Source organism: Physcomitrium patens, chromosome 8, assembly GCF_059467195.1.
Source record: "Physcomitrium patens ecotype Gransden chromosome 8, ASM5946719v1, whole genome shotgun sequence".
NCBI classification, from domain to species: domain Eukaryota; kingdom Viridiplantae; phylum Streptophyta; class Bryopsida; order Funariales; family Funariaceae; genus Physcomitrium; species Physcomitrium patens.
Window position 1 is genome coordinate 4,912,875 of NC_143417.1, and position 64,343 is coordinate 4,977,217.

The window sequence follows — 64,343 nt, forward strand, 5'->3', positions numbered from 1 at the left end:
ATGTCGTGTTGTAACACGAGTATACAGTGAAAATGTAAAGAAAGGGGACTTTTATTAATATTCAGTTACCTCGAATATTGGGAACAACGACCAATTCCAGTGCAAATACTGAGAGGCCAGGTTCAGTCACCCCGTTACAGTCAGCGAGGGCATACTAAAATGCTCTGTTCGATTCCAATAACGGGAGTCAGCAGGAAGAGAAAGGACCAATTCAACGACGGGTGCCTGGTTCGAAGAGCCTATTGAATCCAATTTCAAGACATCCAATCTAGGTCTTACTACGGGCCTCTTAGCCAATATGAGACCTGAATTGGTCGGGCGACTCAATGTGGTCCCGATTACGGGGGCTTCGATTCCGTTTCAGGCTGTTCCATCCTTTGTACCATTCCGGGAACTTCCCTTCAGTAAAAGGATCTCTTAAAGGTAAAAACGGAGGAGAAAACTCTGACAGCGGGAGCCAATTCCGGATCGAAGACAGAAGATTGAAGAAATTTAGAGGCTAGGGTTTGAAGGAGGGAGAATTAGGGTTAAAGGAGAAGATAGGTTAAGAAATGAGGAAGGGGAGAACAAGGGGTTTCCGGGGGTCAAAGAAAGAGCTTCATGCTTTGGGGAAAAAAGGACAGAGAATTGGATTTTTTTTCATAGGATTTTGGGAAGACGGAGGCAATCGTTGCTGAAGTCAATGTTGTATTGGTCAATCAGGATTTTAATGAAGTGGATGTGATTACTCTTGACTGTTTTGTGAAATCGGAGTTACGTATGTGCTTGAAGAATTAAAAGAGTGTCTATAGGATTGAGTATGCGGAGTGAATGAAAATTTTTGGGTTAATCTAACAAGACAGTCAGTGGATACAAGGTCGTGAGTATAAAGCGGTATCGGAGATAAGCATATTGTGTTGTTTGGGGTTCTCTGTAACGTCTAGAGACCTACCGGCTCGGACAAAAAAGATTTTGGTGAAGCAGTCGGAGGACATCCGTATAGATTTATGATATATTCTTATAATTGTCTATATTCCAACAGTCAAAAACTGATAGACTACTTGAATATTAATGAATCTCCATACTACCTTCTATAGCCAGACGTCCGGTGCATTCTCGAGCAAGAAAGCACGTAATACGACATTGCCATGATAATGCCAGTACAGTGGTTATTTTTCTATACGAGAATATTATAACTCGATTTGGATGTCCGAAGGAATTGGTTAGCGATTGCGGCACCTATTTCCTAAATGCTACCATAGTTGCCTTGACGAACACATATGAGATTAATCATTGAAAAACCACTCTATATCATCCTCGTGTTAATAGACAAACAAAAAAGACTAACAAAATTTTATGCAAGGTCTTGACTAAGACAATTTTAGAGGCGTGTACTAATTGGGAGAGCAAACTCTTTGCAGCTTTGTGGGCATATCGCACCGCATATAAAGTAACTACCAACTCTACTCCATTTCAACTAGTTTACGATCAAGAGACAATTTTATCCATCGAGTTGGAGGTTCAAAGTTTATGGATTGCCTTGCATGAACAACTCAGTGACAAAGAGTCATTACATTCTCAATTCACAAAATTGGAAGAATTGGACGAAATACGGGCTACAGCTCTTTTCCATATGGAAGCAACTCAAAAACAGAGGAAGAGTTACTATAATAGTAAACTGCAACCAAAGATTTTTATACCCAATGATTTGGTATTAGTGTATGATAGCCGGTTTAATCATTTTTCAAGAAAATTTTGAAGTTCATTGGCATGGACTGTATTGGATGATTGAAGGTTTTTCCAATGGATCTGTTCAATTGGAGGATTTCATGGGCCATCGCTTCAGTACCCGCATTAATGGAAACCGATTATGGTTATATAATATATAAAATCCAGGACGGATTTTCTTTTTTTTTGGAGGGATGACTTCGAATGGACACAAGGTAGACCTAAGTATGGTGTAAGTGCATTAGGGTGTAGAGGCGGCTAAAAAGATAGGTAATAATTATTAATATATCAGATGGGACGGAGGTGAGAAATGGACAATATAGATAACATGTTGTGATGATCATCGATAGTAAGAAAATAGGAGTGGAGCACCTATTAGAGGTTATTTTTTATTATCGTTCTTGGTTGTTTTCTGAGATTGCTATTTCTTGTGTTTCTTATGTTTTTGAGCATAATAATTCTAATTAAGAGTTTGAGAGAGGGAGCATCATGGCAATTGAAAGTGCAAAGTGAACTACAGACAAAGAGGATTGTGGCCGAAATGTGAAAGGTAGACGTGCATCAAAACCACCTTCTGTGATAATCATTACCAATATGGAGCCAATGAAGTTGGATATCTCCTGGATGCCAAAAAGAATAAAAGACTTTCAGAATGCATAGTTGTTCTAGTTTTTGCACTTGTCAAATTGCTTACCATCAATTGATGTATTATTAGTAGAGGAATATATCGCAAAGTACGATCCGGAGGATGGATTGAGTGTGGTACAAGGGCGAATTATCAAGATTGATTGAACAATCCTGAAAAAGATGCAATGTCTTTTCATTGGAGAAGTTGCAGTAGGAGTTGGACACTCAAGCAATTTTAGTCCAAGAAGATATTTCAAGGGAGGTATGTCGACCTTTGAGAGGAGCCATGGTTGGCGGATTGATGAGGCAATTTCACGAGAACTCGTAGAATGGTTCCGTTTTGTGGTGAGGTGGTTAAGTTTGTACCGACACCCTACATATATGTCCAAACAGTTATTGTATATAGCGGTAGGGGTGCTAAAAGGAATGGTGTTCAACTAGATAGCATATATAGCTACTCGTATTCATGCGGAGATAGGAGCCAAGTGGAAATTGGAGAAATTCACTTATTTGCTTTGTTCCAATTATGTGTATGCTGTGATCGCGTACACATTACGTCAAACAATCCTAGTAGAGAAAAATCCTGTACCAGTACCATTGCCAATGCCTCCGCAAAGAGAACGAAATTTGTTGGCACAGAATGTCAATACCGTGGATGTAATACACAAAATTGAAAAGTCAAGTCATACAGTGGCTCAAGGGGTCGTTCCAGTTATTGAATCAGAACAAGTTCCAATTTGTTTAGCGATGGAGGAGAAAAATGAAATCCCAATTTTGATGGATATTAATCAGTTGGCATTTCCACAAGGTTGATTGCTCGAAGGAATATCTCTTAAGAATACTTTATTGAAGCACATTTCACAAATACATTGTATGGTGCGAGCACAAGATATAGAAGGTAGTAGCAAACGGAATTTAGAGGACAATAAGAAGATAATATCAGAGCAAAACCGAAGAATTGAAGAGCAAGAACGGATGATAAATGAAATTGGAGAATCCAAGCTGGTATTGGAGCGAAAATAGATTCACCAATATGAGTCTTGGATGAAAGAAAAAGAACACATCTTACAGATTGTAGAAGGACAATGGGATGAATTGATCTAGAATCGCAAGGCATAGGATTTGAAATGGGAGAAACTCAAATGCTAGTTGCAAGCGAGAAGAGACAAGGCAAAGTTATTAATGAAAGAGAAAGAAGCATTGAGTGACCAATCTAGATGTGAAACAGAGAAGTTGAGGTCCGAAATCAAAATTTTACAAGTTGAGGTGAAAAAATTGATGGAAGAGTTAATAATGAGAAGTCAGTCTCAAGTGTCAATTGAAGATGTTTTAGAATGGATGAGTCAGGAGTAGCATCAGTTGAAACTCCGTGATACCCAAATCTTGAAATTGGAGGCTCAAGTCCATGAATTGGGTGAGTATAATGAAGATCTATCAAACTAGTTGAAGAAGGAGCCTATGGACGGATTGGAGGAGGAAGAAAATTTGAATTTAGAACCAAAATTGGTGGAACCTACATTCGATAATGCAACAAATGATTAATTGGGTGGGCCAGAGGAATTAGTAATTTTGTAGAATTTTTTTAAGTAGTTTTTAGATAGAAATCAATTGTGTGTTTGCGAGGATACTACACAGATAGGAGTGAGATTATGTAGATTAGATATTAGTTCATTTTTGTACGCTATTAGTAAAATAGATTAATAGTCCATAGAATAGTCAGTTTAGGAGGACGGATGATTGATTCAGTTATTAAAAGTAGTTATTATACGATTACGCTTAGAATCTAGAAATCAGTAGGAATTATATAGGAGTTGTAGAAGTTTGTTGGAGGGCCAAACTGTGATAGTCATGAGCTAAGGTTAAGCTTGGTGCTTCCTCTTTGTTTCTTTTATTTTCTTTGTTGTTGAAGAATAATGGATAGTTTCTAAATACTGAGAAGTGAGTCTATGGAATAAATCAGAGATTGATTTATGAGTTATTGATTATGTAATTGGAGTACTGAGTGATTGAATTATATGAAAAGTTATTGAAAGATTGATTATGGAAGGAAGATTATGATTGTTGTTTAACAAGAGTTGTATGTGTGTATTTTGACAGAGGAAGTCTGTGATTATAGGAATTTTGTGAATTCAGATTGGTTAGAGTAAAGTCTGTTATTTCTGGTGTTGGATGGAATTCATTGAGTTTTGAGCGGTCTTTTGAGAGTGCACAGTTGCACATTGTGGTTATCAGTTGATGGAAGAGTATTGTTACTGGGAGGAAGCATTGTAGTGTTTCTTAGTATTTTAGTGGTTCGGAATACAGTTAATTGTGTGACCCTAACAAGTGAAACTCATGCGTTTAGTCTTTCCTTGGGTTCGAATTCTCCTATACAAGTTTATTCTGGAAGGAATTGTAGAATAAGTAAAACAACAATCACATAAACATAATTCATCTTTTTTTGCACACAAAGTCAAATAAAAATTGGTGCCAATAATTTTTTATCATCAACTATATCATCTTCATCATCATATCGTGCTTGTAAAAATGTATCTATAATCACATTTTCCTCTCCAAAAATATGTTTGAATTTTAGATTTATAGACTTTATATACACAACCCATTTTAACATTGCTATATCTAGTATAGAATAATTAGTAGTCATGCCTAATAAGAATAAATAATTTGTTTTTATAACTACCAATGTACCAATCAAATATTCTTTTTTATTTTTTTATAGTTATTATTATATTCCATAATTTTCTTTTAATTTGTATACATGCCCTGTACCTAGCATTCAAAACCTTTGTCCCAAATCTTAGTACATATCTATTCCCTTATTTATCATCTTAGACTTGTATCAACTATTAATATTACTAAACTTCTACATTCATTATTTACTTTTTTCAAAGTTAGAGGTGAAAAAAGAAGTTCTATCAATTTTTCCATAGCTTTTTTTTGTTCTTTTTTTCAATGAAATTTTTTATTCTTTTGTAACAACACATACAATAGATCCACTACATATGCAAAATGAAGTTTCTATATATGATAAAAAATACATGCTTCTAAAAAAACCTTTGAACTTTTGTTGTATTTACACATTCTTTCATCTTTTTAATAATATCAAAATTTTCCATACTTGGCTTGTGTCCATATAATCTACACATATATCCTACCACCGAAACTTCTTTTATCCCAAACATTGATTTTGTCCTTGATAAGATTAAATGAATTTCTTCTAATCTTGTCAAAATCTTCTCACAATTGTCAATATGATTTGCCACAAACTTCCTATATCCCTTTGAATCCAATGTCCCATATTTTCTTTCTTCTTCACATTCTTTAATTGATACATCATTTAAAAAAATATATTTTTATATTTGAAATAAATTTTCTTAACACCTTATGTATTCCATTCATTATGTGTGCCATAGAATTTGTAGTCCCTTATGGTAATGTACACATTTTGACCAATCCTAATGGTATCTTCATAATTATCAAATTGCTACTTTGCATTGCTAATTGAAATTAATCATAACTTAAATAAAGATCATCTATTGAATATATAGCCCTTTCAACAAATGCTTCTTCAAATTCATCTACAATTAGACTAAAATCCATATTTTTAATAGCTACTTTATTCACAAGTTGCATGTCTTATATAAATCTCATTGTTCTATTTTTCTTTGGCTTTATAAACCATCAATTAAAATAAGGTGCCATAGATGGTTCCAAAATTTCTATTTTTATTTTTTTATTGAGTAAATCTATTAGCTTAGATAAATATGCTCTCAGTATTAGAATTGGTCACAAATTCCATGATTCATGAAGAATAGTAAAAATAACCATAGGTGCTATAATACTTGAATCAACTCATTCAATTTCATGTGCCTCAAATGCAAAAGTCTTTCCGTTGTCATGATGTAACACGGATAATAAGTAAAAGGGTGAAGAAAATATCATGTTTTGAAGATCTCACTTCAAAAATATTGTAGCAAATTATCTTAGAAAAATAGATATTAGTCAAAGGGTAGAAAAATTAAAGATGCTAATGCTACCTAATTACAAATTATGCTTCTATTTACTTTGTAATGCCATAAATAAGGCAAAACAAGATATATTAGAAAAATAAAGCATATAGGCATATGTAGAGAGGAGTTAGGAATGCAAATTAGTAAAAATTACCTCAAGAAGACAAAAGTTGATATCCAAAGAGGACTAGTTATGAACCTGGGTCAAAATCAGATCCCGAGGCACAAAACCATGCTCTCACGGCGACTCAAGGATTCTTTGAGAGATTGGAGAGCCGAATTAGAGAGCAAACTTGTGGAGGGAGTTTTGAGAGGTGATTTTGTATCAGTAGATTCAGTATTGGATTTTTGAGGGATTTTCAAAGCGAGTGATGTTCTCTGTGAATTTAGATCTTTGAGAAATAAAACCGGTTTATAAATTTTTGGATTTCGTGACTTTTGTAGCATTTTTATGGGTGGAAGTTTAGAGACTTATTGGTATGCTTGTTGTAAATGTATACAAGAGATTTGAGGTCAATCAAATGACTAGATCGATACATATGAAGGTTTTTGAGGACTAAGGTCTCGTGATTTAGGGTTTTGAGGACCAGTAAGGTTTTCTTAGATATCTAGCAATCTACTAATTGGATTGGAGAGATTTTTGGTTTTATCAGTAGAAGATTTGATTTCCTATAAGCAAGTAAAATTTGGAAGCAATCAAATGGTAGAAAAAGGAGATATTGGCATTAGGTGTTAAGCATTAGATTGGAGAAGGAGAGGCCGACTGACATCCGAGTAGAATTTTGAGGTCATCAACTAATTGGACCTTTGTTGTAATTTTCTTTTACCTTCCACAGTCAAGTGCCTGATGCATTCTCAAACAAGACTTCATGTATTATGACACTGTTGTTTTGTTGTAGTTTGGCTATCATATAAAAATAATAGATTTATATATTTAATACTCAATATATTAGAGAATATGGTGAAAGTCATATTAGTGGATTTTTCTTGGTTATAGGATGTGAATAGATTACTACCTCAAAAAGAGATAGTTTAAAAGGGCTTCTATTAGAATTTATATAACTTTATTTTCTTTTAATAGTAACTTTGAAGTTGATCTTATTAGTAGTAATTTTTAAATATTTAGAGTTACCTTTGTTAGATATTAGTGACCCTTAAAGTCTTATTTTGTTTCTTTTATATGGTGTTTAGGGCATATATTGGAAAATCCTTGTAAAAAAAAGAATTGGAGAGGGATTTCGGTAGCAAAAAGGATAGTTAGGGCATCCATATGAATGAATGGAGATGGATGATATAAATCTCAATTCCTATTGGTCAAAAATCATAACCAATGGGCTTTAAGGAGGCTGACGAAGGCCATATTAGGAATTAGGGTTACACTTTCGAGCATTTGAGCTTTTTGAGGCTAAAAACAATAGATTCAAGGATTTGGCTATGGTTTTGGTGTAAATTTTGAGTCAATTGGAGTTTTTATGAAGGAGATATAGGTGCTCAAAGTTGAGGTGTTGATTTTGTACCTATTGTTTTTCTTTTGGATATAATGCACCCATATGAAAAGCAATAGAGGATCAATAATTGAAGTTGGACAGAACACTTTCTTGGCTATAGCTTTGGCATATTTTTTGATGGATTTTAAGTTGGGATAAAGGAGATATTGGAGGTTGAAATCAGTACTTATAAATCTAAAGATAGTAAGTAACGTGTTTCACTAGTAGTTGTATTTTGAGCTATATCTTGAGAAATTTGATGATATTTTAGCTAAAAATTTTTAAGAATGTATATAATTATCCTAAAAAACTTTATGTGCAAATTTTGTAGCATTTGGATTTTTGGTTTGTGAGATATGAAGAAAATAGTACTCAAGTGCTTATGAATTAGGATTTGAAGCACCTGCTAGGGTTTTTAAGATACTAGACGATTGGTAGTAAATTCATAGTTGAAATTTTGTGTAGTAATGCTTAAAAAAATTCTATATTATCTATAAATTTGGCAAAAATTGAATAGTTGAATCAAGAGATATGAATTTCTAAAGTTTGAGAAGAAAAAAATCTTTATAGAAAAAATAAATTTTGAAGGGATTTTATTATAAATTGAGCATTTTATACAAAGTAAAGGAATTTTTTTGAAGTCAAGACTTTAAATATATGTTGAAGATAGATATATGGAGCTATAGTTAAATTTTGATATAAAGATGAGTTTTGAGAGGAGATTATAGATTTTCTTTGGAATTATTAAAAATCTAACTTATAAACAAATGGTTAATTATGATTTGGTATAATCAAGAATATTAGGAAATTCCTAGATATTTTAAAAAACCTTATGTATCAAACTTCTTAAATATAAGAGGTTTTATTAGTACAATATCTTTTTGATATTGTAGTATTTATTTGTCTTCTACTTTAAAGGTTAAATAACTTATTGGAGCTTTGCTAATAAGTTAAAACTAAACTCTCTATAACTAAGTACCTAATATATTTCCAAATAAAAAATCATATAATATCACACTGTATTGTCCAAGCATATCTTTAAAATATTTTTCTTCACATTTTGTGAAAAATCCATCACATCCAATATTTAATCTATCTAATGTAACATCTGTAAATTCATGCCCTATCTTCCTAGGATCCTTTAAATTTGGTTGTGAAGATATTCCATTCATCCTTTCTTCACAATCTAATGGTAGTAGCAAAGCTACTAGTTTAATCTTTTTTTTCATTGATTTATACTTAGTTTCAACATGTACCTCTTGATAATTTTAATTTTCTATGAATCTGTGAATTTCATCATAAAATTCTTTAGAACATACATTAATAACTCTTTTCTCTCCTTGCAATCTACCTTGCAACAAATAATTTAATTTTTCTATAATATCTCGAAATTCTACTTCTTTAAATACTCCTAAAATAGATTCATTTTCAATCAATTCTCCATTTTCTTTTAATTTTTGTTCAATATTTTTAACATATTTTTTTTCCATCTTCTTCATCTTGTCAATAGTCTTAAAAGATAATACACAATCTTGTGTCAATTCAATAAGCCCAGTAGATAATATCTTCTCTTTTTTACTTAACAAGAGCATCTATTTTTTTAATCCATTGCAATCCTGCTTTACAATGGTGTGTGGTGAAAATCCCTCACATGCCTATCTCTAAATTCTTTAATAACCTTTGGTAAAGATTTCTCTCTCAAACTCCCATGATTTCTCTCATGATTAACACATACTATCAAAAATTGTACCATTCTCATTCTATCTCGTCTTTTAATTCAAACGTATGTTGATCTATTCTTTATAACTTTTATTTCCATGTGAGTAGCTATAATAGAAAATGTCCTAGAATGATAGAATAAGTAGACATATCTTGCATAAAGAAGTTTTTTTCATTACTAGTATCTCCTATTGTAACCTTCATATTTAGATATGTCCCATATAATTCTCCTCACAAATTGTTTGCCACTCAAATTATCCACCCATGCTTGGTGTCAATAGGCCATTATTTCTTTCATAAAATTCTTTTGATGCCAAATTGATCTCTGAACTATGAACAATTAATACCACAATAAATTCTTCTAAATTTCCTAACTTGATCAATGTGTCTATTATAGCTCTTGCCTAATGACTACAAGAATAATGACTTGAAATTTGGATTTGTTCTACTTCTTTCATAATCCTTATATGTAAAATATCTCCATATGCATAATAATTGTCCTCTTCATCTACCATCATTCTTATCCTATGTGCATTTGAAGCCATATTCTCATCCAAAGTTTGTTTTTTTTTCTTAATAATATCCATAATTACCTCATAAAATTCTCTCTTTTCTATTTCAAGAACTTTTCTTAATATAAATTCTATCTTTCTATTTAAAATATATTCTTCTAAAATCTTCTTCAAATCTGTTGTTGCTTCAATATCTAATTGTAATTTATAAGTAGAAGCCTTTGGTTTTTCTTTCACAATTTCTCTTTTCTTTGTGAAAATATTCTTTGTTATCTCTTCATGCATAGGATTCTTTTGTTGTTGTGTATTTTTTCTTCTTATAGTTTTTTTTATAGTCCTTAATTATTTTCACTTCTCTTTTATTTTTTTTATTAATGCTTCATATTGACTCCTTACAATATATGCATCTATAGATAGACTATCAACCAAAATCATTCCAATCTATAGTTTTTTAAATAGACTTACTTACATTAACTAATATATCTCTAACAACCTTTTCATTTACTGCACACTTCATTGCACTTAATTACAATAAACTTATATGATCTGGTGCTTCAATACTTATGCTTACACAATCTCAAGTAAGTCCAATTCTATATGTCTTTACTTTCTTTACATGAACCATCAATTCTTTTATATCTCCATTGCCAAAATTTGTCTTCAATTTTTCTTGACTTTTTTTTAGAAGTATCATACCAACGTTGAAAAAAATAATTTTTTTATGTAGTACCTCTCTAAAATCCTCACATTTCCTTCTCAAATGATCTATGCTATTACACCATATGTACCTATGAACTACACCTTCCATCAATCTAAACCTTTGTTTTATTGATACTCTTGATGATTGACCGTTTTCTTCAAATTTTATAAATTTTATTTGCAAATTTTTCATCCCTCATATAATTTCATCGATGTACATTTCTACTTTCTTTTATGTAGCCATTGAAGACTAAATCATAGATATAACATTGGTAGTAGGTATTTTTATATGAAATTCTTATAATAGTCTTTAAATATCCATTGTATCCTTTCTTCTTTCTCTTTTTGCAAACAATCCTATTGCCTCTTCTACTTTCTTCCAATTTTTTGTCAATCCTTTATCTTCTTTTTTATCTTCAAGTAAGATTTCCAACATTTCTTAAAACTCTTTATTAGCTACTTGAAGAAAAAATTCTACTTTACTTGAATCCAATAATTTTTTTTTTTAATAAACAAGAATATTACTTTTTAAACTTTCTTAATAATTTTGTTGCTAGAAGACTCTTCTTTGGCCTTTTAAGTCATTCAAAAAATGACTTCTTTGTGACCCTGTCACTATCTTCGAAGAAAAACTCAATCTTCAATGCTTGAAAATAAATTTTCCATAAACCTCCAAAATATTTTATAAGAGACTTTACTTAATTTCTTATCTCTCATACAGAGGCTAATTCAAACAATTGAACCATCGTTCTCTCTAAAACATGCTTCAACTCCATTTTCTTTACATAATATGTTAAATATTTTGTAATATCTTTTCTTTCAAATTGATCAATCTTCTACTTTCTTCCAATTGCTTATAATGCTTTGTTTGCCATATTCTCTTTGTGATCTTTAACCTATTCTTATTGCATGAATAAGATAAAAGCTTCAAACATGCCTCTAGAATTCGCATCAAAATACATACCTTGTCTTCTACTAGTTTTGTCACTTGAACCTTTAATTGAAGTACTATCCATAGCTTTTTTTTTAATTTTCTTATATTCATTTTTCATAATTTAAATAATCCAAGAAAACCGAATACCTTCCACTATAAGCCTTTCATGTCAGATTCATCAAATATGTATATTATATGAAGTCACAAATAATTACAAATAAATCTCAATAAATTTCTAATTTAATCTTCATTGATATCCTAATGGACTTTAATCAAACCTAAGACCAATCCTAAATCCTAAATCAAATCCCACAAAAATTCTTAATTCTAAACCAAATCTTGGATAAATTCTAAATCTTTAACTAAAGCTTAGACCAAATCCTAGATAAATCATAAATCCTAAACCAAATCCTAGGAAAACCTAAATCCTTAACCAAAAACTAGACAAATTCTAAATCCTAAATCAAACCTTATATCCTAAAAAATCTCTAAAAAAATCCTAAATCCTAAATCTTAAATCAAATCCTAAAAAAATCCTACATCCTAAACCAAATCCTAAACCAAATCCTAACCAAATCTTAACCAACTCAATCTAACTATAGTATTTTTTAGAACCTCAATATCTATCAATAAAATCTTTAATCTTACTAAAATATTTATTCACTTATCAAAAACTAAGTGAGTAACAAGCACATAAAATTTGAAGATAATCTCATTTACCAAATGGAAGAAAAATCCTAAAAGCTACTCGAGTATTGGTCCGCCTCCTACTCCAATCTAAATGATAAAATTTTAGTACTAATATCTCTTTTTTAAACCATTCAAGTGTTTTCAAATTTCACATATGTGTAGCAAATCAAGTCTATTATTTTTATACAAAAAAATTATTCCAATCCAATTAGTAAATTACTAAAGATCTTACAAATCCTAACTGCATCTCAAAGTCTAATTACTAAGACCTCAACCTTCTTGAAATTCAATAACCTTTAATTCAACTATTTGATCAAGCTCAAACTTATAGCATACACTTCAAACAACTATTTTTATGAGTACTTAAGATTTGACCTATAGATCTACTACCAAATTCATAAAATTCTTCAAAATATAATATCTTTTTTATTTCACAAATTTCAAAGTCATCTAAAATAACTATGACTTTGCAAAGTTCTTGCAAAGTCATTACAAACTCAAATCACTCAAAATTAGTCCTTAAAAAAATCTTTCAAGTTTTCTCTCTAATTCCACTCTTTAATCTCTAAAAGAACCTCCAAATTGCCATAAGTGTCCAATTTAGTAGCTTGGAATTTGATTTGGACCCAGGTTGATAATCAGCCCTCTTTGGATATCAAACTTTACTCTTTTGAATTAATTTTTACTAAAATAAACTTCTAACTTCATTTTACATATATTCATATCATTTATTTTTCTAATCTACCTTATTTTGTCTTATTTATGGCCTTTGAAAGTAAGTAGAAGCTTACTATGTAAAAAAATAGCATTTATACCTTTAGTTTTATTTTCTTTTGGACTATTTTCTATTTTCTAAGATAATTTTTTATAATATTTGAAGTAAGATCTTCTATAATATAATAATTTCTTCATCTTTTTTACCTATTAGTCGTATTACATCACAACATTGGATATTTTGGATACAACAAGACTTTGAAATTAATATTGAGAGATTTTTAGTGGCTTCAAATGTGAAAGGTAGTCAAAGACTTTTTACAAATATGTGATATTTGTTCAAGATCCAAAACTCCTTCCTATTGAATTTATAAACTTCTTCAGCTATTACTTATTCTACAACAACCATGGTCTTTCATTTCTATAAATTTTGTCATGGATCTTCTAGTCTCTGATTCATGTGATTCTATATTCATCGTAATAGATCATTTTATTAAGATGGCTCATATTTTTGCATGTACAAAATCTATCATAGATAAAAAAAAAAAAAAAAAAAAAAAAAAAAAAAAATGACTAAGTTTTTTCTTAATAACATCTATCTGTATCATAGATTATCTAAAGATATTCTATTAAATAGAAAGACTTAATTTATATCAAGATTTTAGAGAACCCTTTTTAAGATTTTAAAGATAGATATAGAGCTCTCTTTAGTTTTTCATCTTCAAATTGATAAGCAAACAGAAGAGGTGAATCAAGTTTTAGAGCACTACTTGAGATATACCATCAACTTATTGAAGAAATAGAACTTTGAAGTTACAACACATGACATCAACAAGATTATACACAAAGAGAAGATGGAGTAAGATGTGTGTCACTTCTAATCTCCAATACTTATAGGTTGTTATTATTGTCCTAGAAGACAACTTCCACTCTTTGACTTTTAAACTCATGATCTTAGGTCTTAGGATCCTTTGGCATCTAATGTACCTCAAGAATATCCTATGGTCTTTGGATCCTTTGGCATCTTATTAACCACAAGGGTATCCTATGCCAAACATTAATTACTCTTATGTAATCTTTGGATATTCTTTTGTTTATATTTTATCTTCTTGACTTTAATTATTGGTCCTTGATCTTATCCTATATCGATAGGATGTCCTTTCTATATATCAAGAATCAATCCTTTCACCATTAGCAACTTATTTAAGATAATACCTTTTATTACATAATTTATTCTATTTTTACTTACTTACTTCAATACTCCCATTTTGCTATTAGTCAAGGGACTTTCAATCCTAAAGCCTTTGTCAACATGTGATGTTTATCCTTTACCAATGCCTTTGTCAACAAATCAGCAAGCATGTCTTCTATTGTACAATACTTCATATCAATAACTTTCATTTCAATCTTCTCTTGTATAAAGTGATGTTGAATGTCAATGTGTTTGGTCCTTGAATGATGCTTGGAATTCTTTGCAAAAGTAAGACATCTTTGATTGTCACACTTCATTGGAGTTGTTTCTATACTTGTACCACTCTAATATCCTCAAAAAGTTGTCTTAGCCATATTGCTTCTATTGCACCAAGGCTTGTTGCTATGTACTCCACTTCTATTATTGATCTTATAATTATTGATTATCTTTTGCAATTCCATGAAATTTCTTCTATTCCAACAAAGAATATATATCCTATTATTGACCTTCTATCATTTGCATCTCTAGTCTAATTTGCATTATAATAACCATGCATAGTAATGTTATCACCTCCAAGATATAATTTGAAGGTCAAAATATCTTTTAAATACCTCATGATTCTTTTGATGGTTGCTCAATGGATTAGTCAAGTCTTTTACATGTGTTGGCTCACAACACTCATCGCATATACAAAATCCACATCTGTGCCAACTATTGTATATATTAGTGAATCATCTGCTACCTTGTATAGAACACCTTGTATTTGTCTTTCAACTTCAGCAAACTCTTCTTCAAATTAGCCTCCAAAGGTATTCTAATAGGCTTACATTTGTCCATATTGAATCATTTCAATACTTCTTCAATGTACTTACTTTGGCTCATTGTAATGGTCTTCTTAGTACAATCTCTCACAAATTCTACTCCTAAATAATAATGAAGCTCTTTCAAATAAGTCATCTAATATTCGTTTTCAAAATTTACCTTTAATCAATCCATCATCTTCATAGCATTGATTGAAATGATCAAATCATCAACATAAAGGATGAAAATCAATATAAACTCATTTGATAGCATCACATATAAGGAATGATCAGCTTCACTCCTTACAAATCTTTCATTTATAAAGAATGTATCAATATGTTGGTACCATGCCTTAAGAAATTGCTTGAGCCCATACAAGGATTTTTTCAACTTATAAATAAGATTTTATTTGCCATCTTCAACAAATCCTTGAGGTTGATCTATGTAGATGTCAATCTCTAACTTTTCATTGAAAAAAGCCATCTTCACATCTATTTGATGGATCTTCAAGTCTATTGGTGCCTCAATTGCTGCAATTATTTTAATGGTGGTAAATTTAGCCACGAGAGCAAAAGTCTCATTGAAATCAATTCTAGTAACTTATGAATATTTTTTAACAACCAATCTAGCTTTATATCTCATAACATTATCCATTACATCTCTTTTGGTTTTAAACACCTACTTATAACCAATTGAAGATCGATTTGATGGAAGTTGAGTCAATTTCTATGTTCCATTTTTCATGAATGATTTTTATTCTTCTTCCATGGCATTTTCCCACTTCATAGCATCTGAGGACTTTATTACAATATAAAAATTCAATGGATCAGCAAAGAGTGTAACATTGACATCTTCTTCACTTACAATACCTTGATTTCTCAAAAATTCTTCAAAATGCTTTGACATGTACTCACCTCTATTATCTTTGTGCATCATTTTTATCTTGCACTCACATTGCTTCTCCACAAGTGCCTTGAATTTTTTAAACCTTAATAAACACTCACTCACTCTTGGCTTTAATGATGTAAATCCACACCTTTCTTGAAAAATCATCAATAAATGTAATAAAGTACCTTGCTCCTCCAATTGATGGTGTCTTCATTGATCCACAAATATCAGAATGAACCATCTCCAATAATTTGCTTGCACGAATTGTAATTCCACTCAAAAATGAAGCCCTTTGTTGTTTACTTTGGATACAACCTTTACAAACAAAAGTCATAGCATTATGGCTAAATTGACCAAGATCCAAGCCACTTATCATAGATTGGAGCTATTTCATGCTTTTGGCATTCAAATGACCAAGTCATTGATGTCAAATACCGAACTTGTCTTGATTTTGTGGAAAATCAGTATATGCTGCCACTTCAACTTTATTCACCTTTTTACAATTGATGAAATAGAGGTTGCCATCTCTAAGGCCTTTGACAATATGTTGTCCACTCAATGTCTTTATAAAATATCCATCTATGTCAAATTGAACTTTACAACCATGTGATACAAGTTTGCTCACCAAAAGAAGATTTTTCTTCATCTTTAGCATATTTAAGACTTCTTTCAATTTGATCTTCTTGATTTGATCCTTCACCATAATCTCCACCATAATGGATCCAATTCTAATAGCTTGTACTATGCCATTATTTCCCAATTATACTTTTGTTGCTAGAATTGCTTCATAAGTGTCAAATGAATATTTGTATTATGTTATATATTTAGTAGCATTTGAATCTATAATCCACTTAGATATGGTAGCCATGGAGGCTCTTTTACTTGCTATGAAAGCATAATCATCTCCACCAAAACTATCACTAGCATTGTTTGTATTTTTCCTATCTCTTCTTTTGGCCTTGTAATAGTTTTTAGTAAAATGACATATTTTTTTATAAATATAGTAATTCTTTATGTTACTTTTTGAATTATCACGTTGATGTAAAGAGCTACCTTTGTCTTGTCTTGAGAGTAGAGCCAAATCATCACTTTGAAGCTTCTTTTCTTTCTTCTTGATTACTTCATGTGCAAGTCTTGATGTGATATAATCTATAGTAAGCTCCTTCATGTTGATAGATTCTAATGCCATAATGAAGTAATTGTAGGACTCTAGAAGGCTCATGAGCAATGTCAACATAATTTCTTTATCATCAACTAGCATGTCAACAATTGCTAATTGGTTTGTAAGTGCTTTTATTTTCTTGACATAAATCAAGAGATCATCTCCTTCTTCCATCTTTACCATTAAGAACTCCTTCCTTATCCATAGAATATTAGTAAGGTTTCTACTTTCATAGATTTTATAAAGAATCTTTCATGCTTTCATCGGTCCATTGTAAGCAATTACATGTGAAAAGTTGGCATCATCAAGATTTATTGCAATCATGCCAAAAACCTTCCTTTCACATCATTTCTACTCCTTCTTCACCTTGACATTAGTATCATCATTTGGAGGTTCTTCACTTTTATCAGCAATGTTCCAAAGGTCCAATGAAGCCAACAAAAGTTCTATTTTTTTCTTCCAATGGTAGAAGTTATTACTTCTAAACTTTTCAATCACTCTCAAATCCTCACCCTCACTTGAAGCCATGTCTAAAGAAGGGGTGTATTAAAGAAAATCAAGAAAAGGAAAGATAGAACTTTTAAAATCAACAAGAAGGTGTTGCTACCTTAGAATCCTAGAATGCCTTCTTTATAAATAAACTAGTGATTTCACCATTAAATCACTCTCAACTTCACTTATAAGACTTTTCACAAGTCTTATATACTATCTTAACCTTTCTTGCAAGCTTTTCCACTCTTTTATCACCTCTAATCTCTCATAACATCTCTATTCACTGTAAGAAGATCTATTAAGAACTTAAGCATATGAAAGTTCAATGTAGTATACCAATGATGTAGATCAGCAAAGAAATACACCACTAATACTCTGAAATAATATTCTAAAATATATAACAATCTCTAAGTCCATGAATACACTTAACAACAAGTAAGAAAAAAAACTACATCAACAACTAGATGTAAAAAGCGATTTAAAAGATACCAAACCTTAACATTAGCAACAACCATAAAATCTACTCTTCATAATAATAAAGGCTTCAAAGAACTTGAAAACTCACAACTAAAAGTAAGTGGGCCCATAACCTATTGAAGAAATAGAACTTTGAAGTTACAACACATATCATCAGCAAGGTTGCACACAAAGACAATATGGAGTAAGATGTCTCTCACTTCCAATTCTCAATACTTATAGGTTGTCGTTGCTACCTTAGAAGACAACTTCCACTCTTTGACTTTTACACACGTGATCCTAGGTCCTATGATCTTTTAGCATCTAACATACCTCCAGGATATTCTATGGTCCTTGGATCCTTTAGCATCTTATTAATCAAAGGATATCCTATGCCAAACATTAATTACTCTTACATAGTCTTTGGATATTCTTTAGTTTATATTTTATACTCTTAATTTTGACTCTTGATCATTGACCTTATCTTTTATCCATAAGATGTCTTTTTCATATATCAAAAGTTAATCTTTTGACCATTAGTAACTTATTTAAAATAATACCTTTTATTACGTAACTCATTCTATTTTTACTTACTTACTTCAATACAACTATCATGAAGATAATTGAATGATTCTTTTATCATTAGCAAAGTTTGTGTAGAATAATTTGGTACATTCTTCCAAACAATAAATACCTTTTTTTACCAACTATGATTTTTATCCACAACTTGATATTTTTGACTTTTTAAAAGTTAATAATCTTGTGGTAGAAGATTTGATAAATTATTTATTAGAACTATATACCATAATGAAGGCGCAATTAAAAAGAACTCAAGAATGACAAAAAATTAATGTAGATGTCTATCATAAAGAACAACCATAATTTAACATAGATAATAAGGTATGGTTACTTCATTGTAATATCAAGACCACTTGTCTTTGTAACAAGTTGGACTACTATAGGCTTGGACCTTTTCCTATCCATGAACGAATCAATCATGTTGATTATTGATTATATCTACTGAAATCTATAAAGATCCACCTTTTATTTCACATGTCCTTTCTTGAGTTATATACAATAGTAAATATCTTCATGCCACCTCCTCCTATAAAAGTAGATAATAATCAAAAATTCAAGGTACAAGAATACTTAGATTTAAGGCAGCACCTAAATAAGTTAAAATATCTTGTTCATTGCCATACATATGATATTAATGAATGCACATTGAAGTTAATAAAGAATCTTATAAATACAACAAAGAGAGTTAAAAACTTTTGATTGATTACATCCATTAAAATCTAAATAAAGAATAGTAAATCTTTACTATAAAAAAAATAAAATAAATAGAAGATAACTCTCTACCTTTCTATCCTTCTTTGTAGCTTTTGTATATTTGTGATGCTAAAGAGATAGAGAACCAACAACCAGTAAATTCAATTCAAGAACTTTTATTTTCATTGCAATTAACTTAACCTTCAATAAAATAAAATTAAAATAAAGACCCTCAAGAATAATATGTCTTTCCTTGAATAGATGGCAAGATACAACATATTTGATATCACGACCTTAGAAGAGACTCTCAATGTTTGGTGATTTTATTAGAGATACGAACAACTCCTAGCAGTGTTCTAAGTATTTTATTTGAAGGAAGTTACGAAGGCCTCAACAATAGCTATATAATAGGGTGGTCTTCTTGCTCTGATATGGAACACTATTGATGGATAAGAGGACCTATCAACCATCTTCAAACAAAACAAAGATCAAAGTATGTGACAAATACAATTCACCACATCTTGAATTCCTTCAATATATGAAGACCTCTCCTCGTAGAACTTGTCCTTAGAAAGGAAGATAATGTTATGGATATACAAAGGTACTGTAATACCTATATTGTGAATACAATTAATAGCTCTAATGGTTGATTATAATCACTTTTGTGATTTTTAACATATTTTTATTAATTTCAATGCTAATATGATTAATTTATAGATCTAATCTATTTTTTTAGTTAATTATGATTTAATTTATAGTTTTAGGTTGTTAATTAGATAGATACTTTTAATTATTAGATTGAGTGATTATTAAAAACTCTAAAATATTAAGTTTATAAGGTCTATGATTTCCTTTTCTTGATTTGGTTTAAATCCTCTTTTAGTACTAAAATTAGAATTTTAATAGAATTTTTTTTCTAAGTATTAGAAATTATATCTGAAATTGATCTAAAAACTTAGTTTTCAACTCCAAGGCTAATGCCTAATTTGTCTATGGTTAAAAAATCTCTTATGTCTAATTGTTTTGTCTTCCTATTTAATTTTTAAGATTTTTCAAGGTTAAATTTCATACTACAATTTAAATGGATTAAAAATATTAGGTCTAATTGTTAAAATAATGATGATTTCTAGAAAGTAGAGGTGAACTAATTTTTATGGTGGAATTACCTTTCATAGTGATTTTTACCACTGTTTGGAATTGAAGAATGGAGAAAAATAAATAAATCAATCAAAAATCAAAAGTGTATTAATTCAAGGCCAAATTAAAATTAAGGATTGTGATTTGCTAAGAGTTTATACTTAAGGAAGTTCAAATTGAAGAATGGTGCTCATGAAGGCTTTGATGGCAAGAATCCTTGCTGATCTCTTAATTAGAATAATTAGAATAATTAGAATTAGAATTTTAGTTAAAATTTACAACAAGATTAGCAAATTAATTAGTTTTAATGATTTAAAACTTAGATTTGGACTTGTAAATAGTCGTTCTTAGGATTAAAATGTATTTTGGATACATTTTGTGGTTTTAGTTTTGCCAAAAAAGCATTATTTTTTGAGATATAGGCATTTCCAGCCTTGAAATTAGGTTTAGGCTTAAGATTACTATAGATCCTTGATCTTGGTTAGAAATTTTTTATCTGGATGGTGGAGATGTGTCTGCCACTTTTGGGCCTCCTCTCACCTAGTTAAGAGGGCTTGGGTGGCAGAGTTTCCTCTCTTTTTCTCCCTTTTGTAAGGTGAAGCCCTCCCATATTGCTTCTGGGCTTTTAATTGAAGGAATTTTCTCCTACTTTGTCACTGCCTCAGTATTTTTCCTCTCAATCACTCAATTTTTTATGATTTTGAGCAATATTCTATATTCATCTTTTTCTAGTCACTAACTTTCCAACAACATAAGCCACGAGTAATTTGAAGCTTGGACAGATTTTTGGCAAATTTCCAAGTAGAAGGGGTCCACTTCCCTTGGCAGCATTGGAGTGTCAACTTCATAAAACCATTACTCAGTGACTTCTATCCCAACTTCAATGTGATTCATTGGAATGAATGCAATCTAAAGTCTAGTCTTTTAAAAAAATCAATCTATGAACTTTAAAACAATCACAAATTTTTGATGAATTTCTAGGTGAGAAGGGGTCTGCTGCCTCGGCAGTTTAGAACAACTAACTTGGAAAAAACATGTCTTAATATTTACTTAGGTTTTTCTAATTAATTTATCTGGAAAAGAAGGTTTCCTAAGTTTAGTTTTAGAAAAAACCAGATTTCTTAACTTTGAATCATTAGCCAATTTTTTGTGGATTTTTAAGCAGACATGTATCTGCTGCCTAGGTAGTTCAAGTCACCTTACTTTAAAAATTCATATCTTCAACGTCAAATCTTGGATCACCACGAGCTTTGGGCAATAAGAGCACGCTTAAGTCAAATCCAACTACAAAAAAATTCAAATCCATTAGAGTTGTGGAGAATTTTTGAAAATGTTTTGAACAATAAGGATTTGATGTCTACAACTCGACATACTCAAGGTAAGTTTTTCTGCCCTAATCACCTCCTAATCACACTTTTTAGTACATGAATTGCTAGACTAAATCTTCACTCATCTTATTACCTCTAATTAATACTACTTAATTTAATATTTTGCCTTATCTTGGTAATTATTTTCTAATTTTAACTTCTAATTACCTTCTAACCTTCAATTTTTAATCTTATGTTATTTCAATCTTTACTTAACTTTCAACTTTAAATTTAACATTTTATCTTCAACTATTGATCTTTATATTATTCTATTTTTATTTAACTTTTAACTTTGATTTTATTTTTTACCTTCAACTTTTAACCTTATGGTTATTTCATTTTTATTTAATTTTTAATCTTAATTTATAACTTTTACTTTTTATCTCCTACTTTTAACTTTATTATTTATTTTATTTTTATCTTTTAATTTTTTCTTTTTTTCTTAAAAAATCTAATCAAATATTAATATTAAATTTTAATATTTGAAGCTAATTATTAAAGAATTTCCAACTTTGGATGAAGTTTTGCCATCAAAACTTCAAAACTTCATCCATGGATAACTTCTTGGATATAAGTCTAATTGGTATGATTGATACCATTTCGGAAAGCTCTAGACTAGTACTCTATTATAGTACCATTTTTTTTTTTTTTTATCAACTTATAAATTTCAGAATTTAAGCTTAATCAGATAAGTCTCGGAAGGCATTTAATTAAATGAATTTAAATTGCTAAAAAAAAATCATAAAAATATGTAATTGACTTAGTTGTGTTTTGTTGGATAAATTGTGATAATCATATCATTTTTTATTTTTTTATTTTTCTTATCTATGGTTTGCATCTCCACACTAGTTAATATTAAACTCTAATCTAAGTTACAATTTAAATAAATCGGACTTAAGTGATGGTAGAAAAAAAACCACTTACATATATGATTAGGTAAAAGTAGATAAAAGTAGATAAATATAGATTAATTTCATAATATCTTTTAAAAGAGCTTCTTAGAAGCTTCATAGATAATACTTTGATTTTATATATATTTGTAGTTGATTAGTAGGTTAGAAACTTAGTCAACAAGTTAACCATGTATTGGTAGCTTACAAAAAAATTTAATTATGTGGCGCTCATATAAAATACTTACTTTGTAAGTTAAGATACATGTCTTATAAAGTCAACATGTTTTGGAGGCCTTATAAGACATCGCCATGTAGTTCTTAGTTAAGAGTACACATGGAGGCAAGAGTAAAGCCTTTTTCATTCTTGTCAATGCCTTTCTATTCTTTAGTCTTGTTTCAAGACTTTCTAGTCTTCTTGTTTTTGGCAATAGCCATTCTAGTTCAATATTATATCATCTTTGAATGACTTTCTAGTTCCTTTCAGTGATACAAGAGTGTATTGAGGATTTTTTTTCTTTGAGATTCATGTCCTTGACACCAACATGCTTCACCAATTGTCCTTGAGGTTTGTTTATTCTTATTACAAATGAAAGATAAATTTATTTTTTTTATTTTTTTTAAAATGAATAAAAGTTTTTTTGTTATAGAAGTTAATATAATCTACAAAATGAATGCCAAGTTTCCATCAAATTTTCTTCCAAGAATTCTTGCTTCAAAAACTTGATCCATGATTTATATAATTATCAATTGAATTCCATTGCAAAGTCTTTTGCAAGAAGAAATATTTCTTAATAGTATCACCTAATTCTAAATCTTAAGACAAAGCCTTGATTTGGCCATTTTAGATGGATTAAGTAATTTGATGAATTTGACTACATAAACATTATTATTGTTGATACCATCTTTGACAACAACTTCATTAGCATTGAGATATTCTTATTTGTTTTTAGAAAATATGGCCATAATCTTCTCATCAATATCCTCTATATCATCATTTTGTGTGGATAAAATGATATTATTTCTAAAAAAGGAATTATTTGCTACATTGTCATTTACCAATTTTGAATAAATAATATCAAATAAAGATATTAATTATTGATTAACAAACATGTAATCAAGAAGCATAATTACATTAACAAGAAGAAGTTTATATTCTTTCTAATTTTATAAGTGGCAAATAGAAATATTACTTAATAATAATCAACTTCCTTAAAATAATAATGATGTCTCTGAAAGAACAATCAACTACCTTAAAATAGTAATGATGTTAGATTGGAAGTTTATTCCAAATAATAAGCAAAGTTAAGCAAATAAACTCAACATGGTCAGAATTCTTAATAATTGAATTAAAAAAAACTTTGTTACAATCTAATAAAATCTTGAATGTAAAATAGACAATTTTTCTTCTTTCAAATAGCAATGTTGCAATTCTTGATAATGAAAAATATAAAACAATCTTTTGCATCAATTGAACTTTAATTGTCAAAAACTATAGTCAAATGTCTTACCAATTTTTGTAGGTTTATTTAGAAAAAAAATGCATCTATATTCTTCCATTATGGAGGCCACAATATCATCATATGCCTATTTTTATTGAAGATTCAATTATGGAACATATTGCTCCAAATTTGCTTCTAATTGTTGAATGTCTTATGTTCTTTCTTCAGCAATAAATTGATTTCCATTAACTGTTGTATTCTAATTATTTCTTGGTGATGGAATTGGAAAAAACTAAGCAAGCATTTTGTCCAAATATTACAAAAACTTATCAAATAAGAAAAGTCCAATATCCTTAATTTGTTCTTCTATTACATTCCTAATTCCATATTCTCTTTGCAAATAGACATTGAAATCATCCAAGATACTTTCCTAAAATATTTTCCATAGATTTAATAGATTTAAAAAAATAATTTGTAGTAGCAAAATAATAAACAACGATTTTATTAGGATTTAATTAAGATTTGATTAGGATTTAGTTAAGATTTAAGACTTGATTAAAATTTAATTAAGATATTCAATTTGATTAGGATTTATTTAGGATTTATTTAGAATTTTAATTTTTAGTATTTTTTTAGAAATATTTTTATTTTAAAAAATTAAGAATTATTTATCATTTCTTTAAATATTTATATTTTTAGTATTTATTTAAGATTATTGTTATTTTGTTAGGATTTTTTATTACTTTTTTAAAATTTTAATTTTAAAATTTTAAAAAAGTAATTTTTTTGATTGATTAAAGTTTGATTAGAGTTGTTAAGGATTACTTAGAGTTTATCTAAGACTCTATTAGACTTGGTAAAATCTTATTGTTATATTTTTTATTTACCTTCCACAATTAGGTGCCCAAAGCATTCTCAAACAATAATTTATGTTATATAATAGCATTGCCAATAGTAAAGAAGGCATCACTCTTATCTCTGTAATACTTTAAAAGAGCTTCTCCATAAGATATTATTAAATTTAGTTATTTTTACTTCTACCTAATTTATCTTCTTCTTCAAATTACTAATGTTAATATTGATGCTCATGACAATATATATCTAAAATATATATATATATATATATATATATATATATAGGTAAGAACTAAAATAGCTATTATTATATACAAAGAAATTACAAATTCTTTAACAAAAACTAGAATACAAGAAAGAAATTGATATAAATAAAAAGAACCTTAGTATTACTTCTTTATATTCTAGCTACTAAAAAAGATACTTTAAAACTTCTTAAGGACTACAAAGCTAATAAACAAATTGTAAACTGTGTAAGATCTTTTTTTAGTAGCTTTTAAAGATAATAAACTTCTAAGAGAAGTTTTCATATCCATTTGGCACATTTAAAAGAATCTATGGATCTTATTTGTATTTAAAAAGCTCCTTTAGTGACATAATATTTCTTATTTATTTGATATATTTTTTCCTATTTTTAACTATTTTTATTTACAACTATTTATTTGAGTAATATAAATATATATTACAAATTATAACAAGGTTTGTGACTTTAATTTTATAAATATATATATATATATATATATATATATATTTATAATTTTTAGTTTTTGCATATATTTCAGGAATCACATAATGAAATCAAAATCATGCATAAATATTTAATTCAATTGTACATAATTTTTTTTAATTATTTTAATTCAAAACCACCACATGTTTCTTCACCTTTTTATTAAAAAATCAACTTTTCAGAATATTTAATCATCACCCCATGCTAAGTATTAAAGTTTATTTCTTACAATACATATCAAAGACCATTTTGGTTCTTTTGAACTACTTACGAATCTCTTGGTTTCACTCAGAATACCTGATCTTCTGAGTGAAACAGGTACCCAAAAGAATCACCAGTGCAGTTCTGTTATATACCTTTACTGATTGTCGTGCAATTACTACGAACCCGTGTCAGAAATCGGCAACTCAAAGTAACCTAAGCAGCTACTTTGTTTGTCTCCATGGTTGGTGATTATGACTGAGTGAATTCCACAGGCTGCAACAAAAGAAAATTATGGCATGTTAGTCAAGTTTCAAAACTACATGAATGTAAAACCCAGTTGCGATTCATTGCTTAGTTAAAACGTCTATACGGTAGCCATTTTGAATAATACGAAACCGTAATAAGAGAGCACTCACAGCTTGGAGTTCCTCCTCATGTTTGGGAATGAAGGCTGTGTCTACTTTGCCGTCTTTGAAGTCCTGAAAAATCATTGCAGTAAGAAGAAAAGTCTGTAATTGTTGGAACATTTGAATAAGTCAAAAATGATATCATTCATGATGAAAGAACGTGGAGTTTGAATGTGAATTCAACACAGAATACTATGACACTAAAATGTTGTGTAAGCTGATGCTATACGCAAAAACCTACACAAAGCTCAAACCCTGAATCACGATACTTGCACTCCTACAACACATGTGAATAAGCCGTAAACGATTGTGACGGGAAAAGAACCTGGATATCTAGAATAAGCTTGTGGTAATCAAGAGTGGTTGGAATTCCTGCGAAAATAACAGAAAGGCCTCATTAAGTCGTATCAACAACCCAGTCAAGAGCTGCAAAAAGAATCCAAATTTTCTGAAGCACCATTGTCTCAATCTTACTAGATACTATAGATGCACTGGTTTGAGTAGCTTGCAGACTTTTGGTGACACTTTCTATATATGTACACATTTTCAAAACACGAAGATTTTAAAGTCTGGAGGACCCTAGACAGGAAGAGTATTGCAGTCTTTTTACGTCAAGGCTGTGGGTCACGAGATTTTCCTGACGTATCAGTGATGATTGTATCAGTCAAAGCCCGCTTCATCCTTTCAATCGCCCTCTCCCTTGTTGGTGCCCAAACAATCAGCTGCATGCAACAGATTCAATGACATTCTCATTTCAAAGATGCCGAACATAGTCATGAGGTAGTTGGATTGAGAACACAGACTTGGTGGCTTTTGATGGAAGATGAAATACCTTTCCAAGCAAAGAATCATAACTGGGAGGAACAATGTAGTCTGTATAGATGTGGCTGTCCATTCTTACAAAAGGACCACCAGGTGGCAAGTATCCAGTAATACGGCCTGAATTTTGTGAGCCATTTGTAAATAGAAGATAGTGAAAAACATTGCTGAAAATTGGAAAACAAGAAGTAATCAGAACAAGGTAGAATGGCTCAAGAAGTTGAATCCCGAGAAGGATATTTCGACAAACATGCTGCAATATTATGCATTAGATTGAATTAAACCTGGCCCAGGACGGAAGCCTTGAAAAGCATCTTCGGCGTTGATACGGCATTCAATTGAGTGGCCGCTCAATACAATCTCATCCTTAAAAGCAACAAAGCATAGAACTCTCGTTAGCTGTAATTGGGTAAAAGCGTATAAAAAATCCAAAAAAATGTAATTATTATTAATATTATTAATGAGAGAAAATAGCATTGAATCTGAACAGTTAACAGCCCCAATGAACATTAACATCTGAAAACAAAGCAACTTATTACGTAACACACAAATCCCGTAAGTTCATGACAGCAGAAATTAATGTCGCAGCTTCAGCCAGTTTCATGCGAACTTCCCATGATTCCAAGCAGTACCTGAGTGTAGCGGAGCTTCTCCCCTAGAGCCACTCGGATCTGCTCCTCAATAAGATCAACAGCATATATCATCTCTGTAACTGGGTGCTCCACCTGAATTCGAGTATTCATCTCCATGAAGTAGAACTCACCACTCTCATCAAGCAAAAATTCAATTGTTCCAACTCATACCCAATGGAGGCAGCAGCTGCCACAGCGGCATCTCCCATTGCTTTTCGCAGGTCAGGCGTGAGAGCAGGCGAAGGAGCCTCTTCCAAAAGTTTTTGGTTTCTTCTCTGTCAGGAGATAGACACAGCTTAGTCCTACTACAGAATGCAAACTCAATGCTTTCCATGTGTAGAAAAACATGATGAACTTGTTGAAAAGAATTCATTTCATAATTCGTGCCTCACGCCCGCGAGTACATGACACAATGGCTCACTAATCCTAAGAATTAGCAGCGTTTCAATGAAGTGCAGCACGTATACGGAGATTACCTGAATACTGCAGTCACGTTCCCCAAAATGGACAATATTCCCATACTTATCTGCTAAAACCTGCCAAGCAAATTTGTATCATAATTCACATCAGAAGAGTACAATTCATATACTCGCTTCAAGTCATTACAAGTTGGCAAATAGAAAAGCAGAATCCAAGTCACAAGTTCATGCAGCTGAAATCTAGCTGGTAGTTATACCTGGAATTCTATATGCCTAGGGTTTTTGATGTATCTCTCAAGATACACGCCGTCATTGCCAAAAGCAGCCCCAGCCTCGCTCCGAGCTTGCTGTGGAGGAATAAAAAATTACGAAACTCAATCGCTGTGAGATACACTTGGGACAGTAACATCCTGTTTTATACTCTTAGGTAGTCTGGTACTGATGATAATTTGCTCCTCCGTCTCAGGTCTGGACGGATTGGACTCTTAAACAAGAAACTGCACACCAGTGATGGTGTGAGAATAGTGTGCTTTCTAAAACAAAAAAATCATTGTACGAGAATGAGTACCTGAAGAAGTTTCACAAATTCTTCTGGCTCATTCGCAAGACGCATTCCACGGCCACCGCCTCCCGCTGTAGCCTGACACACACCCAGAGAGGGTTTTAGAACTCTCACCGAATACTCCAATCTCCTTCAAATGCAGAATTGAACTTCAGAAAGAGCGCCAATTTATAGCCTTGCACAAACGTCTATGCATCCCTTAAAGCATTTTGCAGGTAGACACCTACCAGACGACATGCATGGTAGTGATCACAATATGTACCTTTATCATAACAGGAAAACCAATCTCTGCAGCCAGCCGCACCGCTTCCTCCGTTGTCTGTTAACCAACCAAACCCAAAGTTTCCAGTGAACTGCGCAGTGCGAAAATAGGAAAAGAGAAGCCAAGCCAACACGAGTTCATAAAGTGAAAAGCGTTACTATTCCTTACCTCAATCAACCCTGCACTGCCTGGAACCGTTGGTACGCCAGCCCTTTTCATCGTCTCCCTTGCAGTTGCCTTATCTCCCATTACGCGGATGCTGTCTGACTATGGATGACGTAGTGTTATTTCATCACTGCTCCGATTCCGTTTCACTTTCGCACTAACTTGTCTCATTTAATTTTCACATTGACCAAAGTTATTTTATAAAACCAAATAGAGCTAAAACCACAGCACCACCCACATTTCAGGAAGGTGAAAGATGTGAAGAATTCATCATAGCTACTTACATTTGGGCCGATGAAGTTTAAACCATGATCTTTGCAAATGTCCACGAAGGTTGCGTTCTCTGCCAAGAAGCCATATCCGGGGTGTAACATTGTACACCCATGACTAATTGCTGACGACACGATGTTGGGCACGTTGAGATACCTGCCAGATTAAAAAAAAAAAAAAAAAAAAAAAAAAACGAGACTGTTACGAATATCATTACAAGGCCATTACAAATATTCACAATAATCAGGGATTGCAAGTCGAGCAACTAAAACCAGAGCAGCTGAGAGGGATGTCGGGGATTAAAATCAGGATATGCTCCTAATTGACAACACTGCTTATACAAACACTGAGAGTACCGAGGTGTAAGGCTGTGAGAAAGGAAGAAAAGAACTTCCACTCACTAGAGCCATCCATTACTGCGCTACAGAGGTCAAAGTGTAGGCAATGAAGAACTACTAAAAGACTTTTATGACAAAAATTCCACAATAGCAATAAAAATAGGAACTCCCAAGCTTGAATTAAACAGAATTGAAAAACCAGGATAGACAGGGTTACAATAATGTCACATTCTCCCTATCACAATCACTAAAATACCACTAAATTCCATTATCGGTAGTACTGGTAGACTTCAACAAATCGATCTAAGTGGTTTTCTGCAATATTTCCGCGGTTTAACGACATCTACCCCCGAGTTATCGGATTTTATAGCCAAATCCGGCTGAGCCTCGACATTGAACTCTCACAGCCATTGCTACACAGAGAAAACAAATGCGACTACCAGGTATGCAGTGGTTACACCAATCAGAAATTTGAGGAAAAGAATACTCACGACTGACTGCTGGGAGCTTCACCGATGCATACAGCCTCGTCGGCCAATTGGACATGTAGCGCCTGTCTATCAATCGTAGAGTGCACGGCAACGCACGGAATGCCCATCTCATGTGCAGTGCGGATAACACGCACTGCGATTTCGCCCCTGTTCGCAACCAAAATCTTCTCAACTTGACAAGATGCGGACAGAGCCCCATTGTGCGCCTTCGATCCACGCCCATTCCCAGCAACCATAACACTCTTCTCCACGGCATGCTTCAATGCAAGGGACCCAGTTCGAAAGCTACCAATGCTACACCGAAGTCCCTGCTTCGGGGCACCCAGGAGCGTCGCAGACCCAGCACCACATTGTCCCCGCACCCCTTCCCCAGCAATCGCTACACCACAAGGCCGCTGCAACAAACACATCCCCATCCCCCAACAATCTCCGAAACCTTAAACCCATCTTCCTGAAACCTCTCTCTCTCTCTCTCTCTCTCTCACACATTTCTCATAGCAAATCCGCTAAAACCTCCAACACTAAACCCAACTGCCATAAAATACAGCAAATCAGAAACAGAAAGGATTCACAAGCAAATGACAGTACCGAGCAAGACGCTAGCTGCTGGAGAGCCTCCATAACCACCAGTAACAACCGTTATCAAATGCTGTCAATGCAATGGAGCTACTGTGCTCAACACAGAGTGAGCAATGAAAACACACACTCCCACTCCACTTCAGAAAAGCAAAACTTAGACTCTGATCAAGCCGCGATAACGACAAATCTCGTCCTCATCAGCTGCTCATGAAATGCAGCGAGCTTTGCCGAGCTGGTTGGACAATGCGGGGAAAACTTTATCCGCTCCCGAATTCTATCCCTTCCGACCCGGGTCGCGCTTACTTGCGGAAATCCACTCACTGCTCTTGAGAAGAAGAAGAAGAAGAAGACGGCGTGCGTTGGATTCGCTTCCACATGATCGACGTTCATGTCTGCTTTCTAATGAATTCCATCGTCATTCTCATATTGAAGATGGCAGTTGTCGTGATACCCTTGATGCTTTTTTTTATGTGCTTTATTCGGAATCGCTCTAATTTCGATTTTGCGATCACCTGCGGTAGTGAACTTCATGACGTGACTTCGATTTTCTGTCCAACTTCGTCGCTGAATCGTGTCCATTTTGAGCTTCTGGAGACGCTGACAAAGGTAGTTTTCCTACTGTTTCTTTTTTCTTTTTTTTCTTTAGTTTTTTGGGAAGTGAACGTGGTTTATCCCGTTGCTATCAAAGAAAACCGGTGGACTTACTCGACCTTAACTAATCATACTAGAGTGTTGTAGGAAGTGTTGTTTATTACCCACGTTTTATCAGATCTATTTAAGAGTTACATTTGCTTACTTGGTGGCCTTTTTTGCTCTTTCTGGGTTCTTATCCAATAGGTTTTTATTGTCAAGTCAGTGAGGATGACCCAAATAGTTTTATCCAAAAAGTGTTTTAGATGAGTTTTTTCAGATAGTTAGTTTGTATTTCGGAAATTTTTTTTTAGGTAATTTTATGTAAAAAAAATTAAAATTAAAATTAAAAAAAGTGTTTGTCATATGGGGTTGAATTATATAAACTAGATTGTGTTTTGGCTAGAATGTTACACTAAACAATGTTTGCTTAAAATCCAATAATTTTAGGGTGCAGAGTGTAGATCATGAATAATCATTTGATTGTAAGCAGTTTGTTTAAGCATGAATTGCTGATTTAAAAATATATCCATTTCTTGTCAAATAATTTTAAATTTTACAAAATATCATTTTCTTGAATAAAAGAATAAATAAATAAATAAAAGAAACGATTTTTTTCCTTCAAAATTGGCAACAATGCCATAATTGTAAAAAATAACCAAAATAAAACCAATTTCCTTTATTCAATCAGATTAATTGTTAAGGACTCAATTAGGTAGAACTATCTTCCTAAATGCATACGGCAGATAGTTCTACCTATTTTTTTAAATAGTGTACAAATGATAGAAGAAAGGGAGAAGGAGAAGGAGAGCTTGTTCTACTACAATAAAAGTTTATTGGTTAATTTTCATCTAAACTAAAGCAGAACATAATTAAATTCATATAATTAAGGTTTGGAGGTTTGATATGATTAAATTTCTATTTACAGATATTCCTAAATAAAAATTTATCATAAATTATTATTTTAAATATCCTTGATTTTTTATATTATATATATATTTATAGAGAGAGAGAGAAACATGCTTAAAAGTATAATAATATGAATCCCATAAGCTATAGTTTGTTAGAAAGCCAAAAAGTTAATTAGACACGACATCCACATTTATTTGTAAGGCAAAAAAGGAAATTATCATAGATAAACTAATTTTTTTTATTTATTTGTTTACATCTTAAATTTATTAAATAACTATTTAAAATCCTAATATTTACTTACATCTTATAGCATGTTGTTGTACAAAAAAACTAAGTAAGAGGCAATCTATAATCTAAATGAGTAATTTATTAGATAAAAAGATTCTAAAAATCCATGTTGTTAGAAAAATAACAAGGATATTTTTTGCATCATACATGCAAAATATCATGTCTTTTTAGAACATAAATAATAGTTTCTGTAAATCTAATTTTAGATTTTATCACAATAAATAGAAGTAAAAATTAAAATAAACATGAAAAAAAGAAATGTATAATCCTTTTGTTAAATCTTTCTATATCATTTTAACACTCATAAGAAACGCTATTAGCAAGTAATTAATCATTAAGTTTTTTTCTTTTCTTTTTTTTTGAAAGAAAAAATTTAGAAGAATAAAAATGATAGTGCTTAATGTGATATGATTGCAAATGGTTGATATTTAAATAACACTTGTTAATTGAAATATTACTTGATTGGACCAAAATATCATTATTTGAAATAATAGTATTGAAATAATATTATTTGAATTATTACTTCATTGGACTTAAAATTGATTATGCGAATTCAGACTTAACAAAAATTTGGTTGAAATATTTTTTGTAACCTTTTCAAGACCTTGTAGTTTGTAAATGAACATTACATATTATAGAATAAACTCTACGAGCAGTATATTAAGAAATTAGAAGACCACACACGGTGTGCACAGAAGTGTAGCATCAAAAAACTGAGCTTTCAAATAGATCTTACATTTTTGATCACAAAGGTCTTGGGTCGAATTCCTACAAATCTTTCATCCAATGGTGGACTAATACTACACTTGTACTAACAACCTGTCTAAAAAGCACGAGAAGGAGAAGAAAAAAATTATGCCATTAAACCCCAACTGAGGCTACAGAAATAATGTTGCAGACTACATATTGATAAATGTGTACCTTTATCCTGGTGTCACTGTCGAGTTCATGGACTGCACTTCTAAATGATCTAACTATATGTGGCTGAGCTATGCAACAAGCCTCACCTAAATCAATACTCACGATCCCGCAAGCTGACAATTCCAAGTCTAGAATGCAGCATCAAGCAGCTTATGCAGCAGCTTTTAATATTTCCTTAACAGGTGCTGACGATTGTAGAAGTGATGGTGGCTGCAAAATACAAACAAACTGGATGAGCACCGCAGAATATTGAGAAGAGAAGAAATATATATATATATATATACATAATTTTTAGTCAATAAATTTCTGATTTCATCGCCGATAGGGTACATTGTGTTATTATTGCTGACATATGCTCACTTACAGCTTGGAGGTCTTCCTCATGTTTAGGGATAAAGGCTGTGTCTACTTTGCCATCCTTGAAGTCCTGAAATACAAAAGCGTTCTAAGTATCAAGTACGGAAGGAGCACCAGTAGTGTATGACCAGAGAGACCACATTAATTGATACACAGCATTCAGAACTTGAAACAGAAGAGTAGTCGATCTCGAAGTGAAATCCAAAAAGTTTGACTGCAATCCGTAGAGTGCAAAGGACTCGCAACAGTGTTGTAGCAACGCTGAAACTATGGGTATGAAGACTAACCTGGATGTCTAAGATCAGCTTGTGATAATCAAGAGTAGTAGGTATGCCTAACACAACTCCACAAATGAGAAATTTAGTTTTCGACCATAATCGTCACTCAGCATAAAGCTTAAGATCAGGTTTAATACAAGAGATTCAAAGCGTGATACAACAAGTGCTGGTCAGATAACTCATCGATGCGAGAAGTATCTCTTTCAGGAGTATGACCTCAGGACGAACGGCATCATTAAAACGTTGCAATTGGGACATCATAAAGATGAATGACTGTACCTGTGATAATTGTGTCATTCAGAGCCCGCTTCATCCTTTCAATAGCTCTCTCCCTTGTTGGACCCCAAACAATTAGCTGCAAACACAACCCAATTCAATAATCCCTGTGACAGAAGTGCCAGAAGCATATGAATAGAACAAAAAGAAAGAGGAGAGTGGAAGACAGACCTTTCCAAGTAACGAATCATAACTGGGAGGCACCACGTAGTCTGTATAGATGTGGCTGTCCATCCTCACAAATGGGCCACCAGGAGGCAAATAGCCAGTAATACGACCTGCACTTGGAACAAAGGTCACGTCAGCAATTAGCTCATATCAACATGAGGCACGCAAAGGTAGCAATATTGCATTAAGATCTCTTATCCATTCACATTTCTTTCATATCAAATGCATATATCCAACAATTCCTGACCAGAAAACATTAGCCACCTTTGTGATCCTCGAAGGTCATGTTTAATAACAAATCAAAACATGTGCATGTAACAAATCAAAACAGCAGCGTATGGAGTCAATCTAGTTAATAAGTAATTGCTCTAACCTGGTCCGGGGCGGAAGCCTTGGAAAGCATCCTCTGCGTTGATACGACACTCAATAGAATGTCCCCTCAATACAATATCGTCCTTCAAAGCCAGGAAGCAAAACCACACGCCGATGAAATCATTTCCACAAAAACGGTTTATGGACTTACAGAACTATGAAGTGAAAGAAAAACAATTCTAAATCTGAGCTACAAAAGAATACTTCAATCCTCTAACCTGAGTGAATCGTAGCTTTTCTCCCAATGCTGCCCGAATTTGCTCCTCGATCAGATCAACAGCATAAATCATTTCTGTCACAGGATGCTCCACTTGAATACGCGTGTTCATCTCCATGAAGTAGAAATTGCCACCCTCATCAAGTAGAAACTCAACTGTACCAACTCCAATATATCCAATAGAGGCAGTAGCAGCCACGGCAGCATCACCCATTGCTTTACGCAACTCAGGGGTTAGGGCGGGAGAAGGGGCTTCTTCCAAGAGCTTTTGGTTTCTTCTCTGTCGTCACAAGAAAAGAGGTGATTCCATTTGCATAGTCAGCAACACATCTCACTGATAAAACAGTGTGTGAAACTTTACCAAACTAAGCTGCAATAATATTGCTTCGTCTTATTGCTCTGAGGAACTTTTTATGTCAATATGATGGATAGCTTAAGAATCTTCGTAAAGCTCAGAACTCATTTCTAGCTCAAGAAAGAATATCAGCAAGCTGTTCCACACATCGTCATTTACCTGAATACTGCAATCACGTTCGCCAAAATGAACCACGTTTCCATGTTTGTCGGCCAAAACCTACAATACCAATCCGGTGCAACATCTCAAATAAGAGAACCACAATTCTAGTGATAACGTGCTTATTGTCCAAAACAGTGTAGAAAATCAGTACATACATCACACATCAGCAAGACAATCATACCTGAAATTCAATGTGCCTGGGGTTCTGGATATATCTCTCAAGATACACACCATCATTTCCAAAAGCAGCCCCTGCTTCACTCCTGGCTTGCTGCACACAAAAGAAACAAAAAAAATTAGGGGATCTCATCGTCATTTGCAAGCACTTCCACCCTCAGACCGCCAAAACCTGGTCAAAATCGTGTCAAGTCAAAATTACTCCTCGACACAGTACACAATTAGTATACAGCAAGCGCAAACCAGACAAGATTACAGAGTTTAGCATCGATATTTTCTTTCAAATTCTTGGAAAGTAGATATAAAATACCTGCAAAAGCTTTACAAACTCTCCAGGCTCATTTGCAAGTCTCATTCCACGACCACCACCTCCAGCCGTTGCCTACATCACAGGACGTGAAAAAGGGGGGCATTGTTGACTAGAATCGGGAATACTAAAGAAGTGGAAGAACAGTCCGGAAGGGCATGAGCCATATTATTTGAAGTTAAATTAAGCTGATAAATTAAATAGGTAGAAGTCAAAAAATTGCTCAGACTTGTACTGAGAATGCAAGACCAGATCAGCATTTGCACTAAAATGCAACCATGGATGAAAATACATACTAGGAATACATAAAAGTACAATTGTGAAGTTGTGTCTTTAAGATATGAAGCGCAGATAAAAAAGGATAAACATACCTTGATCATGACTGGGAAGCCAATCTCGTGGGCTAATCGCACTGCTTCCTCCGTGGTCTATAAAGCAGAAAACATTTGAGTCAGCGTGATGGTTACATGTCCAAGACTGTAATGCGTCCCCATATACCAGTCTGTCCTGACTCATTATCAATCCATAATGCACAATTTAGAACGAAGCACCAACATAGGAACCCATCATGAGACAATCATATCACCTGAATAAGACCCTCGCTGCCTGGGACAGTAGGTACTCCAGCTGATTTCATTGTCTCTCGAGCTGTTGCCTTATCCCCCATAACGCGGATACTATCTGACTGCGGGCGGTAAAAACTCATTCAAGATCAGGATTCGGTCAAAATTCTGAAGCGATGTGTAAAAATAACAAACCCCACGAGATGCAAGATTCCATTGGCTCAAGATCCTTGCAGACGGCGAAGAAGCTACAGAAACCATCAACATAATTAAGCAAGGAAAAAAATATACATCAATGGAATCAAAAAAACCAAAATTCAACTCAAAAAGTTAAGGGAGGCTCCTCACGTTCGGGCCAATGAAATTGAGACCGTGGTCCTTGCACATATCCACGAAGGTCGCATTCTCCGCCAAGAAACCGTAACCAGGATGCAACATGGTGCACCTATGAGTGATTGCTGCTGTTATTATGTTCGGAATGTTAAGGTACCTAACCATACAACAAAAACCACATAATTTGGCTCAGCCAACCCAAGTTCACAAGCACACTTACTAAGACGAAAAATGAATCGCTTTCACCACACAAGATAGTGTGTTCCATCAGATCGGTCGACCATTGTCTAATTCGTTCATAACTTCATATCTACTTCTATCAAGCCCATTTCCATGGCTGGTGAATGAGCTACAACAAAAGGGCAGTTGAAGGTCCACGACGATGGATGCAAATTGCGGCAAAAGTGCACGGGAAGGCCAATCACGCAATTGGAGGAAAGCTGCCATAATCCAAAGCATGACATAGATATGTTCTAGAGGTAATTGAACGCAGAGCAAAACTTTGCACTCGCGAGTCAATCAAATTCATGATGACTCAAGCTAAATAAAATGATACAGAAATGAAGGATAAGATCACACTCACGATTGGCTACTGGGAGCTTCGCCAATGCATACAGCTTGATCGGCCAGCTGGACGTGCAGCGCTTGCCTATCAATCGTAGAATGCACGGCCACGCACGGAATGCCCATCTCATGAGCAGTGCGAATAATACGCACTGCAATTTCACCCCTGTTCGCAACCAAAATCTTTTCACCTTCACAAGTTGCAGATAGAGCTCCATTGCGAGATTTCGATTTACCCCTTTTCTCAGCAACTACGGTATGCTCCAAGGAGAGTGAACCGGCCTGAAATCTACCGCTGCTGCATCGCATGCTCTTCTTAGCAGCTCTCAAAAGACCCGGAGCATGACCACTGCATTGACGCTGCACCCCATTTCCAGATGCGACAATGCCACGAGCGCGCTGCCGCAATCCACCCAACAACCCACATGAACACCTCAAACCCCCTGACGATCATCAATCACTAATCCTCATTAAACTCTACTAACCCATCACAGCATCTAAACTCTCTCACACACACATCAAACGTCTCTAATCACTAGCACGCCACATCGAGAACAAATTCTCAAAACTCTATACAAACTCCATTCGAAAGAAATCGCGGGAAGAAAAACAAAAAATAACAAAAAAAACAAACAAACCAGCTACCCAAATGATCTTTCTCGGTCTGAACGCGCCACAGTAACTAAACCACAAGACCAAGGCTCAAAACATGACGCGAAGGACAATGAAACGAAGCGCGCGACGAACCGTGGAGGAGGCGAGCTGCTGGAGGGCCTCCATGGGGGCAGCAATGCGGGCGATGGAGGTGCGGACACACAGGGAAGGAAGGATGAAGAAGAGAAGAAGAGCTGAAAAACAAGCTGCGATGACGAGGTGGGAGTAGAGTGAGGATCAACAAGCGAGACGGCGACACACTCGAGAGAAGCGAAGCGAAGGGAGTAAGTGAGGAAGTGAAGTGGCGATACTAACGAGGTGGTCCTGATTCTCCTCCTCGAGGTAATCGGCGCCAGCCAGACGTCACCCCTCCCTGCCCTACCCCACCAGTCTCCATCGCCATCGCCACCAACGCTCCGGCGCGGCGCTGGGCTGGCCTCATCTCGCAATTTCCGACGTCGGGGCCTGACTCACTCGCATCTACTTTTTCGGAGGAAACTGAATCTTCGGCGGTTCCCCTTCACATGCAACTACTGCATTCTACTCACCACTGTTTGTGTCTGTATTGTGTCACTCTGTGTCTGTTTCATCACATGATTTTGCATGGTTTTATAAGGTTTCACCATGTCCAGCTACTAAGGGTTTTGAATTTCGTGTGTTCTTTGGAATAATTGGAATTGTTGCGAGTTGTTTGTGATGTAGTGAAATTGGATGCAAGTTTATGGGTGAGTCATGCATTTTGCACGAGTGATTATTATTGGGTCAAATAATCTTGTGATGAGAAAGAACATTTGATTTATGTTGTGTTTGTGGTATATTAAAAACACTTGAATCTGTTGGGTTGTCAAAAATTAAAATAAACAATAAATAAAAAAAGTCTATTGATTTTGGGTTTTTGTATGAATTAATGTGTAGAATAGAATTAATTTTGGTTTTAAAAATAAAAAATAAGGAACAGGTTAGCACTTGTTGCTAAAATTCTTTTATCTTTTTTACTATTTAACTTTTCCCTTGTTGTTGAGATTGAGAATTTAATGTCATCAAAAAATTGTACACAGCAAATCTTTAAAGCTGTGCTGGATTATCTCATTGAATTTACTTCAAAAATAAAATTCATTGAGATTGCAAATAAAATAAAACAAAGTAGTGGTTGAAAAAAAAAGTAAAAATAAGATACTTGAAAATAATTTGGTACTAAATATTAGGTTTATATGACATCAGTTTAATTCCAAACCCAATAAACATTATTATCAAAGTTACTTTGATAACCATAAATGTAAAAATATATATTTTCGAAAAGTGACTGTTAGTTCAAGAAAAATTATCACGGCTTCTAATAATATTTTGTGTGTAAAAAAACAATCCTAAAATAGCATATTGGCACTGCCATCTCGACTGTTTGATCAAGCCAACTAAACTCATCCCAGTAGACAACTTTTGCACTTGAATGTGGATAATATATTTCATAGCAAGTCTATTTTACACGGGGAATATGACGGCTACTAACAGAGCGATAACATAACTATTCATCACAAGAAACTTTTTTTTCACTCCTATGAAGGGGCATATCCCAAAACGAAGCCTACTGAAAAATCCAAAAAATGAGATCGCAATTTTATCCCTGTAATTGCTTCTCATTGCAACAGAATCTGCCGAAGTACTTGACTGACGACGCTTATAATACATCAAGCGCAAACTCATCAAAAGAATTAGCACTAGATTTTGTACTGTTGTCCATGATTTCTGAACCATTCTCCGTGTGCAGCACTCGTAAAGATTCGAAAATACTGGAGATACTGCCAATCATCTTCCGATGCTGGCTGTACAATGGACAGAAGCACTAGCACCAGATTCACAAGTGGTATCGACAGATCTTGAATAACTTCGAAATGTATACATAACGCCAGGCTTGGAAGGTCTCCGACTGTGAAAATCTGAACCGCATTTCTAAAAAAAAAAACGCTCAGATTTGTCGAAATTCGTTCTCCATCACCATTCTTCAGGAAATACAGCCCCCAACCAAACTCAGATATAGAGTATTGCGTCGAAGTTCGTCTCTAACATATAGCATTTCCGTCATGCAAATTAACTTCTCCAAAAAGAGCGTCTTCTTCCCTGAAAGAAATACATACAGGTCCAAATAGTCACCTCATTGTGTTAGTGTTCATCTAAATCACTAGCTTACCAGGCTTTCACTAAATAACTCATCAATTAAAAAGGATCAACAGATTCACTTTCTCAATGAAACAAGTCTGCAAAATGCCAAAAGAGGAAAGGTGCAAAGAGCAGAATCGTCAAAGGAACTATTTAAACCTTTCAAGGGTTGCATTTGATTCAGCAGAATGAAGGCCCTTCTCTCCTACTTTTGTATGAGGTGAACATTCTCTCAAAAGGTCACCATAGTTATATCCCCCATTGATAACTGACAACCAGCAATCGATCTACACAAAAAGCTCACCATGCATGACTTTCTCAATGACAGAATATGTCTAGTAAAATGCAAGGCACTTCAAGAGGCACTACAAGGACACAAAACGCTTGTATCGCGTTCAACAAAATTACTGCTTGAAACGGACTGCTAGGATTATCACCCAGCATCCATCCATAAATCAATCTTCTTCACAAAGTACAACAACCCTGCATAGTATACTCAAGCTAATGTCAACTGATTTGGTTGTTCGGTTAAATAAAATGCTACATGCGGGATAGCATGATATTCTTGTACAGAAATATTACTTTTCAAATTCACACACCTGAAACTTTAGAAGTGATGAACATTCCAGACGTAGGCCATGACAAGTGGTGATGTGGAATGCCGACCACCGAGTATCGCCTTGATGATGTAAATGGTTTGGGATGATGCCAATATCCACAATTTCACTTCTCATAATTGTTCCTTGCGGCCTTAAATCTGCACCAATGAGGTCTTATTAGATTTTAAAACGATATCGTCTTCGATTAAAACCAAAATGATGACTACTGAAAAAAGTTGAACAAGGAAAGAACTAGTAGCGATTCAGTACATGTCGAAATCTCCAATATGATTATTAATGAGTAGAATGTGTATGAACATTGAAGCCCTGCCAAAACATGACGAGTGGCTCGCAAAGAGCATTATGATATGACAAGACTTTGTTTTTTCAAACGTGACCAAATCACCTCTGTCAAAAACATGCAGGAAATAACACGTAAGCAGGAGACTGATGTTAACCTGTTGCCCGTAGGAAGAAGCAAATAGATGATCCGCGAATGACAACAAAGCGCAGCAACCAGTCATCAACATCCGTGTCATCCACAGATGTTTCCATTGACAAAGCTGTCCATCTCTACAAAACAACACAATATTTTTTTCATAAAAATGCTTTCCAGTTTTCTGCTCAGTACACGCTTCTAAGACGTCTGATAGGATGAAGAGAAACTGTACAATTTTCAACCATACGTGGCTCTTTTTCAAAAACATGAGTGCATACATGAACTAACTTTCACTACAATTACAACTATAATAAACTTCAAGCCCATTTTTCTTGGTCGCAAATTGAAATAAATATGTACTCAATACATAAACTCCTGAACATATATGGTTTCTTATTATGCGAACTTACTGTCCGTGTGTGGAGATAGCAGGAAAGCTGGGAGGTCCGTAGAACTTCATCAACATGATCCAATCTGCATAAAGATGTCGAACATAAGTGACATTGTTTTGTATCAAAGACTACATCTCGCATGAAAAATGTAATCCAGTTTTCCAATCTATTAACAAGGCTGCTGATTTCGGATGCAACCACAGGACATCACCCCTTGACGCAGATTTCTGAATTCGACATAACTAACAGGTTCATTTTGATTCATACGGGAGATCGTCACACATAAGTTACGACAGCTTATAAACAATTACATGAAATAACATGCTATTGATTAGTTTGCCTATATGTAGCAACCACCGAAGCAATTATAAACATACTGAGCGAGATGTAAGTTTTCCCTCTCTTCAGCACCCACGATTTCTCCGCGCAAATGCTGCACTTCTCTTGCGAGAGCCTCTTCCTGAGATTAACACAAAAGACCAGAATTTCAGGTTATTTTTTAAGTTACAGTATCCTAAATTGGAATAAAAGAAAATCTTATCACCAATAATCAACAAATAGCCAGTAGGATTAACCATTAGCCTCTTTAATGTGGCTGCCCCGTTTTGTTATCAAGAACAACAATTATCAAGGTCACGGCTACATCAGGAAAATTAACCTGGTCATCTTTTCCCCACTGGATTCTTGGCATTTTCCATTGTTTTAGAGGAGAAAATGATGTTTCGTAATTGTCTTTGAAATATGAACTTTTGTCCGATCTGATTCCAAGCAATACGCATTTCTAAAAAGCATCAGGACAAAGCCATCATCGTGGAGAACGATTGGAAAAGTCGGGGAAGTGGACAACCAGAGGCCAAGAGGTGAAGAATGAGGCCAAAACAGAAGGACGCGCAAGATTTCTAAATATACTGAGGTTCAATTGAAAGTTTTATATATATATATATGTATATATATATATATATATATATATATTAGAAGCTAACAAATTCCATAACTGCATGTAACCGACTTCCATACCTCGCACTTTGCGGTGTCCCAGGTGGTGTGGTGCAGCTAGGTGTACTTTTGACCTTGACGTGATTTGGCCAAGACACCAGAGGGCGTTCACCTTGAGTCATTAGCCACCGTCTGGCTAACTGTAACACCGAATGCTGCTTCAAGTCAAAACCAACTACTACTGTAAACTACTGGCCTGATACTTATTGGAGATAATACACCTGCATTAGAATCGAAGAATTGACCAATAACAGAGGACTCCAAAGGAAGTTAGTAAACTTGAACTTCAGTTATCAAAATGCAATGATTGTCTTCTCAAACAGACAACAATCTTATATATCAGAGTTTGACTGGGCATTATTAAAAAAAAAAAAAAAAAAAAAAAAAAAAAAAAAACCTTCAGTAAGAGCCAATCTTGATCAGTCATAACAGCACATGCCTGATGACTTCGTTGCAAGGTTAGTAGGCCCAAACCATCAATCCCTTCACTTGTAAATTTGCCGGAAATCTCTGTTTGAATACCACAGATTAATTAGAAACTCAATCTAAAAGCAATGCGTGCAGCGGTGAATCTGAAAGCAAATTTTCGAAGCATGGAATCCGTGCGTGCCGATCGTCAACATTGCTCCTTTTTTTCAATGCGTGCTGTGGCATCAACTCACTACTCTTACATTTTTAATCTGAATCAATTCAGGGACTTTCAGAGATTATAACATAGACGAACTACCTTCAATCGATTAGGCTCTGCCAGCACAATATGCTGCAACTAAACATTCACTTCCTCAACAGACCATTGAAGTACAACAGTAATCTGATCGGGAAGTAACGAAGGCAAAAGCAACTGTGATGTGTCAACAATCCACGAATCGTCTTGTAACTTGCCGTGTTCTTCCACAGAAAGAGTCTGCAAAGGGGCTACGATGCCAGGCGTTCCTGCAAGAAATTCATAGCATTAAATAAGGAACAATCTACGGAAACCTAAAACTGACGAAAAGACTGGCGTGTATAATTTCTACATGCGTGCAGAGCAGCGATCACAATGCGCGTAACATGTATATGAAACATTCATATTAAAAATAATATGAAAATGAAAAAAAAAAAAAAAAAAAAAAAAAAAAAAAAAAAAAAACTAAACTAAACTAAACTAAAAAACTAAAAAACTAAAAACTAAAAACTAAAATAATTAAAATCAAAAAATAAAACCAGAGGCGATGTCAATAAAGATTCAACACTACTGGCGACAGTTATAGTCTGGTTCCTCTAATATCGCCTCATCTCACACGCGCTTACTCAAACGGATCAGATGTAGAAAAGCTACACGACGGATTATTATTCCGTTAATTCGACAAAGATGGACAGCCGATTCCCAAACTTCACATCCTTACACAGAAAACCCCCGACAAGCAAGACGCACCATGAATCCCGCTCAAAACCTCGTTTCGGCACCAATCCAACTCAGTATGCCAGAGTAAACGTCCTACTCAAATGCAGCGTCTCCACAAACCGCCGCGAGTAATGAAGCCCTGTACCTGAGAGAACGACAGCTCATTCTTCAATGTCATCGAAGCTTGTTCTCGCCCTGTTACTCCTCCCCCTTGGCACCGCCACTCCCTTTCTCTCTCCCTCTCTCCCACGCCCTCCGAACACTCAGCCTGATAACTCACCACTCGTCAGTTCATCGCAAGCGAGCCCTCCCGCTTACACGCGCCGGTGAATACGAATAAAACCAGGAATTAATCTTTCTTTGGCAACATATTCCCTCCTCTCCTCCTCGCCGTTCCTTGTAGGATAAGAAGGGTGCAGCAGCCACACGGATTATTGAGCCTGAAAGTGCTTGGACTCGCATTTCTGTATTCTGCAGTGAAAAGGCGCAATCCTCGAGGTTGAAATTCCAATACTGGCACACACCTGCTTCAACATTCAGACGAAGAATCTGCCATTTCAAGTTACGGGAATAGCGCAAATGTCGACAAAAACGTATTTGCGTACGTCTCACATGCGCGTTACTCTCGGGTTTGAAGAATTTGGATGACAACAAGTCCGGATGGATGGATGGATGGTCGTGTGGATGAATGAAAATGTGGGAGCATTCATTTGACATTTTACGTTGAATTATTTATGAGAGTGTGGCTTCAATACTTCTTGTAGAGGTCTTGAAGCCACTTTTAAAAACATCTTTGCAAAGAATAATAAAATATTGCTCTTTGATGGGTTTCGAATAATTCTCCACTTCACATAGAGTATCTCTAAAGGTCCTTTGTACTGCGAAAAAAGATAAGCTTTATTCTTCCATCAATGATTCTTTCACATGAAACAAAATCAAAGGTTTAACTCATAGTGGTTATTTTAAAGTTTCATTTTCATTGTCAACGACATTGTGAAATCTAGTGTTATTTCAATTAGTCTTTAAGTTGTTGTTTGAAATTAATCAGCAATCATTCATTTAAAAATAAACTAGAATTGATTAATTCATTCATTTCAATAAATATCTGGAGGTTTTTTTGTATGCTCAAAAAAAGTGATCAACTCAACATATATATATATATATATATATATATATATATGTTCATATGTATTAAATATCACGGTTCATTTAACAAAGAATTCAACATGAGTTCTATTATACGTAGATGTAGTATTTTTTAGCTCAGAAACAATATTTCCAATATTTTTACATATTGATAACCAGCCATCAAATGCATGAAGCTAATTATTTCTTAGATAAGTTAGAAAGTAAACATAATTTTAAATGTTATTAGACCACTCATGAGGAACTTAAAAAGTACAGTGCACAAGTTTAAAATGTTAAAAGCTGTATTAAAAATAAACTAAAAATAATGTATACAAGTATTGAACATATCTGAAATAATTATCCACGAATTTTCATTGAATATAATAAACAAATAAATAAAATTGACCTCAATAGAATAATCCTGTGTGAAAACACTACACGTAGCTAAAGTCGAATTTACTACTCTAAAAAATAAAATTACTATGTTTCAGTTGTTTCTGAGCTATAGGCGCCATGAAAAATAGTATATCAAAACTCTGAATGCCAGTAATATGACTTTTTCTGATTGAAGATGAATCAAACAAATCCATTAATAATAAAATTGTTCTGATGTGTGATTTCAGTATGAATTGTTGATTTATTTTTATTTTTATTTTTTCCTGAATAAAACTTGGTTAATTTTAAACCAACTCTGAAAGATAAAACAGCAAGTCGTTGCTCCCAAGACTGAAAAGGCTGCACCATGAGCATGAGCCCTACTTTTCTATTCTGTGGGGTGCTGTTCAAATCAAACCTTTAAGCCACCTTGTTGAAAAACATTGGGAACCACGCTCTCGGCACTGCACGCATTTCGAGTATTGCTTTTTGACATATTATCCATATCAAATATTGACATTTGTTACACATGCCTTCTTCTTCTGCTTATTGATTTCTTTCATCAAGTTGGGTGCTTGACTTATCTCGATTTCAGAAAGTATGCATGGTAACAAGTGAAACGTGTGTATAATTACAGGAAGTACATGAGACCATGTATTTGTTCATAATATTTAATATGATACAATCCTGTCTGAAAATTAATCTTTTCCATTTCTTTCTTTAGATTTCAATCCATTCTAGTGACATTTGAATTTTCCTGTTTTCGGACTAAATCATTATAGAAACTTCTGAATCTTATGATTTATTTAATTATTTTTGTTTATTTAATCTAATAAAAAGTACCACAGAGTCTTTTGTGGCAATCACTGAATTATTTTAGCGAATAGTTCTTCTTCTTCTTCTTCTTATATATATATATATATATATATATACACACACTGGTAACAATTTGATGGTTTATTGATATTGTGCAAGAAAGTAGGGAAATTTCGGTAAAAATGATTAAATTATGCATGTGAGAAACCAAATATGGAAATTGAAGATTCTTCCACAGAATCACATCAGTGTAGATTGCAAATAGATATTTTGTAGCAAAAGGAAGGTATTATTTAATTAAGAGGTGTGAACCAATTTTATTGAGAGAAGAATATTGGCAAGTGCTGGGTACGGATTTTAATAAGAATTTTGGACTCGTTCTAAAAAATTCTCTAAAAATGTAAAAATAGAAATAGCATCTGAAACGAATATGGCATAAATAAACATTCAGTTTAAGTGAAGATGGCGTAAATAAACATTCAGTTTAATTTTTGAAATAAATCCTGGCTTGTGTCATCACCCATCTAGTGTTTTTTTTGTGACAAGTTAAGTTCAGGAGGGAGGGAGGGAGGGAGCAACAACCATTTCTCATTTCTTGCTCTCTAGTCTTCGGCAGGTGCCACTTTTCTGCTAGAAAGTTGTGGGATGCATCATTTATACATAGTACAATACAGATTTAATTATTTAATTATTTTTATGTTTCTTCACTTCCTGGCCACATTCATCATGTCAATTCTCCTGTGCCTTATTGATTTTTGACTTAAAAACATTTCCACAAAATTCTTCGCAATTTGTGGTACTTCTCTATTTTTAGCCTCCGCTGGTGCATACACATTGGTTAGTAGATCGAACTGTCGGTATGGCTTTTCATCCATCCACGAATTCATTTGTTCATGCTCTGCCCACGTTCAGCAACCATTGTATAGAGTCTCTCTCCCAGTTCAGTGAAGTGGGTTTGGGTGGCGTCAGATCGCGGGAATAGTTGCGGCGGTGGTCGCGGCACCGCGGATTGTAAGTTCAAGCAACGGTTTCCACGAAGGGAGGCACAGGACAGCTGCAGCCGTTTTCGGTTTCTCGTTGAGTTATGCTTTCAAGGCGTAATAGTATTCGGGGTCGTGGCAGTGTTGTGGATTGTGCTCGGACGTCGGAGGTTGTGGGAGGAGTTTGTCTTGTTTTCCTTCTGATTTCTTTTTGTGTTCTTATGCGTTTCAGCTCTTTAATCGGGGTTGTTTGTACCACTGGTGGAAAATGCGGTCAGGGTGACATTGGGGTAACTCCAAAGCCGTTCGTGCTTTTTGAAACTAGCTGTGGCGCTGTAGCGAATTGCCTAATCGATGTTCTCACCATAGCCAACTCTTCGAATGGGAAACTCTTTGCACTGACGATCATCACATAGTTGGTTTTTAACTTTTGTACAGGTGGGTATTGTCTGCTAAATTACGGGAATTGAGACAGCGTGGTACATTTCAAAGGCGCTATGGCAGAGTACCTGCTGCATGGAACTTTGCTAATCAAAATCTATGGTGCTGAGGAAATTGTGACACAAGATCGCAAGACGGGTAAAGCTCCTGGGTTTATCCGAATGGTTCGTCTCGGCACCAAACCCTTCAACTCCGCACCAGCCTAGAGTTCTTGTATTAGATCATTGGTAACATGGGCAGTGTATGTGCTCCGAGGGTTCGCTGATCATCCGATTGCATGCTCCAATCATTTGAGGGGTAGCCTTTGTTGGACCCAGAGGTTTGGTGCAGTGAGAGCCGATGTCGTGGTTAATTTTACAAGTGACATACTTATTTCACGTGCTAAATCAACTATGATGAAATTGTATCGGCAGGTTGTTCAGACTTCGGAAAACTTACTCGGATTTGGGAAAGGATACAGTCAATATTACGCTACCGTGGACTTGGGAAAAACTAGAGTTGGGCGGACGCGTGTTCTAGAAGGTAATTTCAAAGATCCGGAATGGAACGAGACATTCAGCATCTTCTGCGCACACACTGTCTCTCATCTGGTGGTTTCCATCAAGGATGCTGCTGTTGTGGGTACTGCTGTGATTGGCCGAGCACGCATTCCCGCAATCGATCTCCTCTCAGGCACTTACTTTTCTCACTTTCAAGAGTTTCTATTGAAAATTACCAATTATTGCCCTAGTCTTTTCGTCTCTTACAGTTTTAGGACTTACATAGTACATTACGATTATAAGCTTTGCAGCTCATAATAATCAATGTTCACTTCAATTGTCCTCCACAGTATATGGAAACGTGTGTATAATTTATGCTAAGATTAATATGGGTCGGCGAAGGTTTGGTTATTGCTGTTGTACTTGGTGCGATGCATATTGTTATATCTATGGCTGTAGGATCGACCTTCATTCACTATCATTGGCGCTCCTTTTTATATTGTAGACAATCATGTGTGCACTGGTTGTGTCGATGACAACATTTTTTGTTCTAGCAGGCAAACAAATCGAAGACTGGTACCCTCTTCATAGTGACTCAACTGGTCATCTCGATGGTGCACGATTACGGTTTTCTGTACAGTTTACTAGGGCTATTGAAGACCAATATTGGGGGAAGGGTATTCTAGATCGACAGAATCCAGGTTTGCCGTTTAGCTATTTTCCTCAAAAAAAAGGGTGCCGGGTTACACTGTACCAGGATGCTCATGTGACCGACAACTTCCTACCTCCTATTTACCTGGGCCACGATCAGATTTACCAGCCATGTCGTTGTTGGGAAGATATGTTCGATGCAATTCACAACGCAAAGCATATAATCTACATCACAGGTTGGTCAGTCTACACTGAGTTCAAACTTTGTCGAGATCCTCAGAGAGTGGTGCCAGGTGACGAGGGCTTGACTCTGGGAGAACTGTTAAAGAGGAAAGCTGACCAGGGAGTGCGAGTGAATTTGATGGTATGGGATGACCGATCCTCGAATTGGGGAATAATGGGTCAAATGGCCACCCATGATGAAGAGACAGCGAACTATTTCAAAGGCACCGGAGTAAATTGTTTTTTGTGTCCAAGGAGTGGTTATAGCAAATCGACTGTACTGCAGACAGTAAAAACTGTAGTAATGTTCACACATCATCAGAAGTCCTTGATCGTTGATGCAAGTATGCCAAGCGACTGTATCACATCGCAAGAACGAAGGTTGGTAAGTTTTGTAGGAGGATTGGACCTTTGCGATGGTCGCTACGACGATCAGTACCATTCTTTGTTTCGTACCCTTGACACGGTGCACAGCACGGACTTCCATAATGGTGGCTTTGCAGGTGCTTCCATTGAATATGGGGGACCTCGTGAGCCTTGGCATGACATACATTGTAAACTGGAAGGCCCAATTGCTTGGGATGTTCTCTACAACTTCGAACAGAGATGGAGAAAACAGGCTGGAGAGAGTTTAGAGCATTTGCTTTCTCCTGATGCCATTGAGCGTGGCCTACTTCCTATAGCTGTCACACTTGAGGATGATCTCGAAACTTGGAATGTACAACTGTTCCGCTCCATAGATGCAGGTATTAGTCTGTCGTCATACCGTATAGATCTTTGACGTCTTGTAAACGTTTCTACAGAATTAGCTAAATGTGATAGTTTCTGATAACGTATATTTTTTATTTGGTTGGTGCAAGTTCTCGCACCACTTCATGAGGCCATCAAGGGCTGCAACTCGGATTCTTAGCTCATGAGAAGCTTATTGGACCCGCTACCGTACCCAGCACATGGTATAAGATTTTGTGTACACCTCACCTGCTACTTAAAAGTGAAGATTGGATCTGTTAATTCGACCTGTTGGATGAATGCAGGTGCTGCTTTTGGTTTTTCAGATGATACTGAAAAAGTTGCAAAATTGGGCTTAGTAAGCGGGAAAGATAACACCATCGACCGAAGTATTCAGAACGCCTACATCCATGCCATCAGATGTGCAAAGAACTTCATTTACATAGAGAATCAATACTTTGTGGGCAGTAGTTTTGGCTGGGATTCCAGCCAGGAGGTTGGGGCTAACAACCTTATTCCCATGGAGCTTGTTCGGAAGATTGCGAGTAAAATTGAAGCTGGCGAACGATTTTCGGTTTATATTGTGATACCTTTGTATCCTGAAGGCTATCCTAGCGGTGACGCTGTCCAGGCAATTCTGCGATGGCAGCAAAAAACGTTTCAAATGATGTACAAAGAGATAGCAAATTCATTGCGTTTAAAAAAGAGAACTGACCTGCACCCCAAGGACTATCTTAGTGTGTTTTGCTTAGGAAACCGCGAGACTATTCTGCCGAACGAATATGCACCAACGAGCACACCTCAGGACTTATATTATAAATCTGCCCAAGAGAACCGTCGTTTCATGATTTATGTGCATTCAAAGATGATGATAGGTAAGCTCTTACATCTTCGACCTTCACTTAGAGTTATTTCTTGGATTTTCTGTGTGGAGATTCTGAACCGTAGAGCTATCTGGCAGTTAAAGAATACAATTCCTTCCCCTAATATACCCCACTTCTAGCACTGTTTTTTTTTATCTTTTCGTGGAAGTATACGGCAAGTCGACAGAAACCATGCTGTACAAAGTTATCACTTTTCCACTTTAAGATGGCTTCATGTGCTATGAGTATTTGTTCTCAGTTACGTTTCTTGCAGCGGCAAGAATTCCATCAAAACTATTTGGTGTCTTCTATTCTGCTCCAAGGCCAGCAGGTTTGTTTAAGATGCATTTCACGGTGTTCATCAATCGTTTGTCGATTTCTTCTCATGGCAATGTGTAATTTTTGCCTGCAGTGGATGATGAGTACATCATAGTGGGTTCTGCCAACATCAACGAGAGATCCCTGAACGGTTCGCGTGACTCCGAAATTGCCATGGGAGCTTACCAGCCATATTACCTTGCAACGAACAGCCCCGCAACTGGTCAGATCCATGGTTTCCGTATGGCGTTGTGGTTTGAACACATGGGTTACTTAGACAATTACTTTCTGCACCCATCGAGTTTGGAGTGCATTCGCAAAGTGAATCACCGGGGGGACGAGCTTTGGAGTATGTTTTCTCAAAAAGATGTGGTTGATCTCCCTGGACATCTCATGACGTATCCATATTCTATAGGTCGTGATGGATCCGTTTCAGAGCTACGTGATGCTGAATACATTCCTGATACCACTGATGCCAAAGTATTTGGTCGCTCGTCGTACAAGCTCCCTGTTACGATAACTTCTTAAAATTTTGTTCCTTTTAAAGCATGTATATTGTGCGGGTTCATGCCTCTGGCTTCAAGTCCTTTCATCATCAAAGCATTCTACACAGAAGTAGCGGTACCAGATTTCCCTCCAGTTGTGGGGACCTTTAAAAGCAGGCTTGAGATTCGGAAATAGTTCAATTGGTGTAATACGTGAGGATGCACTGTTCAAACCGTTAGCCGCATGTAGTCATGCCAAGTAGCCGGCTGCATTACCTGCTTAGCTGGGAGTAACGGAGGTAACTTGAGGAGGTTGGTAGTGTTGAGTTCTGTTTGACTAGGACCAAAACTTTGCTTCTTCCCTCAACTGCTTCAGCAACTTAGTTCTGTACAATGTAGGCTTGTGAATACGAATAGAGTTTGTGAATCAAGGCCACCAGGTTTTAGGTTGCTGATCCTGATAGTTGCTGCAGCTCAAATTGCATAGCACTCAACAATGTATCTTGCCAAAATGTTGTGTGCCCTCGACCACTAGCTGTAGGATATTATTGAAATGCTTAGACAAGTGTTTCATAAGTATATTACTTTACATATTATTTCATATACTAGAATCACCCCATATTTACTAAATTTTTTATCCAACCAGATTCATTCCTCCATCAACTGTGGCTGCCCAAACGCTGCAATTTCATGTGGTGCCTAAGCAAGGCACTTCTACATGCTGCCCACGTTGGACAGCCAGAACCCTGAAGGCAATCTTCATGCAACCAAAAGCCAATCTTAGAGTTGGGCATTTTGGATTCAAATTTGAAGACTCTCAAAAGCCAATCTTAGAGTTGGACATTTTGGATTCAAATTTGAAGACTCTCAATTAAATTGAAAGGCAACGCATCCAATAGAATGGCTATTTCTGTTGTCCTTAACAGCAACTGTGTGGGCCTCGTTTGGAGCAAGAGCTAAGACTTCTTGGTTGTGGTCATCCAATTTAAGTTCGTCTTTGTTCCTACCAAATTGATGTCTTTTCCTAACCATGCTGCATGGTTGTGCTAGTTTGTTGTGGGGGCTAAGGAAGACTCTCCCCCTTCTTTCTTTATGTTTTGTTTTGTTTTGTTTTCTCTGCCTCCTTTATTTTGAAAGTTGAGATGGGAAGAGACAGGGTGTTTTAATGGTAAAGAGGTTTTGTCCATATTGGCACACAACACCACATATACAAGCAGAAGCAATTGATTGAACAAGTGTTGAAAAGACTTATTACATTGGTGGAAAAAAAATCAAAAAATCAAAAATAAAATAAAGAAATATTTTAAAAAATATAGTGAAATAGATAAAATTTTAAACTCTTGAAAATTTCAAACTTGAATATACATTTTCTAATATGTTAATAGACTACACATATTATCCTTGTACAAAAGTCTCATATTAAAGTGTTGTAGAACATATTAAAGTATTGAATAGGAGAGTTATTAAAGCCAAACCTCCTTGCCATTTCATCATTGATTCCATCTATTCTCATCTTTGTCACGTTATTCCAACCTCCACTCATTTATTCCTAACCTTCTTTCCTTGTTTTTTGTCCCTTATTCTTTGTTCTTTCATTCTTTGTCTCTTATTCTCTATTCTTTGTTCCCAAATCCATATTCTCTATCTCTATCCCTTGTTTCCAACTCCCATTCATTTGTTTCTAACTCTGTTTTTTTGTTCTTTGTCCCTTATTCTTTGTTTTCCATTTCCAACTCCATATCTCCCATTTCTTGTCTTCTATTCCAAATCACCTCGTTTAAGAGGTTTTTTCAAATAAACATTTTGAATGTTAATTAAGAAAAATTGTATATGTCACTAAAGAAAAATTCTAAAGTATTATTGAAAAATTATTGATAGTAAAAATATGCTTTTAATTTCAATTCTTTCTTTTGGATTTCCACTACAATAGTCAATAAAATTTTGTGAAATATATATTTGGGTGAAAGAAGCTAAATCAAAATTTAAATTTATTTAAATTTTAAAAATCAATTATTGCCACAAAAATGATAAATTTATAGATTTTTTTATATTAAATAAGGTGGTTTGAGGTAAAATATGGAATATAGAGGATATAGGATTAGAAAAAAGGGTTGAAAATAAAGAACTGTGAATAGATGATAGAGACACATGATGGACGAAATTAATCATGAAATAGCAAAGAAGATGTGATTTTATCAACTCTCTTAAATATAATGATTTACAACTATATATATATATATATATATATATATATTACAAATACACTACATATGATATCAAATAAGAAGCTAAGCCAAAAAAATTCAACATAAAAGCAAACAAGAACTTGATTAAATTAAATAAATACAAGATTAATACCAAGAAGGTGAGCTAGTGTTCCAAGAGATGTATTATTGAGATTGAGGATCCCTTTAGCCTTGGATCTAATATATACCAAGTATTCAAAAACTTCTTAAGAAGTTTTTATATTGCTTGAAGATGAAGTAATCTTAGGAAGCTTCATAAGAAGTTCCAATATTACTTGAAGATTAAGCGATCTTAAGAAGCTTCATAAAAAGTTCCTATATTACTTGAAAATGAAGCAATCTTAAATAAACTTCTTGGCAAGCTTCATAAGAAGTTTTCATGTTGCTTGAAGATGAAACAATCCTAAGAAGGTGCTTAGATAACTTCCTTAGTTCTCCTAGAACTTTGTAAAACTTGCCAAAGTATTTTAAGAACATTCTAAGAATCTTTTAAAAATATTTTTAGAATCTTTTAAAATCTATTAAAATATTCTAAAAATATTTTTAAAAACTTCTTGTTGGATGTTCATAATATTATATCCTCTTCTAACTCCGAGTTCTACAAGGAATATTGATTTTATATTTAATTTTTTATGATATATACAACATCTTAGCAATAGCTTCGTAAAGAAGTCATTCTAAAATAGATTTGGATTTTTGTAAAAGGTACAAGAGTTTCATAGATGAATTTGGATTTGAAGATAACATCAATGAAACTCTTGTACCTTTTAAAATGTATTAATTAGATTTTTTACTAGTTTCTATATATGCTCATGGATATTATAGCTACATCAATGAATAAAATATTCTAACTTAGCTTTTTTTTTGTCATGAATCAAAGATCTTTTCTATCTTATTTTTTACATGATTATCTATTTCAATACAAGATAGTGATGGTTGTATTCTTTTTGGAATAGTTGATTTTGAATAAGCCTCCAAGAAAGAAAAATGAAAGACATAATTTATCTTTATAGATTTACATAGTTTCAACCAATAAGCTAGTACATTGATTTACTTTTGAATACAAAATCGCCCTAGTCTTTCGTAATCTAACTTATTGTAAGACTGATTGATCTTGATATTTTAACAAAAAAACCATACTTTATTTCTAACTTAAAAATTAAGGAATTCTTTTCTAAATTTATCTAAAGATGCTTTATAAGAATCTTGAGTTGCTTGTAAATTGACCCTCAAAGTTGTTTGGAACTGTGACAATTATTTTGCAAGATCTTCAAATCTTGGATTTTCATCTTTTAATATACCTAACAAATTAAACTTTGGATACTAACCATATTTAGAATAGAATGGTGTTTATTAAATCAAAGCATAAAGGATATTATTATGAATAAAATTTACTAAAGATAATACAAGGTCCAATCATCTTATTGATAGTTGATAATATATTGCAAATATTGCTCCAAAACTTAATTGACTTGTTCTATTTGACAATTTATTTGAGGGCAAAGGACAAAGGAAAGTTTGATATCCACCTTCAATATCTCAAAAAATGATGTCTAAAACTTTGATATAATTTGAGATCTTTGATAAAAAATAATGTTATCAAATAGGCCATGATATCAATATATATTATAAAAAACAAGCCTTATCATTTCTTTTCCAAAAATTACCTTTTTTCATGGAACAAAATATGCCATCTATGTAAGTTGATACTTAATAATGTAAATAGCATCAATTTTAGCTAATGGCAATAAATCAATAATGAAATCCATTGATATTAAAGACCATAGTTGCTTTGGAATTGATAGTGGTTATAGAAGTCCATAAAGATGATGTCAAAAATTATTGGATCTTGAACAAATATTACAAGAGAGGACAAAATCCTTTACAATCTTTCATATTTTATACCACCAAAAATCTCAAGAGATAAGCTTTAATATTTAATTAAATCCAAAATGTCCCACAATTAAAAAATCATGATAAGATTGAAGAATACAAAATCATGTCAATCCACATAGAATATATAAATAATCTTCAAAATACAAAAGATCTTCTACAAACTTAAACTTATTGTTGTTAGGGCAGTGATTGATATTATAAACTAAGTCCTTAGTTGATGCTACATTAATTTATTGAAAAAAACTAGAATCAATAGGTGTAACCATAGAAGTAGTACATAGACAAAATTATTCTAGTTTTAAAAGAATAGTATATTGTTGATTAAAGGCTCTTTCTCTAGTCTTCAGAGTAAGATATGATCTCTTTTATAAAGCATCTAATAGTACTTGTTATTTTTCTAGTTAATATATAATCACAAAATCAAAACAAAATAGTGACATATTCCAATAAGCTTGATTGTAATTCAAAACCAAAACTGATATGAAATACTCCAAATTCTTGTGATTTGTAAATGTAATCATAAGATACATAGCATCTTTTAACAAGTGATGCCATCATTGGAAAGAGTCTATAATTACAAAAATTTCTTTATCATAAATTTTATAATTGGTCTTTGTAGTTGAAAATCTTTTAAAATAGAAAGCAACTAAGTAGAGCTTCTCATCTTTTTCTATTTGTGATAGTACAACTTTTAATACAAAGTTGGAAGTACTAATTTCCAAATAGAAGATCTTTGTGAAATTTGGATGCAATAAAATTGGAGCTATAGTAAAAACTGACTTCAAATCTTGAAAAGCCTTTTTTGCTTGAGGTCCCTATATCAATTTATCATAGGATGTCAACTGAGTGAAAAGAGCAATAACTTGGGAGTAATTCTTCATAAATATTTAGTAAAAATTAACAAATCTAAGAAAATATTATACATTCCATATTGTCTTTGGATTTGCTTACTTTATTACAGCTTGAACTTTCTTTGTATCTATCAATAGACCTTTATTAGATATAATATATCCAAAAAATTCTACTTTTGGTTGATAGAATATACATTTCTCCTATTTGGCATATAATCTTGTATCTTGTAATTTTTACAAAACTAACCACATATGTTCTTCATGTTCTTCAAGAGACTTAGAGTAGAATAAGTTATTATTAAAATAAAAAATAACAAACTTATCTAAGAATTCTCAAAAAAAATCATTCATCAAATATTAGAATTTAGCTAAAGCATTTGTCCATCCAAAAGATATGACAATATATTCAAAATATTCATACCTTGTCTAAAATGATGTCTTCCATTCATCTCTTTTTTTAATCAACGCCAAATTATATGTTGAACAAAGATCTATTTTGGTGTAGATCTTAGCTTGACTGAGTTGCTCTAAAAGTCTTGATATCAATGCTAATGGATAATGATTTTTATCATTAATTTATTAAGACTGCAATAGTTAATACATATTTGCAAAGATCTATCTTTTTTCTTCATGAAAAATATTGGTGCACCTGTTAGAGATTTGGAATGTTGAATAAAGTTTTTTTAAAGATTTTTATTGATGTAATTCTTCAATGCCAAAAGCTTATTCTATGATAGATTATAGATTGGACCAAATGGTAGTTGAGCCCTTTTTTGAAGATTAATGGTACAATCATACGGTTGATATTCTAGCAATATGTGAGTATTTTTTTTTTTTTTTTGAAGACATCTTGAAACTCTTTGTACTACTTTGAGATATCTATTAGCAAGCTTGCTTCTTCACAAGCTAAAATTGCATAAATAACAGATGACATTTCCTTCTTTGCCATCTTCATAAAAGTCCTTGCTTTCAAAAATAAAGGCTTTTTTGTTGATGACTTCATGATAGGTTTTGTCCAAGAAGATTCTATAAGAAATTTAATCTTATACCTCTAAGCTATAGATATGATACCTCTAAGTTATAGATAGATTATATCTTTTTTACCACAAAAGTCCTAAAATGATAGGATTAAAAAAGATTCTAATAATATTAAATATTATTTTATTAATATGGCCTTCAAATGATATTTTTAATAGCATATATTTATGAATTATTTTTCCTAAAGATAAAGGTCAACTATCTATTATTTCTATATATACAAGGATTGATTTTTGTACTAGAGGAATTTTATGAAATTTGAAAAATTCTTCATCTAAAAAGCAAAGAGATGCTCTTAAATTTAATAAGGAATTTATTTGAAGTTTTTGTAGGCCCAGAAATAAAGACATAATAAAATAATATGCAAGTTGGATAGAAAGACATGAACCTTGATAAATTTGAGGTGTTGAAATGTTCAACCGCACAGTCCTTATTGTAGTTGGGCATCATTGTTTTCCTGTACAATCGCACTCCTAGTCTTGATTGTATGTTATTTCTTTGGACAATTTTTAGATTTGTGACCTTTTCCATCGCAATATAGATATGGATCTTGTTGAAATTAATATTTTTTTCTTTTCTATAAATAGTTTGAATTATATTACATCAATTTGTATATTTTTAGCTCCTAAGTATAGAAGTAATATATTTGTTGAAGCAGTAGAGTAAGAATTTCTAATATGTTGTTTTGTCAAAGGTGACAAATATTGATCTTGGTAACATTGAAATAATCAATTATTTTACTTCACAACTTGGCTGATAGCTTCATTAAGTGTTTGAGGATTAGATAATGATAATAACATGTCTTTTATATTATCCTTTAATTTCTAATAGAATTGGCTCATAAGAGCTTCTTTATTCCAATTAATGTCACAAGTTAATTTTCTAAAATTAAATATATAAACTTATGTAGAACATGAATATTGATGTAATGAAAAAATCTTTGTTGTTGCCCATCGAGTCTTATCATGTTTTCCAAATGCCTCCATAAATACTTCTAAAAAAGCTTCAAAGTTGCTCAAGATTGGAGATCTCTTCTCAAATAAAAGAACAAAGTAAGATAAGACTTGTTCTCTTAGTAAGGTTTCAAGTAAATTGACTTGTAATTATTTTTTTGGATAGCACTCAGATTGTAGAAAAATTACCAATTGAATTTGGTTAACAAATCCTCAAAACTTTGAGCGTGTGCCATCAAATATTTTTAAAAGACTAATTCAAGGCTTCTTATATTGTTGAATAGGTAAATTTCCTTATTAAGGTACAAGTGCCACCACTTCCTTGAATTTAGAAGCTTGAGAAAGTAGTTGCGTTATAAGTTGACCTTTTCCAAGACTTGCATCATCATAAAATCTTGCAACAAATTTCTCAATTTTAATAGTTCTATGAGCTAAAGAATTCAATGTATTTATAATAATATCTAACTTGGACTTGGAAGATTCAACTATATTAACATCTTTACCTCCAACCATCTTGAAAAGAAAAGAAAAGAAAAGAAAAGAAAAGTTTCTAAAATGATATCAATTTAGAGGAGGATACTCTACAATCTCTAAAGTGCTTAGATACTTTCAAGAAGAGGAATAATTCACTCTCTATTAAAAATTATTAAGCTCTAATATTGATAAGTACGCAATCTCAAAAAATTATCATAGATATACTTTACATAAGACCAAATAAAAAGCTGAATTAAAAAGATTCAACATAAAAGCTAATAAGAAATTAATTAAACTAGATGAATATAAGATTAATACCAAGAAAGTAAGTTAAAGCTTCAAGAGATGTGTTGTCAATATTGATGATCGTCTTAGCCTCATTTTCAATATATACTAGGTATTAGGAAACTTCTTAAGAAGTTCTCATATTACTTGAAGATAAAGCAATCCTAAGAAGCTTCTTGGATAATTTCTTTAATTCACTTAAAACTTTTTAGAACTTGCTCAAATATTCTAAAATTCTTCTAGAAATATATTTAGAATCTTTTAGAATCTAGTAGAATATTCTAAATATATTCCTATAAACTTCTTGTTGGATGTTTGTAATAATATATATATATATATATATATATATATATATATATCATTAAGAATGATCAAACTTTTAAAAGAATATATAAATATCTAATATATATTTTTTAAATTTTTAGCACTAATTTTGAAAGATAAAAGCACTTATATCAAATTTAATATAACTACCTCTAAGAGATAGTTATACCATAAATTCTCCTCTTATATCAAAAGATATTTATACAAAGGAATTTCAAGCAAATTTCTACTTCTAAATACTTTTGCCTTCTTCTTTTTCTGCTTTCTTGTTCTTGTTTTTTCCATCTTTTTCTTTCACTTCGTAATATTACCTAATATTATTACTATTATTCTATATCTCTTGAGCTCTTTCTTGTTAATAATTCAACTTAACCTCCTATCATTCTTTATATTAACTGTGCTCTTCTCTTCACATACTACCATAATACCTTGGCTTAGCTTCTTCTCTTCTCTCCTTTCTTAGATTTAGTATTTTAACACTTACTACTTTAAGATGGCATTGATATTTATTATCCCTAAACCAAATACTTACTCATACTAAAGCTTTATTATAAAGTTGGACCTATCATGGTTGTCAAGTTGTGTTTCAATTTTTAGAAGAAAAATATACTCATTTCAAATTAGATTTCCACAAATTCAAAGTAAAATATGTTTATTATGCTAAATTTATCTCTTTTACTTTGTACTGACTTCTCCAAAAATTGATATATATATATATATATATATATAAAGGATTTGGTCTAGGTCTTATTCTTGTCTCTCATAGAGCCTTGTAATTTATGGCTATGAGAAAGGTAAAAAATTCTTGATTTCACATTGTATTAAGAGAGTGCCATGGTAGCCTTTAAAATTTTGGAAAAAAATATAAAATGCAACTAATATTTTCTTATAAGTAATTTAATATATATATTTAAAATTTAAAATATTTAAAGTAAGAAATATATCAAATCTTATCAACAACATTTTTGAAGTGACATTAATTGTTCTTTCAAATTAGCAGGTACATACATAAATTTTAATAAATAATTTTTATAAATTTTTTTATAAATTTTTTATATAAAATTATATATAAATATTTTTATTATTTTTAAATTTGAATTTTTATCATTTTAATATATTTTTTATACAATATTTTAAATATAAGTTTTTAAACTTTATAACATTTTATATTTTATATTTTTACTTATAATATAATATTTTTTTATTTATTAGTATTTTTTATTTAAATATTTTTTATTTTTTATTATTTTTTCTTTATTATTTTAATTATAAGAAGAGATTATAATTATTGCTTTAAATCTTGATTTGCAACAAATGTAAGCCTTATTGACCAAGTTAGGATTGATGTTCTAATCCCAATAGCTATAGTAGTCATATAAGCAACATGTCTAATCTATCTAACCAATTTATATAAGATGCAGTAAATAAGGTAGGTCATATTTTTAAATACTAAACATATTAAGTTAAATAAAAACAACATAAACTAATGTTTGATTAAAAGAAAGAATTTGATATAATTAAAAAATTGGATGTTTTGATAGATAGATAGAATTCATCTATTGAAATCTTAGAGGAATATTTCTTTTGACATAATTATATAAAAATAGTAGTTAAATTATTCTTATTTTTTATACAAAAGATATTATAGTTTATCAATTTAAAATTTAATATAAAATTTATTAATCATAAGTTTAAAAAAAATTATTCTATAGACATCTATTTTTTTTAATTGCAAGGACATTCTTCTTATATTACATTGATATCCCAAGGCTACACTAATAATACACTATTCTTATAAGTTTTTCAATAATTTAGATATTAATGAAAAAATATATAAAATTAGTAATAAAAAATAATTTATAAAATAATAATATGAATAATAAAAAAGCTAAACATGTAAATAAATAAATTTTACCTCAAGAACTTAACTTATTAATGTTGTAAAACCATTATATTTGACATGAGTATAACATGAAGGACATGAATCATAACAAAACTCTAAAGTAAATTCTTCTTATAATTGCCTCTTTGGATATTACATAATTATTAATAAAAAAAAAGAACAAATTTTCCATTTGTACTTTAAAATCTCCATTCAACTCAAAAAAATGTTAATATGTAATATCAAAAAATAAATTAATCTTATTAAGTTGATATTTTAAAATATATTTATAATATAGAAAAAAGTATAAATTGTAAGAAAATTGGTTCTAATGGAATAAAAGAAGATTAAAATTATTTATTTTCAAAGTTATTTTAGTACATAGGTAAAAAAATAAAAAACAAAAAATAAAAAAATTATCCAATAAATATAATAATTTCTTACAATGTTAATAGAATAAGATTGATAGATAAAATTCAAGGTAAAATATGCAATGAATTTTGTAATAATGTAGGCTTGAATAAAGTAATTCTTAATATTCATGTTATTTTAGCATCTTTTAGTAATTAAGTTACAAAGAGCAATAAAATAATATTATATTTTTCAATTAAATTTCTTTAAATATTTCTTAAAATAGACTTTGTTGCCAACCATATTGGTATAAACATAATTGTAATAAAATATTTGGTCTTATTAGAAGTTAGTAGAAGGCCTTTATACATGCTAATACCAAAATTTGGCATTCTAATTATTTAGTTATAAAATTTGAATCTTGCTAATTGTCTATGTAATAAAATAAGACTTATTATAAGACAGTTTAGTTTATAGATTATTGAAGCAAAGATTCTAATGAAAGAGTACATTGAATATTTTATACTACGAATTATACTAATTTTTGATAAATCAAGTTTCTTTTGCATCACACTAAAAAAAAAAAAAATTGCATAATATATGCAATGACTGTCAGCAAGGCATAGTAACAAGCATTAAAATTAGTAGGTTTATACATAAATAAAAGAACCTCAATATTTGAATGTGTGAAAGTAGTCCATGGAATTTGGCTTGTGTTTACAATCCTAAGTACTTTGTAGAATAATCATAGAAACTTTTTGATTGAAATTTTCAAAAAAAAATATTATGATCAATAATTAATGAAGTGATTTATATTTCCACTTAAAGTGCCATTGGATCAAGCAAAGACACATTGTATTAAAATAACTACAAAAAAACATCAAAGTTGTGTTTCCACCTATATATAAGGCACTTTTGTCATACACTGTAGCCATTCTTTATCCAAGGCCTAAATACCAAGAGCAATTATATACATAGAAATCAAATGTATACTTAAATAACATCTAAAATTATAGACACTTCCAAATTTTCAAATTTTAATCCTACACACTGCTATAGGTACTTACCTACAACTTTCTAGATTATTTTTTAAAGAATATTTATTCTTCTGTATTATGCTTTGATGTTCTTTTTGTCAACTATGGTACTTTAATGAACACTTTGAGTACTTAGAAGATTTAAGAATCAACATTTCATTCTTTGATGCTCATTTATATTACAATGCTTTAAACACCAATAACAATTTATAAATTACAACTTACAAATAATTCACATCTTTTACAACCTCAAGCTATTCATCTCCTCAAAATACCATTTTCATTTGAATTTTGATTGTAAGTACGTGAAACCACAAAATTAAACAGTATGAGATTAATGGTGTTTTAGTAAAGCTACTACAAAAGACAAGATAGATATTTCTTATGTGTAGATTATTAAAGAACAAGCACTTTGAAGTCACAACATTTAGCATCAATAAGGTTGCACACAAAGAGATTATGGAGTAAGATATGTTTTAGTTCTAACACCCAATACTTATAGATAGTGGTTTTTGGCCAAAAAGACAACTTCCACTCTTTGACTTTTGTACATATAGTCCTAGGATCCTTTTGACAACTCACTAACCTTGAAAGTATCCTATGTCATGCACTAATTATTCTTACCTATTCTTTGGATATTTACTAATTAATACTTTATTCTCTTGACTTTGATTCTTGGTCCTTGACCTCAACATATATCCATAGGATTTCCTTTCTATATATCAAGAGTTGAACTTTTGACTATTAGCAAATTATCTTAGGTAATATCCTCTATGAGGTAATTTATTCTACTTTCACTTTGACTTCAACACTCCCACTTTACTATTGGTTAAACGACTTTCAATTCTAATACATTTGTCAACATGTGGTCTCTATCCTTTACTAATGCCTTTGGCAACAAATCAGCAAGCATATCTTTTGTTGTACAATACTTCATATCAATCACTTCCATTTCAATCTTCTCTCTTATGAAGTGATGTTGAATGTCAATGTATTTGGTCCTTTAATGATGCTTGAAATTCTTTGCAAATGCAAGACATCCTTGATTGTCACACTCTATTGAAGTTGCTTCTATTTGCACATCTCCAATGTC

General features: G+C 32.9%; 3 protein-coding genes and 1 pseudogene across 27 annotated transcripts; 1 reads left to right on the forward strand and 3 right to left on the reverse strand.

The window, feature by feature from the left end:
* Window positions 1–25,966: 25,966 nt before the first annotated feature.
* LOC112285434 (biotin carboxylase 2, chloroplastic-like) lies at window positions 25,967–31,097 on the reverse strand (annotated as a pseudogene). The gene is made up of 15 exons (XR_016504424.1): window positions 30,938–31,097; window positions 30,350–30,744; window positions 29,535–29,676; window positions 29,254–29,352; window positions 29,086–29,142; window positions 28,830–28,901; window positions 28,519–28,608; window positions 28,319–28,378; window positions 27,843–28,117; window positions 27,495–27,576; window positions 27,224–27,330; window positions 27,026–27,113; window positions 26,717–26,760; window positions 26,401–26,463; window positions 25,967–26,257 (listed from the first exon to the last, which is right to left on the reverse strand). The product of XR_016504424.1 is annotated as a biotin carboxylase 2, chloroplastic-like (transcript).
* A 2,361-nt stretch (window positions 31,098–33,458) lies between these two features.
* LOC112285309 (biotin carboxylase 1, chloroplastic) lies at window positions 33,459–38,889 on the reverse strand. Its single transcript, XM_024526009.3, has 15 exons — window positions 38,556–38,889; window positions 37,828–38,207; window positions 37,260–37,401; window positions 36,935–37,033; window positions 36,720–36,776; window positions 36,352–36,423; window positions 36,046–36,135; window positions 35,862–35,921; window positions 35,349–35,627; window positions 35,132–35,213; window positions 34,762–34,868; window positions 34,594–34,669; window positions 34,324–34,370; window positions 34,044–34,106; window positions 33,459–33,889 (listed from the first exon to the last, which is right to left on the reverse strand). The coding sequence occupies exons 1-15, from the start codon at window positions 38,586–38,588 to the stop codon at window positions 33,830–33,832; spliced, it is 1,647 nt and encodes a 548-aa protein (XP_024381777.1). The 5' UTR covers window positions 38,589–38,889; the 3' UTR covers window positions 33,459–33,829.
* Window positions 38,890–39,897: 1,008 nt separating this feature from the next.
* On the reverse strand, window positions 39,898–45,032 carry LOC112286040 (uncharacterized). 21 transcript variants are annotated; one of them, XM_073535842.2, is made up of 11 exons: window positions 44,572–45,032; window positions 43,770–43,975; window positions 43,482–43,552; window positions 43,064–43,263; window positions 42,705–42,804; window positions 42,424–42,506; window positions 42,065–42,128; window positions 41,674–41,788; window positions 41,216–41,373; window positions 40,776–40,903; window positions 39,898–40,577 (listed from the first exon to the last, which is right to left on the reverse strand). In XM_073535842.2, the coding sequence occupies exons 4-11, from the start codon at window positions 43,162–43,164 to the stop codon at window positions 40,520–40,522; spliced, it is 807 nt and encodes a 268-aa protein (XP_073391943.1). In that variant the 5' UTR covers window positions 43,165–43,263; window positions 43,482–43,552; window positions 43,770–43,975; window positions 44,572–45,032; the 3' UTR covers window positions 39,898–40,519. The 21 variants fall into 21 exon arrangements, with proteins under 21 accessions (XP_073391943.1, XP_073391949.1, XP_090108520.1 ...); XM_073535848.2 differs by having other exon boundaries at window positions 43,064–43,182; window positions 44,572–45,005; XM_090252394.1 differs by having other exon boundaries at window positions 43,064–43,182; window positions 44,457–44,996.
* A 2,642-nt stretch (window positions 45,033–47,674) lies between these two features.
* On the forward strand, window positions 47,675–52,402 carry LOC112286009 (phospholipase D alpha 1). 4 transcript variants are annotated; one of them, XM_024527492.3, is made up of 7 exons: window positions 47,675–47,756; window positions 47,958–48,015; window positions 48,164–48,330; window positions 48,580–48,838; window positions 49,203–50,264; window positions 50,553–51,122; window positions 51,523–52,402. In XM_024527492.3, the coding sequence occupies exons 3-7, from the start codon at window positions 48,223–48,225 to the stop codon at window positions 51,954–51,956; spliced, it is 2,433 nt and encodes an 810-aa protein (XP_024383260.1). In that variant the 5' UTR covers window positions 47,675–47,756; window positions 47,958–48,015; window positions 48,164–48,222; the 3' UTR covers window positions 51,957–52,402. The 4 variants fall into 4 exon arrangements, with proteins under 4 accessions (XP_024383260.1, XP_024383259.1, XP_073392064.1 ...); XM_024527491.3 differs by having other exon boundaries at window positions 47,681–48,015; XM_073535963.2 differs by lacking the exon at window positions 47,958–48,015 and having other exon boundaries at window positions 47,702–47,756.
* The last annotated feature ends 11,941 nt before the right edge of the window (window positions 52,403–64,343 follow it).

What these genes read in the sequence shown, in the direction of transcription:
- LOC112286009 (XM_024527492.3), top strand. Translation starts at nt 48,223, where the DNA reads ATGGCAGAGTACCTGCTGCATGGAACTTTGCTAATCAAAATCTATGGT. An exon ending in CTCCTGGGTTTATCCGAATG is followed by an intron (nt 48,331 to 48,579) that starts GTTCGTCTCGGC and finishes TTGTATCGGCAG; the next exon opens with GTTGTTCAGACTTCGGAAAA. An exon ending in GTTCCGCTCCATAGATGCAG is followed by an intron (nt 50,265 to 50,552) that starts GTATTAGTCTGT and finishes GGATGAATGCAG; the next exon opens with GTGCTGCTTTTGGTTTTTCA.
- LOC112286040 (XM_073535837.2), bottom strand. Translation starts at nt 43,469, where the DNA reads ATGACTGATCAAGATTGGCTCTTACTGAAG. An exon ending in AAGATTGGCTCTTACTGAAG is followed by an intron (nt 43,198 to 43,439) that starts GTTTTTTTTTTT and finishes GACTTGAAGCAG; the next exon opens with CATTCGGTGTTACAGTTAGC. An exon ending in AGTGGGGAAAAGATGACCAG is followed by an intron (nt 42,507 to 42,704) that starts GTTAATTTTCCT and finishes TGTTAATCTCAG; the next exon opens with GAAGAGGCTCTCGCAAGAGA.
- LOC112285309 (XM_024526009.3), bottom strand. Translation starts at nt 38,588, where the DNA reads ATGGAGGCCCTCCAGCAGCTCGCCTCCTCCACG. An exon ending in GAAGCTCCCAGTAGCCAATC is followed by an intron (nt 37,402 to 37,827) that starts GTGAGTGTGATC and finishes TTGTATGGTTAG; the next exon opens with GTACCTTAACATTCCGAACA. An exon ending in GCAGCGAGGGTCTTATTCAG is followed by an intron (nt 36,777 to 36,934) that starts GTGATATGATTG and finishes TCTGCTTTATAG; the next exon opens with ACCACGGAGGAAGCAGTGCG.